We start from the raw sequence: 72,089 nt of genomic DNA, 5'->3' as shown, positions 1-72,089 counted from the left end.
TTCTTGCGTTAGATTGTTCTTTTTGCAAGTTCTATTGGCACTAGACTGTCTATGCAGTATAAGATCACGTGTTACAGCATCCGCAAAGGTGTCGATAGCATCATATGGCATTTGCGGATTGAACTGTGAGGGTGCTTTAAAGTTTGTGATAGGGGATTGCTGTTCGATGTTCATTGCTACTAGGTTGGTATTGGTATCATTGTTTTCATCATGATATTCAGCTTGCAGGTCTTCCAGCACCCGTGTTGTTTGTAGATCTTTGATAGATAGTGTGTCAGTCGGATACACAGTGGTTTTCTTTCGTGTTTTCTTAGAACCCTCAGTATGGGGTTTAAGTTTGTGGAATTTGTGTAGTTTTATCTTTCTAGTCAAATTGAACAGGTCAATACGAGTTTGTGTATATTCTAGTCTTTTGTTGGGACAGAAACTGAGCCCTAGTTTTAGTGTTTCTTCTTCTGCTGATGTTAGAGGATTGTCAGTGAGGTTAATTATGGTCAGACCCGCATCTACCACTTTTTGCCTCTTCTCTTGTGGATCTGTTGACCCGCACCTCTGCTCCTTCCTCTTCCTCTGCCAGCCCCCTCGTCTGGTTCTGCGTCTTTTTCGGGTGGTTTCAGCTTCCCTCCTCTCAACCAAGTGCTGCCGATAAGATCGAACTCCAAATGAAAAGGAGTTTTCTTTCCTACATTGCTCGTTGTTGGTGTTTCATCTTCGGAGGGTTCTTCCTCTGTTGCCGAGGATTCTGAGGTGGGAGGTTCCTCCACTGGTCCAGCACTAGAGCCTTTTTAAGGGCTTTTCTAGGTCCATCGAATGTTTTAGAGAATGTTAAAATTCGTCCCTGAGCATAATCATGCTCGTCCCTTTCAAACTTCTCCTGTTTACGTTGACGTATTTTCAGTTCATATCTGACCAGGCGTTTCTTCATCTCATCACGTAATTGTTTCACTATTGCCTCATCTGTTTCCTTCGCAATTTCCACTTCAAGAGAGGCTATCTCGTCAATTGCTTTGGTTCTGTCGCTCCATGCGAACCTAACTAAAAGCTCAAGCATGGCTTTGCAGAATGCAGCTGTCAGCTCTGCCCATTGTTCTAAGAGCAGAGGATCGGGGCTTTCATAGGCAGGAACCGTGTATACACGAAGCCCTCTAGGTACACGGTTAACATCCATATAGTTTTGTAGAGAAGTGGCCTCCCACCACTTTCGTATTTCCCTCTCACTCATCCGCTCCAATTTTAAGAAAAGTTGTTTAAGGGTGCTTTGGGGTGCAACCCTCTTGTCTCCAGTGTTAACTACAGCGGTTGTGCCTGGTGCACGTTTTTTTAATACATCCAAAGCCGCTTGGCGGCGTTCCTCTTCGTCGCACATGTTGTGTGCTGAAAAACCACAGGGAAGCCTCCCTGGGTTATGGTGCCAAAACCTACTCGCCTTGCCGAAAAGATAAAGTAATGGGCCCTTGCAAATGCAAGTAGAGACAGGAGTCACACAGCGCGGGAATGGCGGCTTACCGGTTATTCTTGATCTTCGCCGTGCGCCCGTCCGCTTTCTCCAGTCCCTTCCGGTCCGAAATTAGTTTCGGCGGTGCTTCCGATCAACAACGTTTAAGCTCCGTTCAACCAGATCCTTCGGAGCACTCAAGTGGCGGGTGCTTTCTTCGCGCCGGTTGCACGCGATAAATATAAAAGCTCCTAAATCTCCCTCTCGTCCCGGAAAGAGAGTTGAAGCACTCCAGGTTAGGCAAACGATCTTTATTCAGCACACAGTACAAATGACAGACGCGTTTCGAACTTTTAGTCCTTCTTCAGTGTCGCCGACATAAGGTCTATGACGCTTATTTGTACCATATTACACAAAACAGAGAGAGGACTTGGCGAGATGCATGAATGCATGTTAAGATGTAAATAACGCAAAAGTTGGGTAGTTGTGGCAGCCATATTTACACAAAGGGAAACAAGATTTACTAACAACATATGTGCCAATAATACACAATGAATCTCTCATAAATGTATTTGTATATACAAAATCTTTGGAGAATGTTCACTAGTACTCGTTTTTTTGCCTTAGTGCCCATGGTGCTTTTGCCACTGCCAGAAAGCATATCTATATAAAAAAGAAAATCATGCCTGGAATTTAATAAAATAAAATAATTATATAAAGTTATAAAGTAAATAAAATGACTAACATGAGCTAAATATGTGGATACGCAGGAAACCCAACCTGGGTCATGGTCGAATTAACTTAAAAAGTTGCAAATAACAAACATTTATTAATAAGAACATATAGTACACTTAAAAAAAAAACATTTAAAAAAAAATAACAACAATCAAAAATTGACAAGAAAAGTGGTAACTTCTCAGTGCCAGGGAAATGCTCCTCTTACTAAACAATAAAAGTGATGCAGTTTATATAATAAATATCACCCATGTTACCATGCTGAAGCCATCAAGCCAATATTGTTGATCTTTTTGTGATAGCTCTGTTGCAGAATGGACAATAACAAACAACAACATTTTGAGCACTGTACTTAGCCCTTGTACAGAATGTTCAAGGTATTGTGATAATATGCCTATGAAGTGGAAATGTAGGCAATGCTGTTTCAAAGAACATTACCCTTCACGAACGCAAGCAAATGTGTGCCAAATGTCATGGTATTTAGGAAAAGAAGGCAACATAAAAACATGAGCATGTAAAATAGTTTCTACTCAGGCCTATATTGTGACTACCTAAGAGTGCACAGAGGCTTCACTCAGTGAACAATAGCAATAACTTTCAATGTGTATATGTACAAAGCGGTAAAATCAACTTAGGCATTCTGAACCCATAAACATAAATACACAGTGCAATCCCTCCACAGGCGTTGACATTTCAAACTTGTGGGATATTCATAAAGTCATTATCAGGAAATATTTTTAAGGGAGCACACGAGCACTCTAAAAGTCGCAAAAAAGTAATTTACAGTGAGTTGAAAACATGAAAGCACAAATTCCAATTGATTGGAAGCTAGTAAAAATTATTTAGAACACTCTTATTGTGCCTGTATTTCAAGAGTCACTGTAACAAAAGCATATGACACAAACATCAGCATTGCAGAAGGTGATGTGACACATAGGTTTTAAGTGAATACCACCTGTGCATGCTAGTAATTGTTACTACAACATTAAGTCAGAATGATTGATTCTATTCACGGCAAGGAGTGGGCAAGCCAGAACGAGCTCAGGCATGGGAGGGGCTGATGGTGGACTTAACAAGAGATGACGGGGCATTGGAGGCTTCCACCCCAGAGAGACCCCCACACATAGAAACCCCCCAGGGACCAGATTAGGATGGAACAACACAGTACAGTCAGAGGGATGGAAACATTACATGGCATCGACACACCTAGGAGAGGATGGAGATGCGACGGAGGGCCACTCTGCAGCACCATTACACACACCTCGAGCGCAAGAGAGCCTACTAAATGAGCCCAATAGCAGTAGTGGGGAGACAGCAGTGGAGGGAGGGAGGGGGAGGCCTAGTTACTTGTTGGGAGGGAGGTATTTTCTCATATGTATGCCGAACAGATATCAGATTGCAGGTGTGACGGTTAAAGTCAAACATGTGAGGTGGGAGCCAGCAGGGGCAACAAGTGCTGCATTTACCTGGCCGTGGTCCTTTTTTCTGTACATTGACACACTGAAAGCGGGTACGATATATGACATGTAAAAGGCAATAAAATGTCTTTAACAAAAATAAAAAACAGTAAGTCAGAATGATGTCCTGTAAAACAAGTTAATCATTAGGAAGTGCAATAAATAATAGAGGATTTTCAAAGAAACTGAATGGCATCATTTCCAAAGAAGCACATACTTGAAAGAAAATAGGACTGGTGCTTGAAAGGTCACCCAGAGCTCTAGGGGTGCCTTGGAAACTCACAGCATTGGAGCCTGGAAGTGCAAACTATAATTCTGTCTGGGGTGGAATATTCAATGACGCAAGCGGAAGCTGCATTCTCACTTTAAAGATGGGGGACCTTATTTATGAGGCCTTGCAACAATTTTGAACTTCTGAGGCGTAACTTTTTGTGAAGCATCGGCAGCGTAAAACATGTCTCCTGTTGCGCTCTATTTACAAAGTGACACATCTAAGCAGATGCGTCACTTTGTAAACCCCTGTGCTACATTATACCTGCACCAGGTATATTGTATGCAGGGTGGGCGTTCCCACATAAGTAAGCCTTGTATAAGTGATGCTGTTAATTCTACCAGATTTCACTGCCCCACTTCTAGGGTGCAAATGCGTCAATATCTTACGCCTGCATCACAGCAGGCGTAAGACTGATGCAGGCCCTTTCACATGGGGCCTGCCCCATGTGAAAGGGCACATTGCTGGAGTTGCAACAGTTTTGCGCTTCCGAGGCATCACTTTTTGTGACGCATCGGCGGCGTAAAACATGTCTCCTGTTGCGCTCTATTTACAAAGTGACGCATCTAAGCAGATGTGTCATTTTGTAAACCCTTGCGCTACATTATACCTGTGTCAGGTATAATGTATGTAGGGTAGGTGTAGCCTCAATAGAAGTGACGCAGTGAAATCTACAAGATTTCACTGCGCCACTTCTAGGGTGCAAATGCGTCAATATATTACATCTGCCTCACAGCAAGCGTAAGACTGACGCAGGCCCTTTCACATGGTGCTTGCCCCAAGTGAAAGGACAGATTGCTGGAGTTGTGTCACTTTTGTAACACACTTCAGCAATGTGTCACTTTTGCGCCTACAGATATGTCAGAAATACTGACGTACATGTTACTCCTTGCGACATGATGCGTCATTCAGTAAATATGACGCATCCATCATGTCGCAAGGAGGGCGCACTGAGAAGTGACGCATCGCTGCTTTCACGGGGTCTTCAGAGTTAAGCACTGAACTGGTGTAAAGATGAGTCTTAGACCATAAATAACCAAGTAATTTATTAAAGGAAAGTCACAAGGGAATAGAAACAATTTCAGAGAAACAAAACATAGGTTATATGTCAATAATAAAAATCTTTCTTAGCAAATAGAAGTCTTTGTGCATGACAACCTAAAGTGCTAACCATTATATGAAATAAAATTGCATTAGCAGAAAATGAAAGTTACGAACATTATCTACACACTATGTATTGGAGCATATTTTAGCTATTTAAAGCTTAATAACTCAGAATGGCTAAAATACTAGGTTGATGTATTGATTCATTAATTAAGTCCATTGTCCTCCAGCTACAAAGGAACAGTTTATAGGAGCTATGACTGAATTAGTCACAGACTCATTCAAATCTACCCAAATGACTCATAAACATCGCTAACGTGGTTTAGAGTCTAAGGCTTCGCTTCACAAAAGTGGAGCAACGGTTATAATTTTAGCACAATACAAAAAGTATTAAAAACTTATGGGGTTTCCAGAAGTTAGCATTGTGGCAGTGCGACAGTGAGTCGCCTATTACCTACTTGCACACTGTATTTTTTGTCAATACTATGAAATTCCTAGGAAAAATGTACACTACTCATATTAAAAACATAGCATTTTAGACGGTGTAGACCAGCCCTTTTATTTTTACAACAATTAATTGCTCCTGGGCAGATTTACAAGCCCCTTCCGCCACTTTTTCGTCACTTTTAACATGGGAAAAGTTACGCAAAGGTGGCGCAAGGGGCTTGTAAAATTGCCCCTCCATATGTGTGCTGTGCAATAACTTCATTTTTATGGCAGGTACTGGAAATAAGGAAAAGCCAGTGGGTGGAATTCCACTAACTAAAGCACATTCTTGGTCAATCGCTGAATGATTTTACTGTCCAACAGAATTTTATAATGATTTTAAACTGATTATTTTTAGAATGAGTTTTTGTGGCTGAAATTAGATTTGAAATGGGATTTCTTCTTTTTTCCAACTTTTCTAATCGAATTGTACATATATATTTTATTTTGCTGCGCACTTTTATGTTACTGAAAAGTATTTAATAAAGTAATTACTGACTGACTAATAAATATTAATAATTTATTGATAAAAATTAAATATTGTGAAACTGGAGCAACAATGCCTGACTCAATTCAAATAGGAAGAAACCGTCAGTAGAAAAACAACAATTTTAACAGCAGAAACAATTCCTAGAAGTATTTACCAAAATGTAGGACAGGACAATGTTGCTGCGCTGCCCTGCTATAAAATTACAGGGCAGGACTGCGCACCATCAATAAGATAGTGCGCATTCCTGTGCCCCAGTCATCAAAAGTGTTGCAGCGATGCGACAAGACAGCGTTGCAACCCTTCCCACTACGCCCTTCTTGCGACAGCATGGATGCACTGGACTCACTGGACAGAGCTCCATGACGCAAGTATTTACAGTTACGTCAGGAATCCTGATGTATCTTTCTGCGCTAAAGTCACGCATTGCTGCAGTTGTGTCACAACCATGACGCAACTTCAGCAATGCATGGGGCCAGCATATCCCTGTGGCACTGCGTCACCCTCACACCTGCCATCAGTCAGGCGGAAGGTACAGATGCAGTGCCGTTTATGAGGGGTACCCGAATGTCGGCGCTGTTGGAGATCCATCGCTGGTGGTTGTGCGCTGCGGTGTCTTTGTTTGGAAGCAGTTGTCGGAGTGAGTTGACGATACATCCTATGGTGGCCTTGATCCAGCTGCAAATGGTTGCGATGATGGTGTTGGCATCCGGTGGGCAAGGTGAAGACGTGATGTATCCAACGATGGTTGGTCTAGGAGAGTCCGGTGCTGTTGCTGAAGTTGCAGCTCCCCCTTGAGGGGGTGAAGTGCTCGACATTGTGACGTGCTATGTGGCCGGTTGAGGTGAGTTGCTGCTTGATGTTGGGGACCTTCCCTAGAAGGCAGTGTTGTTCTGCTCACTGGGGTTGTCCAGGTGGAACTTGAGATAACAGAGTATGATGTCGTTGGTAGATGGGAGACCCTGGGGAGAAATGAGATTAGCAATTTAACATTGGAATTTGAGAATGGCAGGCAGGGGTCCTGCACATGAGGGTGCCGCAGTGGGTGTGCATGGGCTTGGTCCTGATCTGGGAGTTGAGGTGGTCCATGGTCACCCTTGGGTCATTACAGTCGGAGTCATGGTCATGGTCAGTCGGAGTGTGACACTGTAGCTGATGGCATTTGTCCTTGAAGTTCAGGCTGCTCCTTGCAGGTGATACTGCAGCAGTCAGTGATGCCGATGGCGATGTCCGGTCCGGAGCAGAGGTTGGTCCTGGCAGGCGAGGTGGTGTCCAGGGTTGATGGCGAGGAGGGTACTGGCATTGTAGCGGTAGAGTGTCCAAGAGGAATGCTCCTTGGTGATGAGCGCAGTCCAGGGGCAGACGGACGCAAACGTGCAAGCCTATAGGTTGCCCTTGGCATGGGAGACATCCAGTACAACGCAGGCAGGCAGTCCATCATTAACACGCAACTCCGACAATGCAGGTGCCTTAACCTTGCATTCCATCACAAAGAATTGTGAGGTCAGTAATAGGATATGTTTAAGTTTTAGGGTGTGTATGGGTTTTGGGTGTTGGAGATGAATTTGGGGAGTATTATGTATCAAAAAATGAGATTTGGGGTATGTATTGGGGTAAAATATGAATATTGGTATGTGTATTGGGGTAAAATATGTAATTTGGGGTTGTATTGGGGTAAAATATGAAAAATGGGGTGTGTTTTGCGGTATAATATGAACTTTGGGAGTGTATTGGGGTAAAATATGAAATTTGGGGTGTGTATTGGGGTAAAATATGAAATTTGGGGTGTGTTTTGGGGCTAAGAAATGTATTTATGGATTCACGGTTGGTTGTGGGGTGCAAAGGTTAGTTTTGTGTTGCACTCACTGAAGTGCAAATAGTGATATTTATGTCTCCGCTATTCAACACCTACTCTACTGTTGCAATGTACCTAGTATTAGTATGCATTGGAATTGAATGCAATGTTATGGCGTGCGCCGCAAATACGTATGTGCCTTTGGCACATGAGTGGTACGCCCTCTGTGCATGGGCGCACTGCGAACAACATTGAGAAGTGGTGGGGGGCATGTTCTACATGCAGGCTGTAATGAAGCCTGCATTGCGAACAGGGAAGTGCGCATGACTGTTTTGGGCGGCCTGAGTGGTCCGGACCAACAGTTATTGTGCACTTGAGTGGGCATGACAATCTGCCCATGCCCTGCTCTGTGTCCATCACCACCCCCTTTTTGAAATATTTTTCTGCTCTGTGTTTGGAGCACTCCTACCAACCCTCCACCCCCTGAGGATACATAGCATGATTACAACATAGCGGAACAGATGCCACTCGTCATTTATGTGTGATAGGACTGAGCGACTTTCCCCATGGCCATCCTGCACGCCCCACCTTCTCCTTACCTGGACATTGACACCGTGGTGCAATCCACTACCATTTATCCAAATCTGCGGCTCAGCCAGCAGGAGCATCAGCCAGGTGTGATTTCACTAGGCTGAGTACAGCAGTCGCCATCTAGTCCGCTGGTATGCCTCCAGATGCAGTTGATGCAGCAGCCACCCCTTGGGCTTGACGTTGCAGCGCTCATGCAACACAAGTTTGGAGTAGCACAGGGGCCTCACCCTCCGCAGTATATGGCCAGCCCAACATCATTTGGCATGTGATGCAGGAAGATGGCACACACCGTTGTAAATCCTCTCCGTGCACCCTGGTGTAGTGTTGGATTGTAGTATGTGATGCGTACCTCACTTCATTGTTGCGCATGATTGCCTCTACCATCAACAGCAACAAGGGTAGCAAGGCGGTCTTCTCACACAGGTCAGCAACGTGTCTCCATGCGTCCTGCCAGACTTCACCACCAGGTACGGGCGATTGTCATGCATCAATGCATACCACCATGGATCATTGACTCCACAGCTCCTCCACATCCCAATCCAAATCCAGGCTCCGGACGCCGGTCCAGCAAGGTATCAAGGATGGAGGTGCAGGTCCAGCGAGGCATCATGGCTCCCATTCTGGTCATCTTGGATGTTGGCTGGCTTGCATGGGTTGTTGATGTGTGCTGCACTTGGCCCAGGCTGCTACATTTTGCATGTCATTGTATTTAGTATTGGAGGTTGACTGATAGGCAATTTTTGGCATTAGAGGCAAGAAAACTAAACTTGGACTGACTAACGTGGGTTTGCTTGCCGCTAATGTGCCTTTTGTTGGTTATCGCCCGCTAGCGCAGGAATTCAGATCGCCATTGCGCTGATGTTTGCGTGATTTTTCACCATGTTACTATCGCCATGTACCAACGGCTTGCTAATATGCCGCTATTATGGTGATGGTTTTAAGTGTTAGACAGCGATAAAAATACTACTGCTACCTGGCGCTGGCGATAAGTATCGCCAGGCCTTGAGAATATCCCCTAATAACTCAATGGCATAATGAGGGTGCCATGGGCCCCAAATGCATGAATGGAAAATTGGCGGTCACATTCCTGAATGTATTTAAACAATATACAGCTGAATATGGAGTACAATGGGACCCACCCACCACTGCCACTGCACCTTCTGAGCTAATCACAGCTATTCTCTTGCTCACCTCTTATTCCTCCCTCCCCATACCATACACATTTCCTAACCCATCCCCTCTCTTCCATTTCCTATGTATCACAATACCTTGCACTTGTCACTCTCACCCACACTCCTTGCATAGCTCTGCTTTCCCCTCCCCTTCTCCATTCTCCATTATTTTTACATTCCACTTGATCATCTCACCCTTTTCTTCTGAAACTGTTTTCCTTCAATCTATTTAACCTTTCCCATTCTTCCCATGAACCTACATATTCCCCTTGCATATATCCACTCTACCCTCCTTTCACTTCTTGGCATTTAGTTGTTTCCTACTTTCCCTCTCCCCCATTCCAACCTTTATCACTACACTTCCTCTCACTCTCTTGCCCTCTCTCCTTTCTCCACTGATATTTCCACTGTGCACCGCACCAAACCATTCATCTATTTCATTTTTCTTGCATTATTCTAGTCCCTTTTTATTCCCCTCCCTTCTCTCCTTTTTCTGTTTCTTTCCCTATTCACCCAGTAACCCTGCATCCATCTGTATGTTACTACGTCACGCCTTTCAGATTCCCAGTTCTCCTCTATAACTCTAGCTTCTCTTCCTATCCTCGAATTCTCCCTGTTCAGCATCCTTTGTTTATAGTTCCACTCTCCTCTCTTGCCTCTATTTCTGAATATTGCTACTTTCTACCTTTCACCCTAAGTCCGCATTATTCTGCTCTTTTCGTCACATTCTACCGTGTTTATACTTTCAATTGTCTTCCATCACTCTCCTCCCTTCTCCCTCTTTCTCCTTTATCTCATACCACCTCTACACTATTCATCAGACCCCTTTAACTTTCAATTTTCCCTTGAATCTCTGAAGTCTCATCTTTTCCTTTCTAGCTATACCTCGCCAACCTTTTACTCAGTCTTCCCTCTATTTCTCTTTTCTCCACTGTATGTCTTTGTTTTTCCCTCTTAGACTAAATATAAAGCTAGGCTCAAGGCACACTCCCTGTTCAGTATGCAGGCAAGGACTTTACTGGGTTTATCCCCCACCCCATGCAGGAGCTGCCTATGATCTTTCGTTGTCAGTTTACCTGAATGATTAGCCGTTTTCCTCAGAGAACTTCGGATCTCGGTGAGCTCTGGTCAAATTTCCTCCCCCGCCCCAGTGCTGCTGAACATGCTGCACTACTTATAGCTACAACCCTGTAAATGGGGTATCAATGCAAAAAACAGCAAGTGATTCGCTAATGGTCCTAAATAATGAGGCTATATTCATTATGTCCTCAGAGCCACAACAAATGATACAAGCAAAACACCATAGCCCAATGTGCTCAGGTAAGTACACATAACAAGTAGCACCAATGCCATTATGTCCATTACAGGATGCACATATGCACATAAGCTACTGCAGCATCACACCTACTTTCCACAAGAGTAAACCTGCAAATAGACTTTGAGGCACAGGTCATGGCAGTCACTTACAAACCATTCTCAATGAGTCTGCTGTCAGAAACTTGATGCCAGGTATAAAAGAAGAATTCCACAATAGACACTGAAGGGCATTTTCATAAGGCAATATCGCCAGGAGGGGAGAGGGGACTTTTCTTGCGCTAAAAGGCCGATTGGAAGGGTTCGCCGGCTAACGCCGGAATAATTATCGCCATCGCAATAATGTTATCGGTTGTTTTAGCCGCCGTTTGCTGTTATTAGCGACATGTGGTGACAGCTTGTTAATATGCCACTATCATGGCGATAATATTCAGGGTTAGGCAGCGCTAACTTTTCTGCTGCCAAAAGACGTTGGCGATAGTTATCGCCTGTCATTGAGAATATCCCCTCAGTTCCATACAATGTCCCACTTTTCAATGTTCGATAAATAAAACTAATTGCTGCCATACAAACGTTTTCCGTGCGAGCAGTTGAATAAAAAGTAATGGCAGTTTATAAAAAGTAGGACAAGAAACAGTCTCCGAGGGGAACTGCATAGTAAGCAAAAAAAGCATGACGTGCAAGTACTTTTCGGTAACATTATCGCAAAAGCAGACAGGGTGGTTTTGAAACCTTGGGGGATATTATCAAGAAAGGCAATAAAATTATCGCCGCTTTATCGGCAGAAACTGCCGATAAAGCGGTGATAATGGGCTTGATAATATGCTCTACGGAATTCCAATCGAAGCCCATGTTAGATGTCTTCACACCGCTCACCAGTGCTAAAGTGCTTGCATTCACTCAGTAAAACATGGTAAAATTAGCTTACTCCTGATTGACATAGTTCTTTTACTTCTATAGCCCTAGAAAATTGGCATACCCTATGCTCAGGGACTGTAAATTGAATGCTACTAGTGACCCTGCAGTACCTATTGTGCCACCCACTTGAGTAACCCTCTAAAACATGTCTCGTGCCTGCCATTGGACCCTGCTGGTAGTTTTAAACTGCCAATTCGACTTGGCAAAATAACCCATTTACCAAGCCTCAAAGTAATGTCTGGTATCTGAGGAACTGTAATGCAAAATCATCTTTAATGATAAAGTCGTATTTTAAGTCACAATTCTGAAAACACCATGTTTCGAAAGTTGGTATTTTCTTGTTCTAACCATTTGGTGCCTGCAGCCTGTTCCTGAGTCACATGCCTAGGTGTGAGCGGCAGTTGGCCTTTGTATATTTCTCCCTGACAGCCACACAATAGAGGGACTAGGCCATCTCAGGTAGGATGGAGGGCAGAGATGTGCACACTAGCTTTTTTTGCCTGTAGCCATGCTGAAGGCAGGGCAGGAAGGCAGGGAATTGCAGACACTTCTGTGGGGAAATCCTCCAGAAAGTTCTCCTACTTCAATGATGGCACCAGGTATAAAAACTGGCCCCTCAAACCCACTCTTCAATATGTGGAAGGACCCTCAGAGGACTGCTGTTTTCTGCTGGGTACTTCATGGGACTGCTTTTTTGCACCAAAAAGGGCTGCTCTGCTGCCTGAAGCCTGCTCTGAACCACAGAGGTCCGCCCAGCTCCTTGAACCCTGCTTTTCCCCTTGAACACAGGACTTCCAGATCTGACTACAAGGGATAGTTGGCTGGCCTCCTGATCAAACCTTACATACAAAATAGGCTCCAACTATCTTGATCCCGCACCTTGGCCCTGCCTGATTTGAGTCTTTATCATCCAACTCGGGCTTCTCCAGTCCCGGACCCTTGGAAGTGGTTATAAAGGTTCACTGACAGGCCAAATCTGGAACCTGATGTGTGGCAGCTCCCTATATGTTTTTTTTGCAGTAGGAAATCATGTTCAGTGCCTCCTCGCAGACGGGATATCAGCCTTGTGGAGCCATTGTCGACTATAGCTTGCAGCTTCATCTCAATGGAGATTTTCGACTTCCAAAAAAGAGACCAAGTCCGAACATATAATCTTCACTGCAACTTCGTCCAGCTCATCCTGAAACACAACGTTATAAAGAAGTGTATACCCAAAATCACTAGGACCTGTGTAGAACAGTATAGAAGGTGGTGGTCCCAGCACAATTACATCAAAACAGTGTGATGTTGTATTAATGAAAATAAATTAAACTGAAAAACTAAATTGTGCTAGAGTGTTATTTAATCACACCAAGCACCTGATGCTCATTAATAAGGACACAGTTTACATTAAACATTAAAACATAACGTTGGTGTGCCCAACTGAGTGGGGGGAAGGGTGGTGACTTAAGTGAGGTAGTGAGGCAAGTAACAAACACAATACAAAAGGTATCACAATCAAATTATTTGGCATGTTATTCAGTGCCACATATTCATAATATAGTTCATCAGAAAATACATTACACTCATTTACATAGCCATGTACAATAGAGAGTCACAGTGCAAAAATGCGCTGTTGGTGATACTGGCATCAATGGTGTGTCGACGTTTCGACCCCTAAAGCCATATAGGTTGGTTCTAGTCCTTACTGACGGGATCTTCCTCAGGACAAAAGTGAAGGTGAGGGCAGAGGGGCACCGTATCTGATTAGGGAAAAAGCCTGATATGCACCAAGTTTCATGAAGGATGTTGGGGCTTCAAGGGTGTAAGCGAAAGTGATAAACACTCGGAATGAGGGGACAAATTCCATACAAATTTTTAAAGCAGTATAAATGCTGCTAGAAAAGGCGTGGCCAAACCATCGGTCACGCTGTGAAATTGATCACGAATAGCTTCAAGAGACTTGATTCAATTAATCCTCGTCAGGTCAAGCGTCCCGCCGTGATGAGGGAAAGCCGACACACCATTGATGCCAGTATCACCAACAGCGCATTTTTGCACTGTGACCCTCTATTGTACATGGCTATGTAAATAATTTTAGAACATATTTTTAGTTTTCCTGAGTAGGCTTTTAAAAAGTATAGAAACACCCTTATAAATATAAAATCTGCACTTTCCACAAAAGAACAATAATGAGTAGATCAAAACAGTTAAATCACCTGCCCTGTGCGTAACATAACAAACGACTGACGAGCAACAGAAAATAAAATCAAATATAATAATGCAACATTATGTTACACATATACCACAAAATAATTAAAATCAAAACACATAACATCTAGCTCCAGCTGCATCACTTGCCTCTCTTTGTAATGAGCACCAATCCATAACATTCAACGTGCTCAAAAGGACATGTTTATTTTATTGTATGGTACACGTCTGTATTTCAAAGTGTTCTGATTTCTTTGCGGATGGCAACTCCACATCAAGGTGCCCTGCCACGTAATGTGTTCCTCAACCACATGAAAGCCTGTGTATGTTTTACAGAATTCCAATTGCATGCCGTGGGAAGAAAAGGGGTGAAATTCCTGAGCATCAAACCGGCTTTGCTTCTTTGATTGTTGATGTAGGCTCTGAAGTTTCTGTTTCGAAATTCTTTGATGCCAGTTTATTTTGAAAGCTATAGTCACACTACTATGAGTTGTACTGCATCAGTGGCTGAGTTCCAGCAAATCAGCCCCGATCGGGTAGGTTGCGTCAATGCTGAGCAATCTTGCGAGTTGCCTGGGTAATTCCTGATTACCAACCCAATAGCATTGGGGAGACATTTTTTTCCCTGGACAAAATAAAATGAAATTAAAATAATATGCATTTGCCCAGTGTGCTGCTTTTCCTCAATGCGCAATTACACCATGTAGATAACTGGGGAAAAAGCTGGTGCCCCCTGGCATTTTCCAGTAGTACATCCAGAAGGCTAAAAATGGTGCAGGTTTCCAGGTGCATTGCTGGGGGATGTTTGTTAATTCTCACAAGTAGTACATTGACACCTGTAAATAGGAGTACTGGCCCAGTATATAAGCACATGCTGTACTGCAGAATCACCATCTCTAGTATCGTAAATCATAGGTTCTTATATAGCGCCCTTCACCGTAAGGTCTCAAGGAGCTTGCTTTGGGAAACCGTCCTGGCTTTTCCCCTGCGAGATAACCCCTACTGGGCATCCCCAAGGTGAAAGCCAGGCATCCCATCACGGTGGGGCCATTGTGGAGATTAAGCAAGCTATTGCCCAGAGTTGCAGAGTGTGAACTCATGATTCGAGTAGACACCGAGGCGAGAATTATCGAGTCCGTGGACATTTTTTTTTAGCTCAAGACCCTGCCTTGTCAGGAATTGAACCCTGGTCCCGGGTCTGACCTCTGCGTCCGGGTCTGCCTCCTCTAACCGGTGTGCCACACTTCTCCACATCGATTTGACGTGGTCATGTCTTGTTAGGGTTAAAATGAGTTTGAATGTTTCAGCAAACCTCATGAAGATGTCTTTCCTAAAATTTTCTTATTACATAAACTTTCAGATATTAAAAAAATGGGGAGGGGGGAGAGTTACAAGTAGGTGTTCACAGAAAACAGCAGCAAAAGAAAACCCTAATTTAACTGAGAGACTTTCCATGAAAATTAATCTGCAAAACATCTTTGCAGAACTCTTTGCTTGCAGGCAAATATATGCGAAGTTCAGAAACTTCTCACAACTGTGCCCACACATTGTAAAGAAAAAATTCTAACTTTTTTCACTCTGATATGCATTTTGCAGCTGTAAATGAGTGCTGTCCCCAGGATAACTCTGTTCAACCCTCAAACTCACAGCCTTAACTTAACCTTGACTATGCAGATGCTGCCATTGGACATGAGGGTTCAACAATTATTCAATTACCCTGAAACTCAGAAAGTCTATTCCTGCCACTTCTACCCTCCTGGGTCCCTTTGGTCTCACAGAAAAGCTCGCAGCTGTTTGTGTGGTCCCTTCTGTGACACTCTTGTGAAATAATGCATTCTGTGAAATAATATAACGAATGATGATTAAATATGTGATCATAACATGAAATATATTGTTTGATTGGTTAAATTTGATACTGTTGGTGCACGTTGGAGTCCTGGTCACCTTTGGCACCAGGCCCCTCATTTATGTTTTGAATAGTGTGCAGGCACTAATCCAACGAGCACACATACCGCACAAACAAGTTAAATCATATACACGAGTGCAGTCCCCACGCATATTCATTGTTTCACACTCTTGTGAAAGCCTAAAGTTAGCAGTGTACAAAGGAAAGTGGAGGTTTGGTCAATTGATTGAGAACATGGCGCCCCATGCAAAAAGCCTTTTCCACTACTTCTGCTCCTTGTAGGCACAGGAATATGGAAACAATAGCTTTAAGTCTGCACTATGTGTCCATCACCCAAGCAAGAGGTGCATTAGTTGCATGCACCCCAAATCATTTTTGGAGAGTAGACACAGCCAAAGTAGACCCTTCAGGGACGACCCAATAGAATAGTTCATTCTTAGATTGTGCAAAATTTCAAAGATGTTCCTTTGCAAACTACCCATGTTTCTTGCACATAAAAACACTACTCATTGGTTGCATAGTTCTAAGTATGTGGTTTATCATGTCAAAATATGAGCATTTGCATCATTATAAACCAGTTGAGAGATAAAAAAGATGTACAACTTTCATTGCAGTTTCAATGTAGCAAGATACTAGTTTCACAGTGTTGGACTTCGCCATCGCTGCAGGGTTACCCTCCAAACATTTTGTCATCACCCCTACTGTTGTCTGAATTTCATTTTTGATTACCTTTGAACTCTGTGCACTTTACCACTGCTAACCAGTGCTAAAGTGCTTGTAGTCTCTCCCTAAAACAAGATCAAATTAGCCTACACCTGAGTGGCCCATTTATTTGACTTCTAAGTCTTTAGAACATGGTACTTGAAGGAAATGTGGTTACTGGTTGAGAGGGGTGAATACCTATTTAAGCAGCAACCACAATCTCTGTCAGGGCGAGACACAAGCATGCCCCAAATTGACCTGTGATTAAACTGCTGGTACTTTGGCAAAAGGCAGTCAGGCTTCACTTAAGAGCAATGTGTAAAGTATGTATGCAGCATTTCAAACAGTAATAGAGTGAAAAAATAGCACAAGAAAATTCCCGCACAAATTTAGAAAAATAGAGTAAAATGTTATAAATGATTTGAGGTAAAAATGACAAAATTCCAATCTGTATAACTGGAGATATGCAGTTTTAAAGATTTATGTGAAAATAGTGCCTAGAGGCACACAGCAACAACCGGGGTGATCTGGTCATGGTGGACCAGGACAAAGTCACAGGCCGACCACAATGAAGCACATGCTGGATACAGGGACCAAGTTAGGCCCACTAAACAAAGTGCTGTAAATCCTGGGTTGCTGAGCTTTGCGAGATCCAGCATCAAGGATGCATCAGACAGTGGCAGTTCTGTGGAAGCTGATGGGCTGCGATGCAGGGTTTTGTGTCATCATCAAGGAGGCTTGTGCCAAATGGCTTGAGATGCCAAGTCCTACGTCGAAGATGCGGAGCCCTGCGTCATTGTTGAGGATGCTGCCACAGAGGGGCTTGTGAGATGAAAGCCTGCATCTGTGATGCGTCACACTGCAGCGGTTCGTAGGAGACTGTGGGCTGTGTGTGAGATTTGGCATTGCGGTACAAGGCACTGTGGCAGTGTGGAAGTAGTCACTAGAAGATGCATCATGCTGCATCTGCTTCACTCACAGGACCACAGCTGGATTGGCAGAGCACCTTCAGGTGCATCTCTAAAGGTCCCGGACTTGATTGGCAAAACCTGGGGGGTAGGATTCACAGAAGACAGAGTTCTGGTGCTGGGGTTCAAGATGGTTTGAGACTTCTCTGTTCCTGAGACTCTGATCAGGAGACCAGCAGCAAATTATTTCTTGGTGTCACTCTGTAGGTCCTGGGATCAAGATGCCTTTCAGTCAGGGACTAGAGGAGCAGTGCAGCAGGGCAGCAGGGCAACAGAGTAGCAGTCCTTCTTGTAGAGCAAAGCAGCTGTCTTTCCCAGCCTTCCACAGTTAAACAGTTCCAGAGGTGTAATGAAGAGTTGCATTTGAGGGTCAATTATTTATACCTGGTACACACTTTGAAGTAAGGGAAGATTCTGGAGATTTCCACCCCAGAGGTGCTTGGAATTTCCTGCCCCTTGCCCTGACCCCAGCTTGAGAGACTAGTGTCAACCCCTTTAGGAGGGTTGGCAGAGATGGCCCATACTGCCAACACTTATTCTCCATTGTCTCACTGCCTGGGAGCAATACACAAAAAAGCATTTTCAGAATTGTGACTTAGAATCCAACTCTACTGTTGAAGAGGGTTTTAAATTCCAAGGTTTTAGACCCCATACTTGATCCTCCTACCTACTCCCAATTAAAAGATATCACTCAATTAGTGGCATGAGTTAATCCATTGTTATCCTAGACAGATCTTGCAGCAGTAAAAAACGAATTTAAGAGTGTTTCACTACAAGGACATGTAAAACTTAAAAGTACATAACCAACTTTTTAAATGCACTGCATTCTGCCCTCTGGGCTGTTTAGGGCCTACCTTAGGGGTGTATTAAAAAGGAAGGTTCAGGTCTGGCAGAAGGTTTACTTTGACAAGTCAAATGCCAACTTAAACTGCACACACATGTGGCAATGGCAGGCCTGAGACATGTTTAAAAGGCTACTCAGGTGGGTGGCACACCAAGTGTTGCAGGCCCACTAGTAACCTTTAATTTACAGGCCCTGGGTGCATTTTTTACCACTTAACTAGGGACTTATTAGAAAATTAAATGGGCCAATTTACCATAAGCACGTCAGCACTGGTTAGCAGTGGTAGGGTGGGCAGAGTCTCAATGTCAGCAAAACCAAAGTCAGTAAAACAGCAGGATGAAGGGCAAAAGATTGGGGGAAACCCATGCCAAGGATGTCAGGTCTAACAGTGCTACATGGTACTCAGGTTCTGTAATTTAAATGCTACAAGTGGGCCTGCAACTCTCATTGTGCTGGACCACTAAAGTAACCCTTCAAAACATGTTCCAGGTCTGCCGTTGCAGTCTGTGGTGCAGTTCTAAACTGCCCATTTGACTTGGTAAAATAGACCTTTTGCAATGCCTAAACCTGCATTTTTGAATGTTACCCCTTAGGTAAGTCCTAAAAACTACACAGGGCAGGGAACATTGTATTTAAAACATAGGGCGTGTGATTTTAAGCTTTATATGTTCTGGTAGTGAAAAACTCCTAAGTTAATTTTTCATTACAGTAAGGCCACCTCTCACATAGGATAACAATGGGTGACCTTATTACATTCAGTAAGTGATTACTTTTGTTTGGGAGCAGCTAGAAATATTATGCTTGGATCCAAATGAATTGTAATTTCAAAGTGTCTTTAATTTTAATGTCGAATTTTAAGTCACGATTCTGAAAATGCCACTTTTTGAAAATTATCTTTTTCTGCCCTAACCATTTGGTGCCTGATGCCAGTGTACTGGGTCACATGATTGACTGGCTTAGCTGTTGGACTTTGAGTATTCCTCCCAGACAGTGTAACAAAAAGGACTAGATGTTGGCAGGATGGGCCATCCTGTCTGAATTGCTGGGGGTGGATCTGGTCCCTGCCCCACTTATATTTCAAAGGACTGCCTCCAGCACACACATAAAGGAACCTGACACTGGTTGTTTGTCTTCCCACATCCCGGAGCCTTGACAAAAGAAGGGAAGAACTTTCCAGAAATAAGATGTGGAGGTAGTCTAAAAGATTGCGCCACTTCAACGGGTGACCCTGGGTACAAATAATGGACTCTCAGTACAACTCTTCAGTACACCCCTGGACCTGTGGACATTACATAGAAAAGATTGCTTTTTCCCCAGAAGATTGCCCAGCTGCTTGAAGCCTGCCTTTTTTCCCAAAGGATTGTCCTGATGCTAGAGGCCGGCCTAGTTTCCCAGAGGACTCCCCTCCTGCTACCAGAGGACTGTCATGCTGCTTGAGGCCTGCCTTATTCCCCAACGGACTGCACTGCTGCTTGAGGCCTGCAATACTCTGTGAGAAGGAAGAGTAGACCAGCTTCATTTATCCCAACCTAACCTGAGTGAATCCAAGGGTCTGTTGGCTTACCTTCTGTTCTTAGTTACAAGGACACAACTGCTTCAGAAGCCTCTCTGCAACTGCCCAGCTGGCCTGCTACACTGGACCTGCCTGAGCCCTGTTGGCCTCTGCTGGAGTGACTCTCTGATCCCCAATAGGACCTTGTCCCCTTGGCTGGCATGAGAGTTCACTCCTTTCTTAACTGAAAGTTTTATCAAGTCTGATGTGAAGCAATGCAAAGTGATATGAAGGCCCGCAAAGGCTCATTGAACGAATTAAAGATTCATCGGAACCATCACCAAGTGATACAAAGACCGGCAAATCCTAGCTGCACATCTGCAAGCTTCATTGGAACAGATGCCAAGCGAAGCAAAGACCTGCAAAGACATGTCTCACAGCTTTATCAGAACCAAGTCTGGCTGACGAGGAGCATCACAAACCTACGCCAAGTATACCTCGCACCAAGACATAAGGTGCAATTTTCAGTGTGCCAATCATGGTCATGTGCCAAACCTGGGCTCCATCGTGGCCTGAACCTGTGACCTTGTCCCAGTCCAGCAGGACCATATACCCATAGTTAGAGCGTTCTGCTTCTTCATGCTGTTTGTTCTTGAAACTTTAAAATTAAAATGTAATGTCTCTAGTTCTACTGATTGGATGTTTGGTGTTGTGGTAATATTTTATTTATTACATTTTACTCTATTTTTTCCTAATGGGCATGGGATTTTTCTTGTGTCATGTTCCCACTTTATTACTATTGTATGCTGCATAAATACTTTACACAATGCCCCTAAGTTAAACCTGACTGCCAAACTACAAAAGGATTAAGCCCAGTTTTATTATGGTTGTTTCCGGAGTGGGGCTTACCCCCATCAACCAATAACCAGATTTCTTACACACAGAATATCAGCTTCACAGTATATGAACTTCACAGTACATCTGTTTAAAACCCGCACATCCCTTTCGGTGCCAAATTGCAGTTGTGAGGAAACATTGTAGATGGTGGGAAAAACTATGGCATGACATATCAATAAGAGGATACTTTGCAAATTGCAGCCACGCCAAGCATCCGGATCTGCCAAGACTTTGCTTGTGTAATAAAATTGTTGCAGTCACCTAGAGCAGTAACAGGCTTGACCTCTCCATACAAAGAGAGTGAGAATACAGCCGGGGTCATCCTGTCAGTATTTGCAGAGGGTCGCCCACAAGGATCAGAAGAGTGTTCCACATGCAGTAACAAAGAAACGTGGGTGAGCCACTCTCTGTTGGGTATATTAGCAAGGAACCTCGTTAAAATTATCGCCGTTTTATCGTCAGGAAACTGCCGATTAAACGGCAATAGTTTTAACGAGGTTCCTTGCTAATATGCCTCTGAGTTTCTGTTCTGACTCCAACATATGTGCTAAACTGTCTACTCTGCACATAGGCAGGAGGCATTTTAGTGATTGTGTCCTACCCTGAGCCTTGTTAGGACACCCCCGTCGGTTGTACTTCTGCACAAAATTAGGCATTGTGACCCATCTATAATCGGGGATGTATTTTCTGCTGACATTATCTCTCTTTACAATATTCCCATGTTTTAATGTTGTAATGTTTCTTTATGGCTTTATGCACAAAGTATAACATTCACGACAAACCTTGTTCAAAAGCTTAAGACATAATGGCTTCCACAAAGCTAAAGGCAAACGTACACTTTAAAAATTCTGCATCTGCTTGAAATTCAAACAGTAAGCACTTTAGAGAGCATCAGTCCTGGAAATGTAAATACATCGATTGGTTTAAAAACACTTCCAACTAATGATAATTGCAATTGAATTAGCAAGATAACTATAAACAAATTAAACAGGTCGATCTTTGTAATGACCTAAATGACTTCCGTTTTTCTCTTTAATTAAGATGCAAATTATTATATTATACAATCTTAAGCATTCTTCACAGATCTTGTTGTTTAAATTATGAGTTGCATAATAGCATTTGTTCTGTAAACAATTAGGCACCCTAATCTGCCAGTTGCAGACGGAATAGTGGCAGTCCCTAATGGACTGGACATTCTTTTCGAAGGTTAGAAAGACGCCTTCTACATCTTGGTTGCTGGAAATGAAACACAAGGGATATGCGCAGAATTCTCCCCAAATTCACTAGCACAGATGGGGAAAAAGTACATTTTACACATACTAAATCCACAAAAAAACGAGCTCCAATTGTGCCGGGGTCTGGTGCAGAAGAATACTGGAAATGGATGACAGCTTCGCAAGAAACATGTGATCTCTGCTCACTGTGAGCAGAAGAGTTCAGCATTGCATTTCTACCTTTAATTTAGGGGTCAAAATAACATTCCTTTTCTTTCATATGACCCGTATGTGTCAATACCGCTCCAGTTTATAACACGGGTGAATGAGTGGCAATGAGAGGCTTCCATCACTCCAGTCACGTGACATGTGGGAGCCTACTATGCACATGTGTGCAGGGAGGACCAGCGTTGAAATATGAGTGCAGTGGCTGCTCACAGGTCCTGCCTTTGTATTGTGGTTCAAGCCCCAGAAAGCTGCAGTGACACATATGGCCAAGTAAATAGCTCTTAGCAAAATGTGTGACATTGCAGCCCCTACAAATGCATCAAACAGTATAGGATAGCGCAGCTGTTGGACAGCCAGGGCTGACCTCCTATAGGAGGCAGAGGGTTGTATTTAGGGTGTGGCGGAAGTGATACCCCCATAAAAACGTGACAGGTATCCCGCCTGCCATATTACAAGTGAATTATGTCTACTGGAACTTGTCATATGATGGACGCAATATTTGTCACGTTTGTGACTGAGTGACCCATCCGCCGAACTCTAAATCAGGCCCACAGTAAAACCCTGATTAAGCAGGATGCATCAGCAGCCTATCAGGGTAGAATGGGCTCAGGTGTCTGCAGGTCATTTAGGCCTGAGGGAGTGCACCCAATTGTTTTATGGCCATATATAGGATTTTCTGCTTTAGAAAATGAATGTTCTTGGTTAATCTGCCAGACCCTGAAATGCTGAACTGTTTTATGAGTTTCTCTCCAATTCTTCTTGTAAGCCCACTAATTTGTTATACTTTAAAAATGATGCTGCAAATTGAGAGGTTTGGTTTATAGTTAGAACTTTTTGTGGGAGTGAGATGCTCCACCCGCCACTTTACTAAATCTGTGCCCTACATGGATGGTGAGCTACAAGTATTACTTCAAAAGTGCCACAAAGAACCATTAATGGAAATACTATTTCTTGTGCTCAGTAGCCTTTATTACAACCTATGTTCATGCTTCTAGCCCTTGTGACAAACCACTTGTGACTTCTATGGCCTATAGTATGGACCTTTTGATTTCGAAACATAGAGGCAACAATAAAAACATTTTATTCCAACAAACAAAATTCAGGAGATTGTTCCAATCATGTTCATTTGGATAAATACTTTATTCAAATGAACATCAGTGTAACTATCTCCTAAATTTTGTTTATTGGACTTAGGGGCCTGATGTAGAACCATTGGAAATAGCGACTTGCAATTTGCGCTTGATTGCGAGTTGCAAATTGCAAGTCGCAATTTCCAATGTACAACAGTGTCTGAGACACTGTTTGCGATTCTCAATAGTTCAAGTTCAAGTTCCAGAATTTATATAGCGCACTACTCACCCAGAGGGTGTCAAGGCGCTTAGGGAGGGGATTCATTACTTATCGAATAGCCAGTTTTTAAGTTCTTTTCTGAAGGAGATGTGGTTCTGTGTAAGGCGGAGGTGAGTGGGGAGTGAGTTCCAGGTCTTGGCCGCCAAGTAGGAGAAGGATCTACCTCCCATGGTGGATCTTTGGATACGCGGAGCTGCGGCGAGGCCTTGATTGGAGGATCTTAGTTGGCAGGTGGGTGTGTAGAAGGATAGTCGAGTGTTTAGGCATTCGGACCCTAGTTTGTAGAGGGCTTTGTGTGCGTGGGTGAGGAGACGGAATGTTATTCTCTTGTTGACGGGAAGCCAGTGGAGGTCTTTCAGGTGGCCGGAAATGTGATCTTGGCGAGGGATGTCCAATATGAGTCTGGCTGATGCGTTTTGGATGCGTTGGAGTTTTTTCTGTAATTTGGCTGTGGTTCCGGCGTAGAGGGTGTTTCCATAGTCCAGTCGGCTAGTGACCAGAGCGTGGGTGACAGTCTTTCTTGTCTCGGCGGGGATCCAATGGAAGATTTTTTTGAGCATACGAAGTACGTTGAAGCAGGAGGAAGAGACGGCGTTGACTTGTTTGGTCATCGAGAGTGAGGAGTCTAGGATGAAGCCAAGGTTACGTGCGTGGTCTGTGGGTATGGGTGCTGAGCCCAGATCCGAAGGCCACCATGAGTCGTCCCAGGCAGAGGGGGATGATCCTAGGATGAGCACTTCCGTTTTGTCTGAGTTAAGTTTAAGGCGGCTGTTTTTCATCCATACGGCTACTTCTTTCATGCCTTCGTGAAGATTGGTTTTGACGGTGTTGGGGTCTTTGGTGAGGGAAAGGATCAGCTGGGTGTCGTCGGCGTAGGAGATGATGTTAAGGTTGTGTTGACGTGCGATGGAAGCGAGTGGACTCATGTAAACGTTGAAGAGGGTGGGACTGAGTGATGATCCTTGTGGTACACCGCAGATGACTTCGGTGGCCTCTGATTTGAATGGGGGAAGTCCGACTCTCTGAGTTCTCCCAGCTAGGAACGAGATGATCCAGTCCAAGGCGTTTCCTTTTATGCCGATGTTGCTGAGGCGTTATATGAGGGTGCTGTGACAGACAGTGTCAAAGGCGGCGGAGAAGTCGAGTAGAATGAGGGCTACTGTTTCTCCGTTGTCCAGCAGTGTTCGGATGTCATCTGTTGCTGCGATGAGGGCGGTTTCGGTGCTGTGTTTAGCTCGAAAGCCGGACTGTGAGGGATCGAGGGAGTTGTTGGATTCGAGGAAGGCGGCGAGTTGGCAATTGACGGCTTTCTCAATGACTTTGGCCGGGAATGGGAGGAGGGATATGGGGCGGTAGTTTTTAAGTTCAGAGGGGTCTGCTGTGGGTTTCTTCAGGAGGGCGCTGACTTCGGCATGTTTCCAGCTTTCTGGGAAGGTAGCAGAGATGAAGGAGCAGTTGATGACATCACGGAGATGGGGTGCAATGATGGAGTCTGCTTTGTTGAAGATGTGGTGGGGACATGGGTCGTTTGGCGAGCCCGAGTGGATGGAATTCATTAGGCGGATGGTGTTTTCAGTGGTGACTGGGTTCCAGGCGCTGAGGTTGTTAGAGGGCGGCTTAAGTTCTGAGGGGGGTGGAGAGGGTTGTTCGTTGGAATTGTTTTCGAAGCTGTTATGTATGTCGGCAATTTTGTTGTAGAAGAAGGAGGATAACGAGTCGCAGAGGTCTTGGGAGGGAGTGATGTCGTTTGAGGCTGCGGTGGGGTTGGTGAATTCTTTGACGATGTTGAATAGTTCCTTGCTGTTATGGGCGTTGTTGTCGAGACGAATCTTGAATGCTGATTTCTTGGTGGATCGAATCAGCTGGTGGTGTTTGCGGGTGGCTGCCTTGAAGGTGGTCATGTTGTCGGTGGTTGGGTTTTTTCTCCATGTTTTCTCGAGAGTGCGGCATATCTTTTTGGATTTTTTAAGGTCCTCGTTGAACCAGGGGGCCTTTTTGCTGTCTTGTTTGGTGTGATGGTTTTTCATGGGTGCTAATTAGTCAGCGCTGTGAGTGATCCATTGTTTGAATTTGATGGCAGCTTGGTTTGGGTCCGGTGAGATGGCGGGTGGGTTTTGGTTGAGCGATGTGACGAGTAGGTCGGTGGTAATTTTGTTCCATTTTCTTCGGGGGATAGGTTGAGGGGGGTTGTGGGTCGAGGTGGTTTTGTAGCTGAAGTGAACACAACTGTGGTCAGTCCAATGGAGAGCTGTGGTGCGATCGAAGGAGATGTGTTTGCTGGAGGTGAAGATTTGGTCGAGCGTATGTCCGGCTACATGGGTGGGGGTGTCAACAAGTTGTTTGAGGCTGAGATTGGCCAGGTTGTCAAGAAGGGTGGTGGTGTTGCTGTCGTTTTTCTTTTCTAGGTGGCAGTTGAGGTCTCCTAGTAGAATGTAGTTCTCGGAGGCGAGGGCATGTGGACTGATGAAGTCAGTGATGTCTTCGCTGAATTGTTTACGGGTTCCTGGAGGCCTGTAGATGAGGGTGCCTCTGAGTGTAGTTCTAGGGTCGGTGTGGATCTGGAACTGGAGGTGTTCGGCTGTTGCAAGGTTATCGTCGGAGCTGGTCGTGATTTTGATGGTGCTCTTATGGACGATGACGATGCCTCCTCCTGTTTGGACGGTGCGGTCTTTTCGGATGATCTTGTAATTGTCCGGGATGGCTATGGCGATGTCTGGTGTTGATGATGCGTTCATCCATGTTTCAGTAAGGAAGGCGACGTCCAGTGATGTAGTGTCTAGTAGATCCCAGAGTTCGGTGGCGTGTCTGTGGACCGAGCGGGTGTTCAGCAGGATGCACTTCAGGTGGTTAGTGTAGGAGCTGTGTTTGGGGTTAGTGGATGTGGTATGGGTCTTGATGCTGGAAAATTTGCAGGAGTGGCAGGCGAAGGGACCGTGGGTGCGTCCCGGGCCAGCTTCGTAGCATTGTGGTGTGCGTCCGGGGTTAAGGGCTAGGAGGGTGGCGGCGTCAAACATTATGCGGGAGGAGTGCGGTTTGCGAGGGCCAGGGGGTCTGGCGCTGGGCGCGGTACTGGCGCGGACGGGCGTAGACGGGCTTACCTTTGGCGCACCTTCGGCGCGACCGCTGCGCGTGAACGCTGCGCGCAAAGGCATCTGTCATAAGTGGATAGTGGAGGGGAAGGGGCGAGGGATGGTCAGCTGGGAGGCGGGAGCTGGGCGGAGAGCTGGGCAGGGAAGGCACAGAAAGCAACAACAACAAGCACAAAATGGCCTCAGCCAAACGCGAAACCAGATTGGGGCACAGAGGGAAATAATGCAACTCTGATGGCAGTGGCACCGGTAAAATCAGGCAGCAATTAGATAGACAGGCAGTGCAGCAATTTTAAAATGTAAGTTACAGCGTAGATAGGCAATCAGAGCGCTACGATTCTATAATGCTCGACAGTGTTCCAGCCTCTCAGGCAATCTAGCGCTGCTGGCTACTTGCGGTTTCGAGGCAGGCAATGGCAGGCAAAAGAGCGAGGTGAGGAGGCAGTAAGTTGGTCGGGTGGCGGGCAGACCGGGGAGCAGCGTCTGGAGCGACCGTGTCTGTGAAGAACAGGACGGTCAATGGGGTCGCATATTGCATGCCTAGTGAATATTAATGAGGCACTAGCAATTTGCGACCCCATTGAGAATGGCAGGCCCTCCCAGTTATGGTGGCCTGCTGGGCTCAGCAGACCTTCATGTCTGGGACAGCTTTTAAATAAAGCAGTTTTTTTTTTAAATGCAGCCCAATTTCCGTTAAGGAAAAGGGGATGCATTAAAAAAAAAAAACAATGAAACATTTTCATGTAATTTTTTGAGGGCAGGTAGTGGCCCCTGGGACCACTGCCTGCCCCTAAAAAATATTGCCCCGTGCATTTGCAAAGGGTAAGAGGTCCCTTAAGGACCTCTTCCTATTTGCGACTGCATTACCACCCTCTTGAAGAGGGCTGTAAATTGCGAGGGTGATGCGACCGCAATTGCGGTTGGAAAACATTCATACATAGGGCTGTGAGTCGCAATTAGGAAGGGATGCCCTTGGAACGCCCCTTCTTAATTCCGAGTCGCTAAACATTATTTTCCGAGTCACAATTTTTTTGCGACTCGCAAAATAGTGTTAGTATATGGCCAAAGGGGATTTTGCATGTGCAAACGGATCGCAAACCCGTTTGCACATGCAAAATCTCGTTGTACATCTGGCCCTAAATGTTAACATTGTTTGTTGCCTCTGTTTCAATATAAAACTTCTGATATTAGGTTGTTTGGTAGCCAGCCTATAGAGGTGGGCAGCCAGCTTACATGCACAAGGGATCTAATTGGTTGGGCAGAACATTGCTCCTTGGCTACCTATGTTGTTTATATGTTATACTAAGGGCTTTATTATGGGAGGCGGGATACCAGTCATAAAAGTGACAGATGGACCTTCTGCCCCATTACAAGCACCAAAGGCTAAAACTTACTTGAAATGAAGCGAATGGATGCCTGCGCGGGAGAAGCCGGTGCAGGTAAGAGCGGAGGGGCGGGGTGGGGGAGACTCAACAGATGATGATGAGGGAAAATTAAATAAATAATTATTTCCCCTCGAAAGTCGAGTCCCCCACCCCGCCCCACTGCTCTTACCTGCAAGGGCTGCTCCTGTACCCACCACATTTGTGAGTTTCCCATCTTCTATAAAGGCACTAATTTTCCATACTCATTAATCATTATTTCTTCAACTTTTCATAAGACTTCCATCAGATCACGTAAATAAACAATGCTTTTCAAATAATATACAATGTTCTACATAAGTCAGTCACTGTATAATGTTTTCTCTAGTTCAGAGATTTAAGGCAGTACAACAATGCTAATCATTGAAATAGCTTTCAATGGGAGCTATAAATGTACACTCTGTATGTAAATAATTTGCAGCTGAGGAGTTGTTTGTCTCTTATGAGTAAGTAAATCAATACAATTGACTTCTGTGTAAATCATATTGATATTTCAATGATACAGTGGTAATTTAGAAAGCAGAATAGACAAGACAATAACAGTTGCTACAGCGTGTAAATGTAATCAACACATTTTTTGCGTTCTACTGAGTGTATAAAAGGTGTGATGAATTTACTGTGATTTAGAAACAAGCAGCAAAAATGGAGAGGGGTTCATACGCAACAATCAACAAACACAGACATTTTAAGTATTTACATATGTAATATTGCTTGCCATTTTGCAGTTTTTTTCCAAAAAACAAATGGGTTACATTTATATTATAATCAAACAACTTACAGAATATAAGGAGGATTCGATGTAGGAATTGTTCCATAAACATTGCGAAAATAGCCTTTCCATAATTAACAGCGTAAACAGTCAATTCTACAAAGTACTTTATTCGCTGACAATAAATGCGGGAGCTCAAAGTTTTTCTTAAGATCCTCTCACTGGAGCTGGGGAGGGGGGTTGCCGAATATCAAGTATGCCTTGATTCCAGCTCATGATTCCTTCTTCCACAATCTTCCACTTCTTGCCTCTATTTCGGACTCTTGCAAGTTCCCTTTTTCCTCCTTTTGCCCCTGCTTACCTAGCTTTTTCTTTCTCCTTCTTTATTCTTTATCTGTCTTATTCTCCCTTGCTCTTGGGTAAATTCTGATGATGAGAAATAAGTCCAGGTGCCCAAAATTGTGAGGCGGTGAGCACAACCCATAACCAATGGCACAGATTAAGCACATATTCTGCAATACAAATTGCTTAAAAGATTGCTTTTGATGGTTCTCATCTCAAAACAGATATGGCTGATTGTAAATGGCTTCTGCAGACATTTATGCAAACCATTAGGAGGTGTGGGATATTGAGGTGCACCTTCCAGTAAATTAAAGAAAATGTTGTAATGCTCCAGGAAGGCACAGATGGCTAGTAAATCCATTATTGCACATGTTGCCTTTTTGGTCATTGCCCATATGTTTAAGATGTTTAAAACTTAATAAAGGTAAGGTGCAAATATCTAACTGATGTGCAGCTTTTTAGGACTATTGATGAAGAGTCATAGGACTTCTCAATAACATGAGAAAGGATTGCTACACTGAATTTAAGACAGTCTCTTACCATTACGTTTCCATTTCATTTTTTAGAATTTCAAACTTAGGGCCTCATTATGATGGCTGTGGGACTGCAACTGTCATCCAGTTGGTTGCGGTCCCACCGCCATCTGACCCTGCCTCACCGCTGCCGTATTTTGATGGCGGGCAGATGGTTGGTGATCGGAGAGATCAACCGCCACGAGCCTGAAAGGCTCAAGGAGCCTGTCAGACGTTCTGAGGAAACCACAATCCGTACAATGGTGGCGTTGCCTGCTAGGCACCGCATAGTGCCTGCCACACAGTGCAGGGATATGCAAAATGTGTATTTTATGTAATGCATCTTGTATTGCAGCTCACAGCACATGCTGCAATACATAAAAAGCCCTTTGTGAATGCTTTAAAGGCGGTCACATTCTAATTCCAATGGTGGGACCGCCAACAGCAAGTTGGACGGTCCCATTCCTGATATCATGGCAGTCAGACGAAAGTCCCACTGCTATCATAATAAGGCCCTGAATTCTTACATCCAGCCCCGTAAAACATCCAAAGTGTGATAACATAAATGCAGATCATTTTTTATATGCTTTCTTTTTGTTATTGGCTTGTCGCTTTGTTTTGCACCGCTCTTGTCAGTGAGATGGGCATGCACTAAAAAAAGTGATTGAAGCAGCACAGGCCAGTGCTATGGACTAGATTTCCTCACAAAAGCCTTATCATGCTGTAGGGGTAGAATGTTGGGGTTGTGAGTTCCTACGTGGAACTTGAAATGCGGGTTGGAGTGGGGGTTCTTGGGAGGCCGGCAGTTGCTGGTGGACGGAGGAGAAATAAAGAGGCTTGAAGCTTACCACAGTCTGGAAATTCTTTCAGTGGCGATTATCTGTCCAGCAGTGCTTCTGTCTCGTTGAGCATCAGGTGACCTTGCTGGTGCTCCTGTCAGAGTTCAGACTGCCGCGCTGCCAGGTGTGTCCTTGTACCAGTGTTGACAGTGGTGTGGCAGCTCATTTGGCCTCACAGCACAACCTGAGTATTTCACCACCTGAATGTCACCTGGCTAGTATTCAAGGCCGTCAAATGTTGGACAAGCGGTCCATGTACAACTGTTCCAGGACATTGCGCACATCATTGGCAGTACTGTGCATGTCCAGAGGCCATTTTAGTGGATTGGGACACTTTGGGACATTGTGCATGTCAGTTGGGCATTACTGCGCATGTCAGGCGGCCATTTTAAAGGATTGGAAAGGTTCCCAAAAACAAGCACGATCTCCTGTAAAATCAAAATCACCATGTGTTTACTGTGTCGGCCAGCTTGGGTGAGGATTAATCACCAGTTTTCATAGTTTTTCCATCTGCTAGCATTGTTTCTTAGTGACAGGCACGCCAATAAGGAAGTACATTGTAAGTCTGTCTGTGTTACTTACCTGCATTATCCCTCGGTGACAGGCACACCATTTAGGAAGAAATTATGAATCTTCATGCACCTGAGAGAAACTTATCTGTACTACTGCTAGAGACAGCCATGCTGAAACAAAAACATTTTAAAGAAAATAAAGGGAACACTTGTTTACCATTCCTGTATAAATACACGCGGAACAGAATACACTGTGGCTACATTTTTGTAACAATTATCCCAGTAATTATCTCATGGAAGGAATTTTAGCACCCGCACCATTTCTCCAAGAACCACATACTCCCCCATTGAGTTGACAACAATAGAAAGAAACCTTTGAAGCTCACTTGGAAGCGATTGATGGTGATACTTTCACCTCCAAGAAGAATAAACCACTTTTGGTTTACTATTAAGGTACTGAAGGTCGGAACATTTTGAAAACTCTACCATTGGAAATTGTAAGTGTTTTCACATTTGGGTGGGGAAAACGGTGATTCTTCAATGGCGATTGATGAATATGCATCCATTATCAGTACCATAGACAAAGGATTTAATCCTAAAACAAATACCGTTCTTGAACGCCACAAGTTTCTTCAACATTCCCAATTTCCAGGCGAATCGATCGACAATTTTGTTGCAAGTCTCTGAACACTGTGTGCAACATGTAACTATAGGGAGTTCAAGGATGAAATCATTAGGGACCAATTAAAAAACAAGAACTGATAATAAGAAAGTTTAGGAAAGGTTCTATCAATCAAAGACCCTGATTTAGATTCAGTGTTAAAGATGGCAAGGAGTATTGAACATTCACAAATTTGCATGAAAGAAAGGACCAAACCCATGGAGGTGAAACATGTTAAAACCAGATCAAATCCTAAACAACCTAATAAAGGAACCAGTACTGTTTTTCCCTAAAATGTTGAAGGATACTCATCTAAACTCAGGAATGAGAAAGTGGAAAAGGGTGAAAACACATGTTTCCGCTGCGGTAGCAAGTCTCATCAGGGCAATGCCAGATTTTGCTAAGCATTGAGTTAAATGTGTTTCAAGTGTGGAAAAAAGCCACTTTGCACATGTGTGCAGAGCAAATATTGGTCAACATATCCACTCTCTCACAATCAGTCAAGAACATTGAGGAGGATATCTGTGACTCCGATGCTGAGGGCAACGCTGTTCTAATGTTATACTCGACAGGCCAAGTGGAGAGTCCAGTTGTAGAGATATCCTCTATGGAAGGTTCAGGGAAAAGGAAACCTCCATCTTGAATAATTTCTGTGAACAAGAGAGATCTAAAATTCATAGCAGATTCTGGTCTCCTTTCACTTTGCGACACCGAAAAAGATTTTCGTGAAATTGAGAACACCGTTGTGCATTAGAATTTTTGTGTATAGGAGCAACAGAGTGGAAGTGGTGGGGAAATTTAATGCTGATTTACAATTTGATGGTAAACATGCTGTGCAACTCATACATTGTCAAGGATGGTGCCTATTTATTAGGTTGGGATGAACAAGGTGAACTAGGGATTATTTTAGACCGCAATCATCCTGACATGGTACTCTCTAAACAAAAAAGGGATAATATGTTTAGTACCCATTCATTAACTGACTTTTCTAATTCCAGACAGGTCAACCAAATAGAAGCTCAGGAACGGGTCAAATATTACCCCAAGGTTTTTAGTGAACAGTTGGGAAACTTAAAGGTTTCCAACACCGTGTAATTTTAAAACACAACGCAAATGCTGTAGTTCACAAGGTGCGCAAGGTACCATTAAGCTTATGCGAAGAATTAAAAATGGAACTGGATAAATTATGTTCTGTTGGCATAATAGAACCCATTGAAGGATCAGAATGATTGGCACCCATTGAACTTGCACGTAAGGAAAATTAGCTGATGAGACTTTGTGTGGATCTTAGGGATCTCAATTCTAATATCTGAGTAGATCGCCAACCTTTGAACAACATAAATGAAATGTTGTCAACTTTGGGGAACGCCAAATAATTTAATTCTCTAGACATATCTTCAGTGTATCACCAGATTGAGCAAAGTAGGGACTCTAGGCACTTAATGTCATTTGTCACACCTGATGGGGTATTTCGGTATATCCGAATGGCATTCGGAGTCACATCAGCATCTGCTGCTCAATGTGCACGGAAACCCAAGAACAAAGAACAGATTCGTTAATTTCTCGGGCTGGTGGATTATTACTCCAAATTTGTTAAAAATGTTTCTGATAAGACTAGTGGGTTACACAATCTCAAATATGTAGTATGTGTGGGATGATGAATGTGATAAGGATTTTGAATCAATCAAAAAGGAAATCGTAGGTGCTGGTCCCCTCAAAATGCTTGACATCAGTGACTTATGTATCATAGCCACCAATGCCAGTAATTTCCGGCTTGGTACATTACTTTTGCACAAAAGGACCGATGGGAAAGAACAGACCATTGCATTTGCATCCAGGACACTGAAGGAACTAAAAATATTACACTAGTGGACCATACTCACCAATAGCCCATATACCTTATTCATGAATAATAAATCAGTCGGCAATGGAGAAAGTTCAATCGTTTATTCTGCAAATACGAACCCTGACAGGGGAGCCTCAGTCTACACAACCCTCGGAGGTGCGCAGAGGAGACTGACTACATACAATTGATACCAAGCATATATACGTTTCCCACACCCCACAAAGTCACCTTACTAGGAAAAATACAACTTGTCAGTGAGCCAGCAGGAAGACCCATATAAGGCACAATTGATTGCTAGTAGCTAGGCTTAAGGTATTCCGGGGGTAGGTCAGTAAAGTGCCTCCCTTTCTATCTGTAGCTCGGGGAGTGCAAGAATGGGATCTGCTAGAATGTGCGCATCCCACAAGAAGGGCAGGTGTGACCTTGGGTTTCCCTGAGCTACAAGCTAGCAAGTGGAGCAGATAGCTAAGCCAGCCATCATGGTTTTGTGCAGAAGCTTAATGATGTGGTTTCAGGGAAACAGTACTTGAAATAGAGAAACGAAACAATCATGGCTCCAGTCACGTCAATAGGTTTAAGCGGTACACAAGTGAATCATTCACAAATACAATAATACAATGATATAATGCGATGCTATCGTGCGGTTATAAGGTTATATTGTATATACTAGGCCAATATCATGTATTTATCATATTTATATCCCATCAACACTGCGAGGGGCGGAATCGTCTTACTCCATGATAGAGAATGAATCATTTGCCATATGTGTGGTGGGTGTACGTTATTTCAAAAACTTTGTCTAGGGAAAAGAGTTTGTTTTAAGAACTTATCACAAACCCTTGTTAGACCTGTTCACCACCAAGCGTGGGGGAAGAGCAACTCCACGCATCACCAAGTGGCAATATAGATTACAAGAATATCTGTACAGGTTGAAGTACGTGCCTGGTGTCCAAAACTATGTTGCTGATTCTCTTTTGAGATTGCCATTGGAAGGCAACAACAAGGATCAAGAGCATGTGGATGATCTAGAAATGGGTGTGTGGTGAATTTGATTGGTGATACCACAAAGGGAGCTTTGTCTGAGCAGGTATGGTTGGATGGAGTATCAAATGATGAAACGTTACAAGAGGTGATGAAGCTTGTGGTAAAAGATTGGCCTGTGATCAGGAATACTCCAGAAGCATTGATCTCTTTTAGGAATTTAAGGGAAGAGTTATCCATTGTGGGGAGCATTCTGTGCAGGACGGGGCAGTTGGTTGTTCCAGAGTATCTACTGGAAAGAGAACTGGTTCTAGCACATAAAGGACATCTTGGGATTCGGGCCATGAAAAGAAGATTAAGGGAAGATTTCTACTGGCATGGTGTTGACAAGTCCACCGAATGTTATATCAGAAAGTGTTATATGTGTGTCCTCAGTGTGAGCCACAAGTGCCTTGTCTGTCTCCTGTCAATCCCATTGTGATTAAAAATACACCATGGAGTAAAGTGACATTTGATGTCGCTGGTCCCTTTGGTGTTGTGGGTAGTACACCCAAGTATGCGTTGGTCATGATAGACTATATGTTGAAGTGGGCGGAGGTGAAATTTGTGGACAGTATGAACTCTGATGCTATCATTAAATTATTCTAGGAAGTATTTTTTAGGGAAGGTTTTCCAGGGGAGTGGGTAACTGACCACAGAACCCAGTTGACATCTAGGGAAATAAAAATGTTTCTTGATAATTCTTGTAGAAAGCACGTTTTAACTTCCCTGTACCACCCTCGTAGCAATGGTCTTATGGAGAGGGTAAATCGCAGCATCAAACAACAATTACAGCTTGTGCTCATCAATGGCTTAAATTGGAAAGAGGCATTAAATGAACTGTTATGGGCTATGAGAACTACTCCCCATATAAGGACAGAAATGTCTCCTTTTACTTTGTTAAAAGGGAGGATTGCGGGGTCCAGGCTGAATAAAGAATGGATGGAAAAGAAAATCATTGATGCAGCAAAAATGGCTAGCGTGGCGGATGTGAGGGCTGCTGTACAGGAGAAGTATAGTTCCACTAGTGAACGTCATTGGGTGTTGGCTGTCCAGGTTGAAGACTGGGTGAAAATTAATAGACCAGGATTTGTTCGCAAGGGTTGCTCATGATTTTCGGCACCCGTCCGAGTTGTGGAGGTGAAGGATCATGTAGTGATACTAGAAAATGGGAAGACATGAAACAAATGTTTTATCTCTGCTGTACCCGAATCTAAAGACAAGTATGTTGGAAGATGGGAGTACATGTTGATTCCACTCCAAAGGGAGTGCTGTGGGGAGAGTATCTGACAGAGTGTGGGCACGTCCTGCAAAATTCAATGATTATGAAATGTGTTGATCCATTATTCTCTAGCTCTGTACTTGCTCAGTTACTTGTTAACTGACAGCTGTTTTCTTCATTCGTATCTGTTGATGTATTGTTTTCCTTTCATTTGTTTGTTTCCTTCTCATGCATTTTGCGAATTTTGTTTAGTACAAAGGGGGATGTGTAGGTGCAGAATGTTGGGGTTGTAAGTTCCCTACATGGAACTTGGATTGGGGGTTGGAGCAGAGATTCATGTGAGACTGGCAGTTGCTGGTGGAAGGAGGAGAAACAAAGAGGCTTGAAGCGTACCTCATTCTGGACATCCTTTCACGTGCATCAGAAAACATTTGAGAGCAGGAAGTCTCCCAACTTGGCCTGAGCCAAGTTGAACTAAGCTTCAAGCCATTTTAGGGCCAAAGCCAACACTGCTGTCCTTCATGTGGGGAAAATATGCTCTTTGCACTATTGAAACTGTCACTCTCAATTCTTTTGTGAGATGTGTGGGCAGGCACAAGTAAGTGACCAATGGGTTTCAAGTACCAACTTATGTGTTTAGCATTTGTCAAATAGAACTGCATGTGTAACTAGAAAACATATTACAATTCCTTCCCCCACAGCGACTAATAGTTTCTCCAAAGGATTCACTCTCCATGCCTCCTGAATAATTTTCATATCCCATTGAAGGCTCAGCTCGCCACCCCTTACGATTAATATTGATATCCCATGCAATAGTCTGCCTTCCACCCATTAAAATGAATATTCAAATGCCACCTCTCCAGTGTCACGGTCTGGCCGAAACTTAACACTGCTATGCTGACAATCCCCTGTTGTGTAGTTCCTATACATCTATATAGGATCTGCACATTTTAGACAACATAAACCAAGGGATTATTGTCCAGACTGATTCCAGACACCCCCATAGGATATGCTAGTCTGTAGACCAGCTAGCTCACAGTGCCACTATAAACCCCCCCCCACCTTACCAAGGAGTAAATTGTTTCTGGCAACTATCGAACATGACAGGTCTGATCCCTCAAGGATCATGGAAACAGTACAGTACTTTTCACTCAGTCATTTCCTGTATAAAATACGAGTGCTGCAACAACCATTAGACAGAAACAGATATAGATGATTATCAGCACCAATAGAATAAATAAAAGGTAAAATTCTACCATAGTGCTAAAACAATGAATATATGCAAGCATTATATAAATAGCAGTTCTCCTATGATGCAAACCAGGTTTAAAATGTTACTGATATCAAATGCCTTAATAATATCTTGTACATAAAATGTTGCATGGAAAATGACTTGATGGCCCAACAGGGAAAGGAAGATGGCGGACTAGTGTCACCGCATCCTGCTGCACCGCAGACCTCCTGGCTGGCAACCCCAGCAGCTTTCATCACCACGAGCTGTAGCACAAGGCTTATGAAGTGCCCACATACCTAAACGGGTGATGCTCTAGAAGATACACTCTGCTGCTCCGCACGCGTTGTGGCGTACTCCGCAACGTCAATGCTCAGACCCGGGTGCAGTCTCTGGCAGCATTGGCGTACGTCGAGGTGGGTCTGCTGGCGGTTTTGATGGTTTCCGGCCCCTGTATCTCCTACGGATTGGGGCTCTGCTGGTCCTGCCTTCCTTCTCCAGAGGTAGAGCTAAAGAGTAGTATGGCACCGCCGAAAAACACAGTGAAAGTGGCTCGCAATACTAGGACTGTGGACTTGCAAGCCCCCCGCAAGGCAAAGAAAGTTTGACGGCGCTGAACATGAGGAATGGAGCTAAAGCTGCCCCAACACGAGCAGGCAGACCTGTACTTCGGCTTCTGCAGGAAGGTAAAGCTGCTGAATTAATTTCAGAGGGCGAGCTTTTAGTTCCAACGGCGGATGCAATAGCAATAGCATCTATACTTTGTAGTGCTGCGAAGAAAGACACATTGGAGACAACCTTTAAGCACAGACTTTCCTTTGAAGAAACTGCGAGGTGCGTAGAAGGGGAGACTGAATTAGACAATGCTGGTGAACCACCCAGAGTGCTGGATCATGTGGAGACCACTGACTTTGGGGAGTTTTCAGTCATTCAGGATGATGCTATTATAGAAGTGTCTGATGCGGTAGCGGGGGCACCAATGATCAGGGGTCAGTTCCTCTGTTGTAAAATCGGAATATGAAAATGGAAACTCTATCTTTTCGGTATATTATGCCCAACATTAACATCAATGTATACACGCTGACTTACTCGTTAAATCAAAATTCGGGATGAGATCTGCATCCGTGAATTCCAAGCGCGGCACGCCCTCCCACTTCCTGGTATGCGTGAGACGTGATGACGTCTGCCTAAATACCACTCAAAAGGATCCTGATTTAAAGGAACCTGCCCTAAAAAGAGTACGTATGCTTGTACATTCCAAGGGATGTTTAAACACCACACAGCATGAAGCTGCGTCATAGAAAATTGGAAGCGTGATGACGTATCTAATTGAGTCGACGGGGAAGTCTCAATAAAGTTACTCAAAATTGCATTAAAAACAAAAACGGGAATTTAAGATTTACCATATGCATGATTGGATGTAATTAGTGTGCATTACGTGTGTATAAATGCCCGGAAAAAGTAGTAATCACAATCTCTCGTGTATGATGTTAACAAATAAATATGTGTTCATGCAAACCAAGAGGAATAGCTCCCATGTTAAAAGCAACTACCCTACATTAATATAAAACTCTGAAAAAACCTGATGTTCATGTAAAAAAACTCGATATAACATGTCTATGCATGCCCCGTGATTGCACATTAACAACCTTACCACATGATTCATAACTGTCATTGTAGTTACATTCTTAATATTATATGAAAAAAGCCTTAAAACAACATTAAAGAAAACATGACAACTCAATGCGATCATTCATTTCATTAGGATGCATGAAGTTCAATTTCTTTATCTAAAAGAATTCAGATCTACGCAATTGTTTATGTGGGTCCATATCTGCTCGAATCTTTAAAACTTCCAAAATCGTGAATCTTAATTATGAAATATTGTGACCAGCTTCCAGCCAATGCATTGCTACAGTTGATTTTGCATTCTTTAGTCGAATGCTACTTTTATGTTTAGTGATCCTCACTTTAATTTTTGGTTCTGGAATACCCACATATGTTTTCCCGCAAGGGCATTTTATTACGTAAACTACATTCATAGTGTCACATGTACTTGAATGTTGAAGTGCAATATTTGTGCCTTGTGATGGATGTGTAAATTGATCTCCTACGATGACATTATTGTAGTGTATGCAATTTGCACATTTTTGCATGCCTTTAAAGGTTTTCTTTTCATTATCTAGTTTTTTGTTAGATAATAACTCTTTTAAATTGCAGATTCGTTGAAAAGCAAAAAATACTTTCTTTTCAGATATACATAGTAAATCAGGTTCTGTTTTTATCACCATCCAGTGTTTTTTGATGATGTTTTTTATTTTCATAGCCTGAGTAGAGAATTTTAATACACATACAGTTGGTGTCTCTTTCTTTGATTCATTTGGTGTCAACAATGTCTGTCTGTCAATGGTGTTAACTCGGTTCATGGATTCCTCAATCAGAGTCTTAGGGTATCTTTTTTTCAAATACCTTATAGCATATTGTTTCATGGTTTCATCAGCTTCTTGAGGATTACTTGTTATTATCTTTAGTCTGATGAATTGTGAGAATGGAAGATGCTTTTTTAATGATTCCTGATGAAAACTTTTATAATGCAAACAATTATTGCGATCGGTTATTTTGGTGTGTACATTGGTCTTAATCTCATTCTCATCAATCTGTACCAAACCATCTAAAAAGTCAATGTTATCTTTTTCAATTTGGTATGTGAATTTGATCTGCTCATGACATCTATTAAGTCTCTCTATGGTTTGTTGTAGTTATTTCAAATTTCCCTTCCAAATGATAAAATTGCCATCTATATATCTCTTAAAATTGACACTAGGTAACCAGGTCTTTAAACGGGCGCTCAACTCTGAATCTGGGTTAGTGTAACTAATTACAATATGTATTCAGTGGTGCTCATAGGGGAAGAAAGGTTGGTTACCTCCACAACCATACCTTTACCCTCAAACCAGGATAAGAAAACAAATAAAAGATGTCCTCCCCGAGCACTCTAACAAATATCAACTACCATTACATCAGTTCATGAATTAGTGTATTATCCACAAAATTCAAGTTTCAATGTCCATAAATATATTCAATTTCCTTTAAATCAGGTGTTCTTCTTTTGGTACAGCAAATTGTTCATATCCAAGTATCCAAAACATTCAATTTGGTAATTCTTCAGTGTATAGGTGCGGATGGCGGGCGGATTGCCCCCGCCAGGCTGGCGGGGGCAATTCGCCCGCCATCCTAATGGGCCCCTTAGTCTCCATACGTTGTTATTCAAATTTCAGCCCTGAAGAAGTCAAAAATGCTTTACTTTGCATGACGAAACACGTGTTGGTTGCTTTGAATTTAATACACTGAAGAATTACTAAATTGAATGTTTTGAATACTTGAAAATGGACAATTTGCTGTACCAAGGGAAGAACAACTGATTTAAAGGAAATTGAATACATTTATGGACATTGAAACTTGAATTTTGTGGATAATACACTTTTTCATGAACTGATGTAATGGTAGTTGACGTTTGTTAGAGTGCTTGGGGAGGACATATTTATCTCTTAAAAGTGACTAGATTCTCACTCCATGTAGGATCTTTTAAAATGTAATCATTCTCAAATTTGGACATGAACATATTCGCATATGAAGGGTACTCCAGCAAAACCCGTTGATGTTCCATTACATTGAGAATAGAATACTTCATGCCACTGATAATAACTATGGTATATCGCAAAATGCATTAATTCCTATAAAAATATTTTATTGGCTCCTTCACAATCATTGTTTAAGAGAAACCATTCAATTGCTTCCAGTCCTTCATTGTGTGGGATGGGAGTATATAGGGCGGTAACATCTACTGCACACAGCCACCATGTTGTCATGTCTTGTTGTGGTATAGATCTCAAGGTATTAAAAATGACGTAGTGTCCTTGATGTAAGTGTCTCATTTCTGTACTATCGGTTTAAAAAAATAATCCAAATATTGACCTATCGGTTCTGATATTGATCAGCAGGCAGACACAATCAGTCAAAATGGCGGTTGTTTAAGGTTTTCATGTACCTTCGGTAACATGTAGAATTGTGGACAGCGAGGATTTTCACTGTCTAAAAACTGATACATTTTCTCAGTGATCCATTTCATGTTGAGGGCTTTATCCAAAATTTGTCTTAATGTCTTTTGAGAATCAAAAGTTGGATTCTTATCTAGTTGCAAAGACACATTTTTGTCTTGTACATGTGCTTCCACACTGGTCTCATAAAACTCAGAGTTCATGACTACTAACGCTCCTCCCTTATCTGCTTTTTTAATTGTTATGCGTTGATCTTCAACTAAACTTTGTAGAGCGCTCTATTCCTTTTTGGAAATGTTTCAATTTGTGGAGTTAGTGAATTTGATTTTGTTTACTTCTAGTTTAACTAGACGTTCAAAAGCGTCAATGGTTTTATGAGAAATTGGGGAACAAAACAAACTTTTTGCTTTGAACTCTTTATATTCAGAATGACAGAGGCAAGATGGCAATCGCAGCAGCAATTGTGTGAGCGGGCTTGACACTCCTCGGTGCTAGCCTCGCCCGTCCTACCTTCCGATGGTGATGAACGCAGCGTGAAACTCAGCGCTGAACTTTAGGGCATGCTATGGCTATTTAGTTTTCTGCTTCCTGAGAGGTTATCATTGTCTTTGCGCGCTATCCATCAAGTGTGCCGGGGACTGTTCAGATACCGGTGGAGCTTGGGTGCGTTCAGAATCGGGCGGCGCAAGACTCCAGCCCCGGCTCAGGCAGTACAGCTGGTGCAAGCTGAGGATTTACTGGAAACCCAGGACCGGAGCACTTGCATCCATCGAGTAATGGCTCCCAAGAACGCCACAAAAGGCTCCAAGACTCGGGCAGCAGCTTCAGCGGTCTCGATACCCCCCCACCCCCCCCCCAGGTAACGGACGGGGCAACAGTGTCAGTACTCGACAGGAGCAGGGAAACCCTAATTCTTCTCCTGTGGCATTGCAGAGCAAATATATCTCCGGAAAGCCATTAAAAGTCCCAGGAATATTTCAAAAGGCACAGGGAAAAGGTAAGAGCCCCAACACTTTTTCACCAGGGGCCGTAACGAAACCTCAGCTAAGCAATAAAGTTACAATGCCAGCTAATCCCACTGATGTGCCTATTTTGAAGCAAAAGTCCTCTGTACCTCTGACACACCAAGGGGCAGTGGGGGTAACAGTGAATGGGGAAATCAGCTCCTCTCTTGGTGCAGTGCACAGTAACACATCCACATAATTAGTTATACCCCAAAATGAAATATCCCTTGGTGCGTGTAATATCACGCAATCTCAGCAACCGGTACCTATCATAGCTGTACTACCATCTGGAGATGTGGGTAGCGATGATTTACCTGTGGCATTACAAGATATTGGTTTCAGCATGGTGAATGGGGATAAAGAGTTAATAAAAGATTTGGACTCTGGGGATTCTGGTGGCAAATTCTATTCTATGTCAGAGCCATTTAACTCTTCCAAAAATGAGAATGTCGGAGGAGATTGGGCAGATGGAAGAAGCGAGGCTAGCTTTGCTTCGCAGGCTGAAGAGGATGAAGAAGACTTGGATGCTTCCGTAGCTAAAGAAACTGTAAGGAAAATAAGAGATCCTTCCAATTTGGCCTCTAAGGAAATACCTACCAAGACTGGGTCATTGGCGTGGGTCTATTCATTTTCACCACAACTTGGGGAGACCAATGGAGGCTCAGGTGGCTGGTTAGGTGGTAGTAGTACTGACACATCTCGAATGCTTAATTGCACTGGTGTGCCGGGAGAAAGCGAGATTACCCTGAGTACTATCTACCAAGCTATTATGACCCATCGGGAGGAGACTAAAGCAGAAGGACTGCGTACACAGGGCGCGGTCCGCAAACTTCAAAACACCGCGCGTCGTGTAATAAAATCTTGTACAGAAATGTCTACATGGATTGGGTAAGCGGAGACGTGAATCTCCATAATTGAGGACGAGATAGTGCTGCAGAAAACGAGTATAACGTCCCTACAGGCTATGAAGGATGATATTAATTGGAAACGTATTGATTTAGAGTATCGCGCGAGAAGGAATACCCTACGTATATTAGGGATTCCTGATGGAAAGGAAGGCAAAGATTTACAACAGTTTGTCATTAATATATTTATAGAGGCCTTCCCTGACTTGAGTCAATGGAAATGGGACTTGGAACTGCAGTGTGTTCACCAATTTCCCTTTCATTTGCGGGGAGGTACAGGGGGTCCTGATGCAAAGCCTAGGGCTATCTTGATTTGTTTAAACAACTTTTTTCTTAGAGAATCTCTGTATGATTTAGCAAGGCCTGATCGTAAAAGAAGTGGGATGGGTTGTGAATTCTTTGTTCGCACTGATTATTGCCAGGCTACGGTCCAACCGAGATGGCATCTTCGCCAACTGATCCTTCTCTTCCAAGCTAAGGGTGCACAGGTATTCCTCCTATTCTAAATGAAAATTATCCATAAAGATAAAACGCATTTTTTTGTCTCTGAGATTGCTACAAAAGAGTTTCTAAATACTATTTAGTATTTGCTAACGATGCTTTTTGGCTCAGAAGGTGGTTTGTTTCCTACTTTCGCTGTATTCTCTATTTTCTTTTTTCTTTTGCCTTTTTCACAGTCTGGAGGAGGCCGGGGAAGTGTCCATTAACCTTCTCTCTCCATCACTAAGGGGACTATTTAGTCCTTATGCCTCTTTTGGGTGGGGGGTTTGGTGGGGGGATGGTTCCTGGGTGGTAGGGGTGGCAGGGGTGGTTGGGGTTATGGGATAAGGATAAGTACAATATGTGCAGGATTTGTGTATGGTAACAAGGTTATGGTGATTACATTTTGCATTCAAGTGTTGAATGCTATTCTAAGATGTGGGTAGAAAGCAATTTAAGGGCGACTTGTTCTGTTTTGTCTAATGTTCTATTATGACGGTTAAATTTCAATTTGCTCATGGAATGTTTGTGGTCTCAATGATAGAAAGAAAAGGGGGATTATGGCACAAATTTTAACCACAATGCGGGTGGATTTGCTTTGTATACAGGAGACCCATATCACATGGAACAACCGGAGATATTTGGTTGACTTAGGTATGGAGCTACTTGGCTGTACTCGGCAGAGCTCGACCACGAGAGGGGTTTTGATCCTGAAAAAATTGGTTGAGGGACTTGCAAGCGGGTGAAAGAAGATGTTTGGGGTAGGTGGGATATTATCGAACTCTGGGTTTGGAGTGCACCAATGACGATATGTTCAATTTATGGTCCCAATCTGGATGATCCAGTGATGTTGCATTTTCTCAGTATCGAGTTAGCGGCATGGCCAGCCCCGCTACTCATGTGTGGGGATTATAACCTCCAATTTGAAGGTAACTTTGACATAACAAGTGATCAACCATATGTTGGGAAGAAGACTAAAGTGTTCAAGGCTACTAGAGGGGTTATTAAAGAATTTGGGTTGGTGGATGCATGGTATGTTAAGGGCAATGGGGCTATGGGTGAAACCTTCTACTCTGTACCCCATAGAAAGCACCTATGTTTAGATTACTTCTTTTTAACATCAGAGAAAGCAAGAGATACTAAGTTCCACATCTTGCCTATAATTATATCAGACCACAATCCAATTGTGTTGGATTTGGATTCGAATTGTAGCATTAGAGGTGCACCAAGAGCTTGGACTATTGACCGGAAACTTTTGTTGGATCCTGTATATTGTGAACGAATGAGTAAATGGATCACTGAATTTTTTTTAATTAATCAGGGTTCCACCTCATACTCTATTGTTTGGGACGCATTTCAGGCCGGGGTTCGTGGAGAGACCCTAAGCTATTCTATTGATAAACAGAGGAAGGTTTGTGATGAAATTTGGCTGGGGATGAATAACTTAAGGGTATTAGAAATCAAACTTATCAGGGTGGTAACTAGAGGTCATAATATGGAACACATTTTAGGTGAGCGCAAAGAGGAATTGCGCCGACGTCCTGGTGCAAAACTACTATTATTGTTGTTTCGAAAAAGGATAAACCTGAACTGCTGCCTACTTCGTACAAACTCTTTTCATTAATCAACTCCGATAGCAAAGTTTATTCTAAGATTATAGCTGTACAGTTAGCTGGTGTTATTTCGGGGTTGGTCTCTAATTTCCAACCTGGGTTTATCCTTGGCAGGGATATGGCGGATCACGTGAGTCGTGTGATTTCCTTTTTGGATTGGGCACAAGCAAACAAGACTACATTACGGGTAATCCTGTTGGATGCCGAGAAGGCATTCAAAAGGGTTTCCTCTTCCTATATGTGGGAGGGGTTAAGTTTGAAGGGGTTTGGTCCTAAGTTTCGGCAAGCAATTCGGACATTATACATCTGTCCGGAAGCAAATATCCGAATCTCCGGTCAAGAGTCTGGTTCATTTAAGATAGGTAGATGCGCACAGCAAGGTTGCCCCTGCTCTCATTTTTTATTTGCCTTATATATTGATTTCTTTCTGAATAAATTGAATCAACGTACAGGTATAAAGCCAGTTCAATTGCGGCTCATGAATTATAGAGCATTGGCATATGCCAATGATATTGTTGTTGTCACAAGAGACATCGTTTCAGCATTACCCGCAATTAATTTATTGGCAAGTCAGTTTGGGAGCTTCTCTGGCTATAAATTAAATATCTCCAAAACTCAAGTTCTTTATGTAGGTGCTGATGCCCTGGCTGAAGTGCCCATTGTACCAGAAGTTACATATTTAGGAATCAAAATCTCAACGCCAGTGGGGAATATTCCAGAATTAAACATTAATCCAGGGCTGGCGAAAGTAAACTCTACATTGGAGCGGTTGGATCACCTACACTTATCTCTTAATGGGAGATCAAATGTATTAAAAATGTGTTTTTTGCCAAAGTTTTTATATATGTTTAGAACAATTCCGATAGAATTCCCTGTGTCGTATTTTAAGTGGTTGGAAAGGATCTGTTCTAGATTCCTATGGGGGTACAGCCGACAGAGAAGGGCTTATGACAAAATGGTACTGCCTAAGGATCTTGGGGGTTGCGGCATCCTACACCATATGTAATATTATTGGGCTGCAATGATGCAGTATATTAGTCCATTGGTATTTGGAGATCGGGCAGAAATTCTGCCTTGTCATAGTCCATCAATATATGAATTTGGGTTGGGTGATGAGACTAACGAATGTCTAGTTAAGATTTTACAACCAAGCTATTTTAAGAAAACTAAATTCAAGGTTCTTAGCGCAGCTTATTCTGTTTGGAGGAAAGTTAAACGTAAATTAGGTATCACTAAGCTTAATGCTTATACTCTATTTTCTGCTCCTGTGCTCCTCCCAATAATGTTTCGGGACCAAGCGGTCCAAAGATGGGGTTTAAAGAGAATATATCTGTTAGGTGACTTATGTACAGATGACCAACTTATGTCATTTGCAGACCTGCTATTGAAATATGGTTTAGTTAAACTGGATTTTTGCAAATTCCTTCAAATCAGAAGCCTCTTAACTAAGCAAGGGTTTGGATTGGAACATCAGCTTCCCAAGATTGTGTTTATTGAAAAAATGAAGAAAAAAACATATAGGTCAATATTATACTCATATGCTAGAGACATTCCCTAATGATTTAGATCTATGTCAAGGGAAGTGGGGAAGAAAATTAGGGGTTGAGGAGGTTAACATCAGTGATTCTTTAGGGCTTGCTAACCAAGTCTTGATGACCGGGAGGATGCGCTCCCAACATTATATGGCCCTTTTTATTTTGTATTATACCCCAAGCAAGATCTCTAAATGGGGGACGTCCGTAGGTTTCAACTGCAATAGATTTGGCCTTTTTCCAGCTGACTCAGTCCATATGTTTTTTTTTTGTCCTAAGCTTGGGGAATTTATTAGGGAAATTGAGCAGTTTCTTGGTATAATAATGGGAACCTCTGTATGCATAACGGGGGAACTAATGTTGATCGGTGTAGGGTCCGACATTGTGGCACATACAAGATCACGAGCCAGCACATCTTCTTTGTTTATCTGTATGGCAGTGCTAGCAGCCACAGCCGGTAGTGGGAGTACCGGCCAGGCGGTGATGTGGAGAGGGGGTGGGGCAGGGTGTGGGCTAGTAATGTATGGAATCCAGACCTTAACAGGTAAGTAAACATAAAAATAAAACAAATTTTGTTGCGTGCACTGCATCACCAAAACCAATGCAGTGCGCGCAACGAAATGTGTTTTATTTATTTTTATGTTTACTTACCTGTTAAGGTCCGGATTCCATACAGTCAGTCAGTCAGAATATCTTTATTCGACTTATTCAAAGTCATACAAAGAAGCAAAAGCAATAAAACATGACGTAAAAAGCATAATTAAATTTCCTAACATCTAAAAAGCATCATACTCGATGTACATTATAAATACTATTTACACAATTTAAAAAGATACATTTATATATAAGACGATACACATAATCTCATTACGATAAATAATCTTTTAGGGCGGAGATTGGCCAACAGCTTACGCCCTCGCAGCGGCGACTAAAAAATTTGCAAGACTAAACGCTGTGCGTGGGTTTGTCATAAGCTGTAAATGGAGCAGCGCGGGGCGCACCTGTGTGAACCCTGCTTCTTTAAGTATGGGGAGCAAATATTTTTTCCTCTGCTCATGGTATAAACTACAAAACATGACAAAATGCATTGTGTCCTGCACAGAGAAATGGTCGCAACTGCAGGGGGCGGCTAATTCTGGCTTCTGCCATCCCTTAAAAGAGCCTAGGTGAAAATGAATAAGATTAAACCTAAGTTTCGTTAATAAAAACCTATGGTAAGGGATTGTTACAAAGCGGAGATAAGGTGCCAAATAAGGATCGCTAACCAATAGATAGTGAGCCCTAACTGCTGGTTTCTGCAGCTCAACTACCTCGCGGCATGCTTCCTTCCTTTCTTTGAAGGCCTTTTTTATATAAGCTATATCCAGAGCCCTAATTTTCTCTGGACAGCGGAAAAGTTCTGGGCGACCCAATTCTTTAAAAGATTTACTTAGGTAGGCCAGCCATGGGATTTTACTATAGTTATCCAATGATTGGATGTCCCTCAAAATTTTGTGATTCAGTGGAAGTTCGGCGTTTAACCACATTTTCAACCACAAGATCAAGGGTGCTACGCTTAATAAATCCGACAGATATGGCAAGCCCACCTCCTTGTGGATGGAATAGGTTGGGGTTGACTGGGGCACAGAAAGGAGAGATCTTATGAATCTGTTTTCTGCTCTCTGAATGGGGTCAAGGTTTACATACCCCCACAGAGGAGATCCATATGAGGCAATGGCAACAGGTTTACTCTTATATATCTTCAACATCGCTTCCATGGGCCTGGCACCCAGCTTGCCAGCAAAACCCAAGAGTGCAGAAGCAGATCTAGTAACTGCCAGCCTCTTTGCGCTTATCTGTGGACCCCAGGTGCCTTTTTGATCAAACAGCACTCCCAGATAAGGAAATGTGGTTACCTCGGAAACAGGGATCCCACTACAAAAGAATGATTTATGTCTTCTCTTCATGCACTCTCGGCCCATAACCATTGTGTGGGATTTGGACGCGTTGACCTTAAGGTCCAGGTTTTCCATAAAGGAACCAAAGGAATTAAGAAGAACCTGCAGGCCAACACCCGTGCGGGCGATCAACACGGCGTCGGCCGCGTACAGGAGTGCCGGAATATGGGCATCCCCTGCACGTGGGACGTCCGTGCCCAGGCCTCGCAGGTGCGCCCCCAGGCCATTAATGTAGATGGTAAAAAGCGTGGGGGCCAAAATGCAACCTTGCCGTACCCCTTTCAGGGATTTAAATAAAGGGGTACGCCTGCCATTGTTAGACACTCGAACGGCTGCAAAAAGCTCCTGGTGCAGTGTGGCCATAAACATAACCAGGGCTTCATCGATTCCCAAATCCAGCAGAGTCGACCATAGTTTGGACCTATTAACGAGGTCGAAGGCCGAGGAAAGGTCCATAAATGCCAGATACACTGAACCCTCCTTAGCCAACGTGTACTTAGAGATGAGTAGATACAAATTAATACATTGCTCGATCGTACCTTTACTCTCTCTAAAGCCATATTGCAGTTCGCACAGCCCACCACACCCCTCAACATTCTCCCTCAACCTGGATAAAAGGACTCTCCCCAGAATTTTTACGGTTGAGTCCAAAAGGGATATAGGCCTGTAGAATGCTGGGTCGTCCCGCTGACCTTTATTTTTGTAAATGGGGACGATGGTGGATATAGCCCAAGATGCAGGCGATGAATTGCCAATAACTGCATTGAACACGTTGGACAACACCCTCGACCACATTTTAGGTGAAAACATAAAAAAGTCGGCCGGAACTCCATCAGGGCCAGGTGCCTTGTGTTTGGTGGTTTCCGCAAGTGCCTTTTCTACTTCTTGGGGATTAAAGACAATAGGATGTACAGTCCCACTAGGCAATAAGCCCCTGTAAATGTCCTCATCAACTACGTCACCCCCATATACATTTTTGAAGAAAGACAACCATTTTTCCTCAGTAATCACACAATCCATTGGTAAATTGCTATCCTCCGAGAAAAGGGGCTGCTTGATGATTTCCCAGAATCTCCTGCTGTCCTTCAGCACCGCCGCTGAGAGAAGGTCATCCCATGTTTCACGTTTAATGGATTCTTTGCGGCTCTTTACGGCAGTCTTATAAATTTTCCTTAGCCTCGCAATTTCCTCTTTTACTCTCGGAACAATTTTTAGAGCCACCAGCAAATCTCTGTGGGCCTTCGAACATGCAGAATCAAACCATCGCTTGTGTCCCTGAGCTCCCTGAAGGGGTTTAGCTAAAAGTTCGTTGGAAACCTGAACACATAGTTCCTCATAGGCTGATACCATGAGGCTCCCTTGGGTGTCAGGGTTCTGACAAAGCTCAACCTGGGTTTTGATCTTAGGGAAGCATTTTTTGTAGAAGTTTTCCGGGATCACGTTCGCCCATTTTACTCTTCTATCTTGATCTGTGGACCTCAAGGAATGGGCTGATTTTACAATTGATGGTGATGCTCCCATCTGGCTGCCCCACGCCACTTCAAGTAGTACTGGATTGTGATCACTGAAGTGGGTTGCTACCGTACTATAAGCGGTGGTCAGAGTTAAGATGCCAAGAGAAACAAAGATATAATCTATCACAGACCCATGGTGGCCGCCAATGAAAGTTGGCGTTCTCAGACCGAAATTGGGTTCATAAAGGTTGTAGTTAGCAAGTAGGTCTTCAAGCTCCTGACCCTCTGCTGAATGTTCGAAGTGAGGCACTACTGGAGCAGCATCGTCATCTTCACTGACTCCTCTTCCCTTACAGGCTAAATTGCATGAATGTATATTAAAATCACCTAGTAAAATTGACTCAGATGCAAATGAGATATTCTGTAAGACTGAATTTAAAATACTATCCAAACTAGCGATATTACAACCGTCATAGACGCTGTTCCCAGAGTTATAGAAATTAACATATAAGGTCCTACTAGTTTTGTTGATGACCCTTTCGACAATCAATATATTATCAGATTCGGACCTAATCTGCCTATAACTTCCTTTTAAGTCCAAGGCGAATAAAAGCGCCAAACCGCCTTTGGCCCTACCCATTCTACTAGGGACAGCAGGTCTTATGAAGCTAGTATACCCGTCCCACCAGATATTACTAGATGTGTCCCAAGTTTCTTGCAGCGCAATGATGTGGTGCTTTGAGATGAAGCTCCACCATACAGGGTCCTGGCGTTTGGTGTTTAAACCTGCCACGTTCCAGCTTATAATCTTACATGACTCCATAATAGTCCTTGGCTTGCTACCACTCTCTGAGTCTCCTTCCGCTGTAACTTGAGCTATTGGAGCCTCGGTAGTATTCGCGTGACAGCAACGCTGTATCACCTCTCTAGTCAAACCCTTATTAGGGCCAGCCTCAATCCCAGATGAGATTGTTTGCTGACCTGGGGAAGAAGATGGTTGGGGCTCAGTGGCTACGTTAGGCATAGGAAAACTAGGGGGATCATCGGTACTAAAGCCATCGCTGCACGAATTTAAATTGATCAAACCCACATTATTTTGGTCAATTCCTGGTTCAAGTCAATCGCAGGTATTAAGGTCAGATAGGGGACCAAACCTATTACCTGTAGTAAAGCCCCAAGCAGATGGGGTAGCTAACTGAACTTGACCGGTGTGAGCTAAATTCCACAGGGGGTGTGGGGTGATTGGGTGGACCAGAGACGGGTCCATTCTCTGCCACCGTGTTGGCCTGATGCCCCGTACACTGTGATCATACCCCGGTGCGCCATGCCCCCACCCGTTTGTTCCTATCACCTGCGGGTGAACCGGCTGAATATTTTGCTCATACGAATAAATGGGTCTTCCTGACTCTCGCTGTACTACAGGCAGGAACCGGTCATTTGCGTATCGCGAGCCCATGGCCCCTCCCCAACTACTGTTATTCCTATACTTATTATGCCTATTAGTATTAGGTAAGGTAGCGGGTTGAGACTCGTTATAGAAAAATCTGAGAGTTAATGGGACTATAGAGCCATTGCGCCGCTGAGGTGGGAAAACATTGTTCAAGATTTCAGGAAGGACCTCGGCGTTAGTAAAATTTAAAATAACACAATCGCCTTGGAACTTTTTCGGCTTGCTGCCGATCCAGGATACCCTCCTAGTCGAAACTATGTCTCCTGCCAATTTATCAAACCCTTCTTGAGCCATGTACATATTATTTGAAAGCCAGTGTAAGGCTTTATCTTTGAGACCCTGATTAGACTCTATTTTATCTTTTGGCAGAACTGGAACATTAGCCAGCACCAAGACTACCGGTGAGGCTTCCACGATAAATTGAACTGGGCTGTCCTCTTGGTGACTTACCACTGCTGCATCAGTGGAGATGGTATGAGGGTCCCCAGTTACGACGTTCTGATCCGGGACAGTTAAAGTTAGTGGTGAGGGTGGGGGTAACAACCCTTGTTGAGTGGGCTGTGCGTTACTATCGGTAGAAGGGGCTTCCTCATCCGTGGATATTAAATCTGCGACGAGGGAAGATAAATTCTCTAGCTCCTTGGTCAAGTTACTATGAACCCCACCCAACTTCCTGACTTCGGCAGTTAGTTTGTCCACTTTCCCGATCAGAGGTTTAATAATGGTCTTAATTTTAATATCTATCATGTCTTGGATCCTATTGAAGAGGTCATCATCAATAATGCGCTTGGACTCAAGATCAGCCTCGGAATCTGCATGTTTGCCCATCCGTCTGGAAGGAGGGGTGGCAGGCTTCTTCCTTCCCAGTTGTTTCCCCCCTCGTTTTGCAGCTGGTTTCCTACATGCTCTAACAGCACGAATAGGTGGAGACTGGGGCTGAAGGTCCTCGTCTATGACTTCTATCTGGATGCTTGTCTCGGTGAAGGCATTGTCAGATAGATCGATGGGATCTGCTCTATCCATGACAGGATCAGAGTCTTCGGTGGCCTCCATGTGGTTGGCTAAAGAATTAGAGTCAGAATCCGCTAGGTTAGGCTGTGCATTTCCTGTCAGGGAATCGGACATGGCTGTGCTTACAGTACTTGTAGATGGACTTTCTGCAAGCAACACCGGTGATTGGCTTAGGCCCAAGGATTGCCTTCGCTTGTTGTTAATACTGCTTACCACTTGGACAAGATATGAGTCAAGAGTATTCACAGTCTCGATAGGGGGGGTAACCGGTTTTTTCCCCATGCTTTGGACTCTTACTCTAAAAGATCACGCAATCACAGCTAGTCTTTGGCCAGGTAAAAAGCTGATCCTAACAAGAAATACTATAGGATTTGGCCGGCTAAAGGTGATAGTTGATAACTGTCTTAATAACTGATGTTAAATGCCAAGTGACAAACCGGAAACAGTACCTCAAATCCACGCGGTTGTTTTCAGGGGGATAGCCTTGCCTGGCCTTTCCGTGCCTCAGAGGGCCCGCCCTTTGCCCGGGCTTAGCCCCGGGCGTCCCGCTTGCGTCCCGCGACGCGGGGGTGCTCCTCCTTTTCTGCGCCTCTGTTGGCGCTAACTGGTAACAGCAGCCGCGTCACTCAGACGCGCCGCCGCGGTGCCTGCCGGGATTTGGAGTCTCCCGGAGCGGCGGCGCGGAGTCTGATAGCCCTTGACTCTTGGCGGTGGCGGCGGCGTGGGCAATGGCTTCAGCCTTCCTCGGGCGTGTGAGAGGTAAGTAAGTCTGACTCTCGGCAGTGGCGGCGGTTTTAGAATGCTCTCCCCCGCTCTGCCGGGGTGCTCCTCCTTTTCTGCGCCTCTGTTGGCGCTCACTGGTCGCAGCCGCGTCACTCTGACGCGCCGCCGCGGTGCCTGCCGGGATTTGGAGTCTCCCGGAGCGGCGGCGCGGAGTCTGATAGCCCTTGACTCTTGGCGGTGGCGGCGGCGTGGGCAATGGCTTCAGCCTTCCTCGGGCGTGTGAGAGGTAAGTAAGTCTGACTCTCGGCAGTGGCGGCGGTTTTAAAATGCTCTCCCCCGCTCTGCCGGGGTGCTCCTCCTTTTCTGCGCCTCTGTTGGCGCTCACTGGTCGCAGCCGCGTCACTCAGACGCGCCGCCGACGTGCCTGCCGGGATTTGGAGTCTCCCGGAGCGGCGGCGCGGAGTCTGATAGCCCTTGACTCTTGGCGGTGGCGGCGGCGTGGGCAATGGCTTCAGCCTTCCTCGGGCGTGTGAGAGGTAAGTAAGTCTGACTCTCGGCAGTGGCGCCGGTTTTAGAATGCTCTCCCCATACATTACTAACCCCCACCCTGCCCCTCCCCACGTCACCGCCCGGCCGGTACTCCCACTACCGTCCGCGGCTAAGTGCTAAGGGCTTGTATAACCAAGGATTGGATTAGCCCTGACCCCCCCGACCTTTGGGTGTTGGCGCTCAAGATTATTAGCCATGTATAATCTGGAATTTTCAATATATACAACCAAAGGTATAAGGAAGAGGCTAATGGGAGCTAAGATCTGGTCACCCATAACTGAATGGATTTAGGTGTAATTGGGTTTGACTGTAAAGGGCTTGGCCAAGTCATGAATAAGTAAATGGCCAATATATGTGCTCTTTTTATTTTTTGTTTGTTTGTTAATTGATCTATATGATATATGCTTTAAAAAATGTAATATGCTTTATTTATGTCTACTGTACATGCACAGTTTTCTCGTGTATTGTAACCTTGGTTTATCAAGTTTGTGTTTATCCTTACCTCTCAAAAAGGTAAAATCAAATAAAAAAGGTTTTAAAAAAATGAACTCTTTATATTCTAGTTCTTCTTGAATATCCATGGATGTTGGTATGATACTAAAGAAATACCTCAACCTGAGAGCTTGCAGAAACTTAAAAATAGCAACTTTTGTCTCCGCTATATTGCTTTAGTACACTGGTACGAAAGAGGTTACTTTTTTCAACAGTCTACATTGATCATTTGTCAGATTCACATCCAATATATTGATAACTAGGTTTTCTTTGTCATGCTCCTCAATGCTCTCTTGTCCTTTTCTGCATACGTTTCCTTTGCCCCAACAGGTTTTTCTGAATTGGGAGCATGGTTTGCTGCCGGGCTTGTAGACAATAAAAGATACTTTGGTTGATTTTGATACTGATGAAGTAGGTTGTTTTGATGTACTTGCAATACTGATCATAGGTGTTCTAACGGGGGCAATATCTGAATCTGATACCATGCTTTCTTGAGACGAACTAATGTTAGTTTTTCGTTTTCTTTGATTGTAAACTTCTGCCCATATATATACTTCTTTAAGTTTATAATCGATTGTATCCCTATGATATTTCTTAATTTTCTGATCATGAATTTCTTTACCATATCATTCCAGTTTCTGGTTTATGTCATCAAGTGTCTCTCGCTAGTACTCATGTTTGCTCAGTTCCTCTTTAATCATTGATAGCTCTTCTTCCAAAGTTTTAAGGATATTTGATAATTCTTCGACTATTAATAAAATCAGATCTAGCATGCACCTATTTAAGATCTGGTACCATTACTCAACGAAAACTTTGTTGTTTCTGCATAACATAGGTTTTAATGCTATCCATAGACCTCTCGGGATGCGTTTAGTTTTGTGGTAGTGGATCAGGGTTGTGGCGTGCAATCTTTGATTTATTTCCTTCTTACTTACATATTCAGGTTGTTTCAAAAGATGTGTAACCGTGTTTACTTGTGAACTGAATGACCTAGCTTCTTGAATTAAATCATATATTTCACCTGCAGTCTCTGCGGTATATACTAATGTTTCTGCTTTGTTTGTTGTGATTTGCGCAATCTCTTCAAATTATATTCTGTTAGGTGCACCTCGAGGTGAGTAGACAATTTTGATGATCAAATTAATGTAGTTTCGCAGTGCACTCCGTGATCAAATGTTCAAAAGTTCAACAAAATATTATTGTGTGCTACTCCAACCGTTACACTATATCTTGCAGTGCCTTTTTGAAAACAATGGAATGTCAGGTCTGGCGAACCAATCCCCAATGGATGTGTGCACTTTCACACTTAAACTTCAAGATTTCTCCTCCAAACACACAGTACTTGTTCATAACTTTGTAGTAATATTTGATTCAGCACTACAAGAAAGTCACACACCCCCTCATCTGACAAGTATTTGAAAATGTCATAATTACTAGAGAGTTCCAACGTGCCCCACTAAAAGGGCCTGGTTGAGCACCAGATGCCCATGGTCATATACACCTACTTTAACAGTGAATATACTAAAAGACCGTGGTCACTGCCTCATCACTTTAGCTTTTCAGCAAGCCACATATCCAAATGCCCAAATAGATGTGTGCAATGCCACACAGAAACTGTGGGTGATCAGTCAGTCATGAAGCAAATCAACATTAAAAATATGCACATACATGCTACTTCTCTTGAAAGTGGATAAGGTGTACCAATGACTTCTCAAAGGCAGGAGCAGCCCATACAGGTAAAAGTGGTTGGGCGGTGAGGCAGGGTGGGGGGCCGACGATGACGAGGGAAAATGAAATAAATAATTAATTTTCCTTCATCATCATCTGTCGAATCCCCCCTCCCCCAGCTCTACTGCTCTTACATGCACGGGCCACTCCTGCTCAGAGAATACGCAAAAGGATCAAAGCAATGGAAATGTTATCACCAAAATATTCCGTAGTTGCTGTTCAGTGGCATAGGGTACATCAATCCTTCTAGCAACCCCACTAAGGTGTAAGCCATGCCGTTATATAGGTCAGCACAAGCTCCAGCATACCTTCTCAGAGCTTGCTCCTGCAACCTCGGTCACAAAGCACAGTGATCCACATGTAACAGCATGTAGCAGCTCTGGTTAGCGCTCTGCCCCACCTCATGGGCACCCTGATTCACCTTGTGTACAGTGCTTTAAACAATTCCTCTTCCAAATGATCGGGAGAACGGAAAATACATCTCTATAAAGTCAGTGTCTATGGTAGAAGATTACTACTTCTTGCCCATATGAGAAACACAAACATCTCTATCACCACAGCTCTCTTTACTGCTTCCAGCACTCAGTTCACCCTTGTGGTCTTCATTTTATGCTGGGCAGCGCGCATGACGTCCTGACCTTAGTAATGTGGGATTGCATGGGCAGGGTGTTGCCTTCCCTTTCCCCTAGTTTCAGTTCAGTTTTCCCAGCTCATCCCCATTCTAGTGAAGTGGAATACAGTACAATACCCTCCTCCAGTCGGTCTTCCTGAGGAAGTCCTTATTTTATAAACATATTGGGTCAGAAGCGGGTTCTCTGTGGTATGCTGACCTAGGAGAAGTGATTTACAGCTCGATCACCTGGTCAAATCCTTCCTGGCTAACCTGACACCAGTAGATCATACACTAAGGTGAACACTCCGAAACCATGATATGATCCATACCTATAACCAATGTTCTCTGTAGCATGTGCGTGTAAGCGCATGTGCAAACTGCCTTTTTCCAGTGCCCCCACACTGTCCCAAAAGGTACACTTCACTGGTCCATGCATGACCAAGATATGGTTTGTGAGCAGCGCGACAGAATGTTCACTTTCCTGGAGCTGAATTGCAGTGACAACGTGTTTATAAGGGAAGGTGGAAGAGCAGAATACGTGAGAAAGGACTTTCAAAGTCTTTCTCTTATCTGCATGGGTTTTGCTACAGTGAATGACAGAGCTCGGAGCAGGAAGTTGTTAATATGCAGCTTTCATTATAATTCTTGAGGGGGGGGCTACAAGGATGCTGCAGCAACAGCGTCCTCTGGGAGCCTGATGAAGGATTGGATGGATGTATTATTGGCAGTGGCGCTGATAAAAATTAATATATGGTATCTGTTGTAAAGTGTTGGGCAAAAGTGCTCAAAATAGATTCTGCCTGCCACCAAAATCTAACTACATCCTTTAAGAATGGAGCTCAAAGTATTCACCTTTGATGGCTGTAAGAGATACCACTCTAGTAACTGAAGTTCACAGCCTTAAACTGGACAACCTGGGATCAGTTTCTGTTTGACCAAATTGTGTGATCCTGGGAAAACACATTATTTGACTGTGCAACTATGTTGCTCATTATCACATATAAGACCATCTTCAAGTATTGAGTTCAGGGTGTGTGCTGTACAAAAAAAGTGTCTTGTTTTTTATTTAATAGCTTATAAAGTAGCTCTATCTAAAATAAGAATTTAGGTCGCACATTCTGCATATATAAAAACTGACTTGCCTCTTTCGTCACTTATAGCATTGGTCATCAGGGCCCAGGTGGAAAGATTTCTCAGTTCATGTCTTTAAGTGGCATGAAAAAGTAGGGAGTCTCTAAAAGGGGCACAGCAAAAAAGAAATGTAACTGTTACTGGGGTTTGTTGAAGGCGTAGTGGTCTTGAGAGTGTCACATTCACCTGCTCACTTGTAAGGCTGCCTTTTCATTACTTTCACTCTGTTTACCATTGCTTGGTGCACTCTGCAGCAATGCTAACAATTGGATGCACAATATTTTGAGCTCCTTTCAGACACACTGACAGCCACTGTGCCAATCTCACACTTCCTTCAGCCTCAACTCCATAACTCTCCATCGTAGCCAATTATTAACCCCTCACCTACATATACAAATAAATCACAGACTATAGAGTGCTGGCTTGGGGTGTCACAAATGACACACAACAACTAGGCCAGTCTGTATTGTTAGAATTTTTTTTGCAAAGCCAGTCCTGCAACTAAAACAAAATGTTAACCATGTGAGAAAGGGTGCAGGGCCTTGGGGGGGCTAGGCCCTATATTTAGAAATACCGAAGGGGCTCTTTAGCCACTGCCCTGACCCCAACCCCCAAGTTAAAAAAAAGGGTGTCACTGAAGCTGGTGCCGATGTTCTAGAGTGTTTTCACACCCCTTAGTGGAAATCAACAATTAAAAGCCTTAAAAAACAAGCTGGAAATTCACTGTTTCCAGTGGTTTTCAGCTTGCTTTCCCTGCCACCTTGTGATATTGGCTCCTCACCGGGTGACCGTGAGAATGGAGCTGATCTTGTGTGGCACATAGTGGCACCGTATGAGCTGGCAGGTCGTCACTGTCTACTTACCTTTAGGCCTACCCACAGGGGGGCAGAACATGCGCGTACATGATTAAATAATGTTTATGTGATTCGGCAGACTAAGTTATAAGTGAGATAACTAACATTTTATTTTTGTAGTTTGGTGCTAGAATCCACATTTATTTGGTTTTGAATTAACCCCAGCGAGATTGTGTATACTGGAACACAACAGATTCATGTTGGGTCTAAAATGACACTTCTCATGACTATGTACTCATTGCATAGCGACTTTTTGCCCCTACTCATCATCTGGTAGGATTTCACCCCACAATCAATTCACAATTAAAGACAAAGACTTATGCAGACTCTGAATTAGAGACACCCAATTTCTTGCTTCAAGAACTCCACGCCAAGGTTCTCAATGTCACAGTCTGAGCCCAGTACCTGTTTGAACTCGACTTTGATACCCCAAATCAAGCAGTTCTCAAAATTGTTTCAAATCACCAGTATGATGAGAAAAATACTTTCAGCTGTGGTCCCAGCTTCATGGGGAATCATCAGATAGTAATGCCACTGAGGGGAGTGGTATATTGGGTCGGTCCAGGAGTGATAATATTGCTTGACAGATTTAATAAGTAGATATTATGGAGTTTTAAATCCACAAACCCAACGCAGTGGCGTTCCAGGATTCCATGAAGTAGAGCCTGAGAAAGAGGGTTCAGGGGCCGAAGGGGAAGAGACTCGGGGGTCGCAAGCCAAGAAGGAGAAAGTAAAGCAGAACAAAAACAACAGAAGTCAAGCCAAGACCTGATACTCCTACTGGGCCATGATCACCCCTGAGATTCAGAACTCCAAGGAGAAGTGGCTCATGCTCCTGCAGATCAGATTGCTGCCACTGCCTTTGTTAGTCACTTATGACTTGTTCATCATTAGGATTATTTTCTAATCCGATGCTGTAGCAAATACCACAAACCCCAAACCCCCTCTTCTCGGGTTATAAAGGCTGCATTAACTATCCTTAACCCTTCCAGGTTATTTGTTGCCAGGACACCACTTTACCTACAGCAACATCTTTTAATGATACAGCCTTCTGAGTCCTTATTATTTTCTAAACTTGGGGTGCAGGTGCCACTAGAGCAAACAATACATATCATGACAGATTGTATCAACATTACAAAACTATCTCAAGACCTTATTAAATGTAACTGTGTGTGTGAACTGCACCTATTTTTGCTATTGTTTTAAATAAAGGTTTAGAGTGGTGATTGTTACAGATTTATATAGCTGAGTATAACGCTCACATGCGTGATCATTTCCTTGGTACACATAGACATGTTTGCAGTTCACAGACATCTTACACTGCCACACACAGAGGAAAAGAATTAGAGGGAACACTGCCTAGAACTTACTTTACACACAAAACAGAGAGTTGATATGTAAGAGTGGCATTCCTCATGGGTCCTAAAAGTGAATTCAATGGTAGCTCAAGGACACAGCATTTTCAGAACTTAATTTCAGGTATTGTAATGGACGAGATTTCTTCTGATACAAACCAAGGCCCAGTTTCACAAAGGTTTAGCGTCGGGTTTGGATTTACTTTTGTAATGCTCACCCAACACTAAACGTATTTGGGGATTAACAAACAAACGCTAATTGGTATTAGTGTTGGTTTGTATGGAAAAGTAACGGAAAGCAGCACAAAACAATGCTTTACATTACTTTGCATTAAGGGGGCTTTACATAGTTGGTACCTGGGCATTCCATGCAACCACCCATGCTTTTTGGTGTTCAACGCTATCTGCTAACATTATTAGATAGGGCCCAGATTCACAAAGGGTTAGTGTTGGATAAGCGTTACTTTGAAATACTAATCAGACGCTAAATCTATTTGGGGTTTAACAAAAAAAGGCCCAAAATCTTAAAGGTTTCACAGAACGCAGCACAGCGCAGCAGCCAAAAATGTTGTGCTGCATTGCATGACAGGGAGAGAGCAGGAGAGTGCCATATCCACAGAGACATGGCTCTCTTCTTTCCTCTCCCTAGTTCAGGTGCGGATTTCAGCTGCCGTGTGCCAGGCACACACCTTAACGCCATAGAGCTAGGGTGCGTGCCTTAGTTGACCAAAGGTCTTACAGAGGAAGGGTACCTTTCCTGTACAAAATACTATGGCTAGACACACTTAAAGCTTTTCCTACTTTGTATGTGTGCTTCACACTGCTGTACACATAAAAAGTTGTAAACATGTATTCTTTTAATGTCTGCTTTCCAGCAGCATTACTTTTTGGTTCAAAACCCTGTCTACTCATGTTAGTATATAGGGTGTAGCATCAAAAAGCATGGATGGTTGCATAGGAACACCCATACACCACCTATTTAACACCTCCTTAATGCAAAGTAATGCAAAGCAGCATTTCATCTTGCTTCACGTTACTTTCCCATACAAACCAATTCTAATTCAGGCCTTTGATAGAGTTGGCTGCTCTTTTACAAGGTGGAGTGCTAAATGCTTCATGAACAGGCCAGGCAGAACATCACTGGGTGCCATGAACATTTCAGCAAACTGGTTGTCATGAATGGGACTGAAGTGAGCTACTTTGTGGGTGGGGTTTTAAGAATAGGTTGTGATGTCCAGGGTGGGTGGAGACTGGAATATTTTAAAGTTTTTTTGTTGAGCAGATTTTGAAATAGTTCTTCAAAGTTTTAACGTGACTGGGCAACCCTGGCTTGGGTTACTATATATGGTTGTATCTCAAAAGTCAGTCTGTGAAGCTCTTTGGTGAGGCCTGATGCATCACTAATCCAGTATAAAAATAGGCCTATTTGGTTGCTTGGATTTTTTTGTTTTTTTTTAGATGCGAGGCCAGGATGGCAAGTGTATCTTTGGAGGTGGGGAACAAGAGTGCTTTCAGGCTGTCTGTTAAAATTGTTAGAGTCCAATTTATTCGTAATGGGTGCTCAATCATCAGAGAATCAAGTCTCTGTGAGCAAAAGTACACTTATACCTCATAAGATGCAAAGAGGTTAGCTATATGCAACCTGTGTTTAAATGCAGATCTTACATTGCTTTCATCTGATGGTTTAGACAAGCCTGCAAAAAGAATTTGGATCATACCCATTTTTCAAGGGGTCATTAACTTTGTCTGCCCTGTTAACTTTTTGATGCTATCTGCAAAATTGTAATTAGATGAGCATAGTGAGAAGGCGCATTTTAGTTTAGGTTCAATTACATTTAAAACAGTGTAGTGCCCGTTCCTTAGCCAATTGTGCTATCAAGATCCACAATTTAAATACAGATCAGCATCTCAGCCTTCTATTTGTGTCTGTGATCTAACTATAACGTGGCGAAAGAGCATTCTGCATTGGAACTAGTACTTGCCATCCCTTATGTCAACAAGAAACTCTGTACTGGTGATAATTCTCTTCAAGGTAGAGTAAGAGCAATGTTTAGCAAAGACGCTTTCTGCTTTTCTGTTGGTTCCCAACTTAAGTCAATGTTTCTTTCTCTTAACATTAACCCTATCTAAACTTGATACAAATCCCAACCTCCCTCCCTGAACAGCCTAGCCAGAGAGTCAACAGCATCTCACCGAACTGCATGTTACACAATTTTTGGTCTGCAGTCAAACACTGCCATGACATATCAGCCTTGATCCTGGACCATAATCTTGATATGCTGATCCTTACCGAAATATGGCTCAGCGAATCTAACCATGCTCTAGATTGGCACTTTCTACCAATTACTTTATGTTACATAGAGACCAGGAAGATAGACTAGGTGGAGGCATCACACTCATTCACAGACACTCTCAGAGATGCTGGATCATCCAAATTACTCAGTTTCAGTCTTTCAAATGCATGTCAGAGGAAATGGCCACCTCCACTACCTCCAACAACAGACTGAATGTGATCTACCATCCACCAAGTCATAACAATTCCTTCATCGAGGAATGTATGGATCTCTTCACCTCTCAACTGATCAGCTCAGACAACACGATTTTCCTTGGAGACTTCCACATCCACTGGAAAAACGAGTGTTAACAGCCTGGTGGACACCTTTACAGCCTTTCTCAAAGATAATGGTCTCCAATAACATTGCCTTAAACCCACACACCATCCTTTACCTTATAATCTCCAATTCCCCAACCAACAGTCATACGACCCTATTCCAATCGACTTGTCTAACCACATGCAAATCCCATTCTTCCACTCCGGTTCCCATACTAAAAATTCCGGGCAACCCAAGAAAGAGAAAATATGGTTGAGGGATACATCCAACCTTGACACAGAATCCATGGCCATCATGGCCCTTCCTATCATAATCTTGATTTCACTCCATTTTGATATTGATGAGACCACTGACAAATACAAATCCTGCATGGAATGCCTTATCAACAAATTTGCACCCCTAAAGTGCAAATTATCTAGACGAAAACTCTCCGATTCTTGGTTCTCAAAAGATCTTTATGAAGAAAAGCTTATCAGAAAGTGTGAGAAAGAATGAAAATCAGTTTGGGGTTCTCGCACAAACTACACACCCCTCCACCACTCCAGCTCTCAAGCCATGAGTGGCCAGCTGCAAAAACTTTGTAGATTTCTTTGATGGAATAGTCAGAGACATCCATATCTTGCTACACTCCAGTGAATCTCCACAAAGTAAGGTTCTACTGTGCAAGGTGATTCATTCCAGGTTCTCTTTCTCCCCCATTTCCGAACGTGACCTACAGTAAACACTCTCCAGAGTGAAAACCTTGAACCACCTTCAGGACACCATTCCAGAGACTATCAGCACATTTTTTGACACACCTACTCCCCCTATGTACCAACATGGTCAACTCCTCTCTTCAACAGAGCCCATTTCCAGAATGACTAAAAGTGGGTCAAGTTTCTCCTCTCTTGAAAAAACAATCTCTCGACCCAGAGAGCATGAACAACTACAGCTCAATCTCCCCACTTCCATTTGTAGGCAAAGTCATTGAAAGTTGCGTCACTTCCCAACTCACTTCACACATTCTCTTTAATTCCGTTTCTATTCAGGGCCACAGTACACAAACTGTGATCCTACAAATAGTCAACGACTCTCTCTGAATCCTTGACTATGGGAACTCCATCCTCCTGGTCCTCCTGGACTTGTCTGCTGCATTTGACTCTGTCAACCATCTGGACCTCCTTTTTCAGGCTTGAAGGCATCAGACTAGCACCTAAGTGGAGTACACGCCTACTTAGACCATTGCACACAATTTCCCTGTATGGAAGAGTACGTAGAGTCATATCCTTGACTCTAGTTTGCCTGTTGTTGAGTTTACTTGTGGGTGCTCGGCCACCGAATTCCAAGATGGCCACCACCCGATCAATGCGGAGGTTAGCGGTCTAGTTTTTACTCGTGAGCGATCTCAGCTGTGAAAGCTCTCGCGCACGAGCTCCGCTACGCACTTCATTGGAAAATCTGAGAGCGTAACAGCGTTTACCAAGAGCTCTGTTATCACCTGAAATTTTGACCATTTTGGAATGATTTTAGAACTCGTTTGGGCAAGAAGCTGGACAGCTAAGTCACTCGAGTTTAATTATTAATTTGTGCAGAGAGTTGAAAACTATAGGAAGTGAGGTATCTATTCTTTGACAGTTTTGGCAATAGTTATTTGAAGACCATCGAAATTACCTGAATACTGAAAGGAGTGAATACGTAATGGATAAGAGGAGAATATACAGTAACGTTCCTGCAAGTTGAGGATAGAGATATATGTAAAGAGATACTAACAAGAGACTATAGAAGAGTTCCTGGAAGTTTATGGACAGAATAAAAACATAAGATAAGGAAAGAGTCTATAGTTAAGTACTATTTGACAATAATGAGTAGCGCTTAGCTTGGTCTTCAAGTCCTACCCATTGAGAAGGAAAATTTGCCGGAACCAAGACCTAACAAGATCAAAAGACAGCAGAGAACGTAGATATACTTATATATATATAATTGTACTTACCATCACACAACCTGGTCATCTTTGCTGCAAGACAAAGATAAAAGAAGGCTATCAATTAGCTAATCTACCACAGTCTAAGGACAAGAACTGTGAATATACAAAGAAGAGTACAACACATGGTTCAGGTGTAGGAAGGTAATTAGAGTACTATAGGGAGGTAGAGAATAGTTAGTGGCAGAGGTTACATGTTATTTGTATTTCAGAATTCTACAAGACAGCAAGACACCAAACCATAATAGAATATAGTAAGGTCCAGAATTATTCGATCTGCACAATCAAGAGAGCTGCTAAACACTGTGGAAGACAGGTACACATAAGTAATAGAGTTAAGATAGGGAGCAGAAGGTTAATTACAGTGATTGCATGACTGTGTTTGTTGCAGGGTTCTACACAAGAAGAAGATAGAATCCGGTCAGAGGAGCAAGGAGTAGTGCAGTCTCTCTTTCTCATTCCAACTCCCCTTTCCCCCTCTCTCCTATTTGTAAGTGTGAATACTCGCAGAAAGGGAAGTTGGGAATTGAGGAATTTACATCGGCTCCTGTGGAAGCTACAGTTTGGACAGGTATTTGACAGATTGAAGTGCCCTCCCAAACTTTCACCCAAGCAGGGTGGCAGAGGGGTTAGATGTTAAGGCCTTGGTATCCACTTTGGATGGCATACAGAAACAATTGGGGAACACTGTGGAAGAAGGTAAATCTCTTAGAGAAGAGGTTAAGAAATCTCATCAGGAGGCTTTGTTTTTGCGTCAACGTTTTGAAGAGTTCATACTGGGTAACCCTTCCATGTCAAAGGATAGTAAGCCTCAGTCCTTTTCTTCAGCTCCTACGGACACAGAGTTGACTACTCAGGTGATACATGCAATCTCCCCCACTATTCCTTTGGCAGCCACGGAACGTTTTAGTGGGGATACTCATAAGGCCCAAATTTCTTTTACTCAGTGCTCTTTACACTTCCCGTGTTGGCCCATAATTTTCAAGGAAGACCAATCTAAGGGGGCCTTCATATTGTCTTACCTGAGTGGAGATGCTGTGGCTTGGTCGATGCCTTCGGTGAATAACAACAACGCCATTTTGTATGACTTTGAAGAAAGAATTTCTTTGTATTTTTGATAGAACATCCATTTCTCAAACCACAGACAACGAGCTTTTAGATCTAAAGCAGGGTAATCAAGATATGGTTGCATATTTGGCGCAATTCAATAAACTGATTGTTGAGACTAATTGGTCTGAAGCCAAGAGGGCCACCATCTTTTATAGAGACTTGAAGGATGAGTTGAAGGATGGTCTGGCGCAGATTCAGAAACGTCCCACTGAAGTCTCAGAATTAATTGACCTGGTATTGCAGATTGACCAGCGTCAATGTGAAAGAAAGAATGAGAGACGTAAGGATGTTAAATATTTTCCTCCGCTATTCGACAGAATAAGATCTGAATCTTCCAAACCCAAGAAAAGTGCAAACGAGGAGGAACCTATGCAAATTGGGTCTGTTCGTGGTCCTCTGTCTAAAGAGGAACGAGAAAAGAGAAGAGTTGGTAAACTCTGTATGTATTGTGGAAATTCTGGCCACTTTGTCAAGGAGTGTCCAAAGAAGCCCAAGACAAACTTGTGGGTAAAAGACAGGCTCCACTAGTAGGAGGAGATGCTCTAGTGGAAGCAGTTGATAAGTCAACTCCGGACTCTCAATTCATTGCAAACACGCTTCAGTCCCTCGGCCCCACACTTAATAATTTCAGTTCAAATAAGGTTTGGAAATTCAGAAGTCAATAATATATCGGTCAAGATTGATTCTGGGGCCACGGGGAATTTTTGTGACATCAGATTTGCTCAATCCCTGAAGATTCAATTTTTAAAGAAGGATAAGCCAGAAGCCATTCGAGCAGTAAATGGTACTAATCTATCCTAGGTCCCATTGTATTTGATATAGAAGAAATTTCCTTGACGGGTCCTGGAAATCATCTCAGTGTTTTACAATTCAGTCTTATAGACGCCCCTTAATTTCAACTGATTTTGGGACTACCTTGGTTGACGGAACATAATCCAAGGATAGATTGGGCCAAAAGATCAATTGTAATGGGTTCGGACAACTGCCAGCAACATTGTTTTGGAAAAGAATGTGAGAGACAGGTGACATCTCCACACTGAGTTTTGCCAGTCTTACTTCGTCTATTTGTGCGTTGGAGACTTCAAGCATTCCGCAAGAATACTTGGATTTAGTCTCAGTATTTGATGACCAAGAAGCCAAGAAATTACCGCCACATCGAGAGTATGACTGTCGAATTGAGTTGGAACCAGGTGCATTGTTGCCTTGCAGTAGGATTTATGCGCTTTCTGAAGCAGAAAATCAACATTTAAAAGAGTATTTGGAACAATATCTGGCTAATGGTTTCATCCGTCCTTCCCAATCTTCAGTTTCATCTCCCCTCTTCTTTATTTCGAAGAAGGATGGCAAGTTGAGACCGTGCATCGATTACAGGGCCTTAAATTAAGTCACAAAGAAAAATCGATACCCTTTGCCATTGATTTCGGAATTACTGGATCAAGTAAAAGAACCAAAGGTGTACACAAAATTGGATTTGCGGGGAGCTTATCTTTTGTGCGCATAGCAGAAGGAGATGAATGGAAGACGGCCTCCAAACTCGGTTGGGGTTGTTTGAATATCTAATTATGCCATTTGGCTTGTGCACCGCCCCAGCGGCTTTCCAACATTTTGTAAATTATGTGCTGAGGGAGTTCTTGGGTTATTTTGCCGTGGTGTACATTGACGATATATACTCATCTTTTCAGCGAATATGAAAGATCATGTTCAACGTGTATGTGCAATATTGAGCCGATTACTGGAAAACCAACTGTTTGTAAAATTGGAGAAATGTGTATTTCTTGCCAATCAGGTGGAGTTCTTGGGGTTCATTTTGTCTCCCGATGGAGTTTCTACGGATCAGGTGAAGGTGAAGGCTATAACAGACTGGCCTTCCCCACAAAGTGTAAAGGATGTGCTGAGCTTTATTGGGTTTGCCAATTTTTACAGATGTTTTATTACCCAGTTTTCGGAAATAGCTTGCCCATTGACTCGTCTGCTCAAGAAAGAAATCAAATTTGAATTGGATGCTGACATTGAAAAGGCCTTTCTGGAACTTAAAAAGATTTTTGTTTCAGCTCCAGTTTTGCAGCATCCTAACCCAGAGGTACCTTTTTATGTGGAAGCTGATGCGTTCAATTTGGCCATGTGAGGAGTTTTGTCACAAAGACACAAGGTTACCGGGCAGCTCCATCCAGTAGCTTATAGATCCCGAAAGCTAACTGCAGCATAGATAAATTACTCAATTGTTGACAAGTAGTTGCTTGCCGTTAACCCCTCCCATGCGCCCGCGATTTTGCGGAAGTGCGGCACTTCCGCAAAACGGGCGGGGCCGCGTTGGCCATTGGCCGACGGCAGCACCAGCGAGGTAGCGTTGCCATCGGCCAATGGCCGACGGCAGCATGGAAGGGGTTAAGGGCGTGTTTCAGGAATGGCGCCATTATTTGTTAGGGGCTAAGCATGAGGTGACGGTTTTCACGGATCATCGAAATCTGCAATTTTTAAGATCAGCTTGGACACTTACCCCGAGGCAATTGAGATGGTCTTTGTTTTTTGCTGATTATAATTTTGTGTTAACTTACCGACCCGGCTCTGCAAATGGTAAGGCTGATGCTTTATCTCGTCTCCACTCTGATGAGGAAGAAGGCAAGAAGAAGGAGGGTTTGATTATTCCATCTGAGAAAATAATTGGAGTCATATTGTATCCAGAATTTGAGGACAAGTTAAGGAACTTCCTTTCGGAGGAAGAACTTTGTAATTGGGTCAAAGAGGGATCTGGAAGGAAGGTTAAGAATGGGAAACCCTATTATTTGGAAAATCTATTTGTTCCTAATGACGAGCTTTGGATGGAAGTAATTCAACACTGCCATGACGATTTGTTAGCTGGTCACAAAGGATTTAAGAAGACCTTGGAATTATTTCAACGTGAATTTTGGTGGCCCGCCATGGAGACTCAGGTGAGACAATATGTGGCATCCTGTGAGCAATGCATGAAAGGGAACCTTCTATAACAACTCCACAAGGGCTGTTGCAACCCTTGCACCCTGCTCCTGATCCATGGCATACCATATCCATGGATTTCATTGTGGACCTCCCTTCTATTCAGGGCTACTCTACTATTTGGGTGGTGGTCGACCATTTCACAATGATGAGTCACTTTACGCCTCTGAAATCCATTTCAAAGGCCACTCAATTATCTTCCTTGTTCACACAACATGTAGTCAGAACTCATGGCATTCCCAGGGTTGTCATTTCCGACAGAGGCCTTCAGTTTGTTTCTAATTTTTGGAGGTCTTTTCTTAAAAGATTGAAGATTGATTCCCGTCTGTCTACCAGTTTTCATCCCGAGACTGATGGACAGACGGAAAGAGTGAATCAGGAATTGGAGCAATATTTGCGCCTGTTTTTGATGGATCATGAGGGAGAATGGCCAAGCTTAATTTGGGCTGCAGAATTTTCTTACACCAATGCAACACATTCTTCCACTGGGTATTCCCCTTTTTATTTAAACTCTGGAAGGCATCCAAACACCTTAGTGGGTAAACAAAAGAGTGAGGTTCCAGGTGTAGAAGAGGTGGTACAGGAATTACAAGAGGCTTACAAGCTAGCGACTGACAATTTGATTCAGGCAAAGAGTTCCTATAATAAACAAGCTGATAAAAAGAGATGTGCTAGTCCCATTTATGAACCTGGAGAGAAGGTGTGGATTTCGACTCGAAATATGCGCCTTAAAGGAAATCGAATATTTCAGCCTCGATTTGTAGGACCTTTTCTAGTGGAGAGAATAGTGAATCCAGTGAGTGTAAAGATAAAACTTCCACCTAGATTAAAATTGCACCCAGTATTTCATTTATCTCTATTGAAGAGAAATCCTATTAGTTTGAGAATGAAAGGTCCACCAACTTCAGTTCAGAATCAATCTTTGGAGGAGTTTGAAGTGAAGAGAATTTTGGATTCAAAACTCAAGAGAGGGAAGTTCTTCTACTTGGTAGATTGGAAAGGTTATGGCCCGGAGGAGAGAACTTGGGAACCAGTAGACAATGTGCACGCCCCCAGATTGCTGAAAGAATTCCATAGGTTACATCCTAGTAAACCAAAAGGGGTTGAGAAGGTGGTCTTGGTGGGAGGTACTGTCAGGAGTGAAGGCATCAGACTAGCACCTAAGTGGAGCACACGCCTACTTAGACCATTGCACACATTTTCCCTGTATGGAAGACTACGTAGAGTCATTTCCTTGACTCTAGTTTGCCTGTTGTTGAGTTTACTTTCGGGTGCTCGGCCGCAGAATTCCAAGATGGCCGCCACCCGATCAATGCGGAGGTTAGCGGTCTAGTTTTTACTCACGAGCGATCGCAGCTGTGAAAGTTCTAGCTCGCAAGCTCTGCTACGCACTTCAACGGAAAATCTGAGAGGATAACAGCGTTTACCAAGAGCTCTGTTATGACCTGAAATTTTGACGATTTTGGAACTCGTTTGGGCAAGAAGCTGGACAGCTAAGTCACTTGAGTTTAATGATTAATTTGTGCAGAGATTTGAAAACTATAGGAAGTGAGTTATCTATTCTTTGACAGATTTGGCAATAGTTGTTAAAAGACCATAGAAATTACCTGAATACTGAAAGGAGTGAATAAGTAAAGGATAAGAGTAGAGTCTACAGTAAAGTTCCTGAAAGTTGAGGATAGAGATATAAGTAAAGAGATACTAATAAGAGGCTATAGAAGAGTTCCTGGAAGTTTATGGACAGAATAAAAACATAAGATAAGTAAAGAGTCTATAGTTAAGTACTATTCGGCAATAATGAGTAGCGATTAGCTTGGTCTTTAAGTCCTACCCATTGAGAAGGAAAATTTGCAGAACCAAGACCTAACAAGATCAAAGACAGCAGAGAATGTAGATATAATTATATATATATATATATATAATTGTACATACCATCACATGACCTGGTCATCTTCGCTGCAAGACAAAGATAAAAGAAGGCTATCAATTAGCTATTCTACCACAGTCTAAGGACAAGAACTGCAAATATGCAAAGAAGAGTAAAACACATGGTTCAGGTGTAGCAAGGTAATTAGAGTACTATGGGGAGGTAGGGAATATTTAGTGGCAGAGGTTTCATGTTATTTGTATTTCAGAATTCTACAAGACAGCAAGACACCAAACCACAATAGAATATAGTAAGGTCCAGAAATATTCGATCTGCACAATCAAGAGAGCTGCTAAACCCTGTGGATGACAGGTACACATAAGTAATAGAGTTAAGATAGGGAGCAGAAGGTTAATTACAGTGATTGCATGACTGTGTTTGTTGCAGGGTTCTACACAAGAAGAAAATAGAATCCGGTCAGAAGAACTAGAAGCAGTGCAGTCTCTCTTTCTCATTCCAACTCCCCTTTCCCCCTCTCTCCTAATTGTGAGTGTGAATACTCGCAGGAAGGGAAGTTGGGAATTGAGGAATTTACATCGTCTCTTGTGGAAGCTACAGTTTGGACAGGCACTTGACATCCTTTGCACTCTTTAACAATGAATGGGCTGTGGAGGCACAGTCCTCAAGTGGTTCTACTCTTATGTAACCAACCGCTCCCAAATTGTGAAAATGGGCAATGCGTTCCGTAGACCAGTCGATGTACATCAAGGCTCAATCCTCCCCCAACTCTCTCTAGCCTGTAACTCCAACTACAATGTGTGATTCTCAGAAAAGATGGTATTCTCTTTCACCTTTATGCTGACAACACTCAAATATACAAGAAAATCTCTTCTACTGAAGCCCTTACCCTCCTTTCAATCATGCTCCTAAAAATGCAAAACTGGAAGTCCAACCATCATCTAAAACTCAACCCAACTAAGACAGAATTTCTTCACATTCAAAAGCAAAAACCCCAGCACAGGAATGGATGGCAAACTTTCCCATTCCTGGACGGCGACCATGCCATTATCCCGAGTGTTAGATCCCTTTGTATCACCCGTGACAATCATCCAAAGGTGCGCAACACCAACTCAGACAGCTGTGGGGCATCAGACAACTGATCCCAGAACACGACCTCAATACAGTGGTGTAGTCTCTCATCCTTTCTAGACTAGATTACGGAATTGCACTTCTCTCAGGCATTCCCAAAGTTCATGTAGTCCCACTGAGAGCAACTCTACATGCATCAGTGTGCTTCGAGTTAGGTCTAAAGAAATGTGACCACAACCCTCTGATAGCTTCCCATTGAAGGTCAGGCCCACTTAAAGACCGCCTGCATTACCCACAGAGCACTGCACTCATATTCACCCTCTTATCTAAGTGAGAAACTGAAAATCTCTGGAGCAAATAGGGGTTACAGAAATACCCAATTCCTGCTCTTGGAATCTGCCACCTTCAGTCAAGAATGGTATATGAGCCAATCATTGTCTGGTAGTGCCAAGAGCATCTGAAACTCCTTACCTCCCTCCCTTCACCTAACAACCTGCATAGCCATCATCAAAAAGGAGCTCAAGCTCCTCCTATTTGAAAAACACCTGGGTTATTCACCAGCGACCATACCTAAATGCTTTATCCAATAGACGAGCTACCTACAGTGTCCTCCTACCATCTTAATCAAT

The sequence above is a fragment of the Lissotriton helveticus genome, chromosome 1_1, assembly GCF_964261635.1.
Source record: "Lissotriton helveticus chromosome 1_1, aLisHel1.1, whole genome shotgun sequence".
Taxonomy (NCBI): domain Eukaryota; kingdom Metazoa; phylum Chordata; class Amphibia; order Caudata; family Salamandridae; genus Lissotriton; species Lissotriton helveticus.
The sequence above is the reverse complement of the archived record's forward strand: the minus strand, read 5'-3'. Positions refer to the sequence as shown.